General features: G+C 38.7%; 1 protein-coding gene across 4 annotated transcripts; it reads left to right on the forward strand.

Annotated features, from left to right (window-relative positions):
- The first annotated feature begins 537 nt into the window (after positions 1 to 537).
- On the forward strand, positions 538 to 57,427 carry UPRT (uracil phosphoribosyltransferase homolog). 4 transcript variants are annotated; one of them, XM_064278568.1, is made up of 8 exons: positions 540 to 1,109; positions 17,198 to 17,240; positions 20,051 to 20,120; positions 21,142 to 21,204; positions 39,554 to 39,715; positions 43,867 to 43,965; positions 49,178 to 49,309; positions 49,853 to 57,427. In XM_064278568.1, exons 1-7 carry the CDS (start codon positions 733 to 735, stop codon positions 49,282 to 49,284), a joined length of 921 nt encoding a protein of 306 aa, XP_064134638.1. In that variant the 5' UTR covers positions 540 to 732; the 3' UTR covers positions 49,285 to 49,309; positions 49,853 to 57,427. The 4 variants fall into 4 exon arrangements, 3 of the variants coding, with proteins under 3 accessions (XP_010591010.1, XP_064134638.1, XP_003412762.1); XR_010319812.1 differs by lacking the exons at positions 49,178 to 49,309; positions 49,853 to 57,427 and adding an exon at positions 40,590 to 40,812 and having other exon boundaries at positions 538 to 1,109; positions 43,867 to 43,968; XM_003412714.4 differs by having other exon boundaries at positions 541 to 1,109; positions 49,178 to 57,427.
- Positions 57,428 to 72,089: the final 14,662 nt, after the last annotated feature.

A 72,089-nucleotide genomic window follows, 5' to 3' on the forward strand; every position in this document is an offset into this window, starting at 1 on the left:
ACATGTACGCTGTAGGGCTCAACTAATAAAGATGAAGAAAAACTCTGGTGCTCAAGCATACTTGGAAAGCTGCAGCTCTTCAGCAGCCTGCTAGGTATTCTGGCACAGTGGTTAGGAGTTTAGCAGCTAATCAAAAGGCCGGCCGGCAGTTCCAATCCACCAGCCGCTCCCTGGAAACTCTACGGGGCAGTTCTACTCTGACCTACAAGGTCACTCTGAGTAGGAAACGACTCAGCAGCAATGGCTTTCGGTTACACAGACAAGCTAACTGAAGATGCTGTTTGCCAAGACACAAAGTCTAAAAACATGGGCTTTATGCGTGTAACCATTTTTCCCGGCTCTTTCAATCACCTAAAGTTCTGCACCCTAGGGGCCCACGGAAAACCCCGCAACCAGGTACCCTTGGCCTCGCCCGATCTGCCTGGGTAGATATAGGAACCCAGATAGCAAGAGTGACTCAAAGGGTTAACAAGCAGAGCTCCGCAGAGTGGCGGAGAGAGAAGCCAATAGGGTGCTCAAGCAGGCAATACGTGGGGGTGCGAGCGGCTTGGAACAATGCCGGCGGAAGAGAACAGACTTCAGCTTGGGGTGAGAGGGCTGCCACGGTTAGATTCTAAGTAGGCGGTAGCGACCAGAGGTGGAAGAGGGGACACGTGTAACATCGGCCCCTTCTCTCCGCTCTCCTTTATCCTCAGGGATAGAAAGTAGCAGGGGTAGCCCGGGGGCCGGTGTATGGCTACGGAGATACGTTTTCCGGACTCCATGCCCTGTCACAACCAGCAAGTGAATTCTGCCTCTACACCAAGCCCCGAGCCACCGCGACTTGACGACTCAATCCCGGACCATGCTGGGGGAAACAGCGCCTCCATGGCCAAGCTGGCTCTTTTCACAGGGCACACCCCTTCGACTGTTCCAGCTGAGCGGGACCACCAGGCCTGTGGCGGCGCCAGCCTCAACTCAGAGAGCAACGGTGGCAGTGGCAACTATGACGCAGTAGCCGGCAACACCCTCCTAGGGGACTGCGAAGTGTCTCGGCAGATGGGGGCGCAGCTTAAGTTACTGCCTATGAATGATCAGATCCGGGAGCTGCAGACTATCATCCGGGACAAGTGAGCAAGAGAGGGGAAGGGGAAAGGGAGGTGGAGAGACTCTCAGGGCGTGGGCGGGGATTGAAAGTAAAAGGGCTAAACCCGTTGCTGTCGAGTGGATTCGGACTCATAGCGACCCTGTAGGGCAGAGTAGAACTGCCACATACGGTTTCCAAGGAGCAGCTGGTGGATTTGAACTGCCGATCTTTTGTTAGCAGCCAGCTGTCAAGGGGTAGTAGTTTTTGGCCTTGGCTTAGGTCTTGACAAACAGTCTGGGGAGATTGGGGCAGGGTGTTGAGCATTTTCTTTGGGTGGGAGTGGGGGCCTCTAAGCCTCTTTCCCTAGTCTCTGTGTTTAAGGAAGCCTCTTAAGAAGCCGGGCTCCCTTTTTCACTTCTGAATGATGACGAATCCGCGGTCTTTGTTGTTAGTTGATCTTCAGTGGATTCTGACTCATGGGACCCCATGTGTGCAGAGTAGAACTGCGCCATATGGTTTTCAAGGCTGTGACCTTTCGAAGCAGATCGCCAGACCCGACTTCCTAGGCGCCGCTGGGTGGCTTCCAACCACCAACCTTTCAGCGATTAACCATTTACGCCACCCAGGAACTCCTGTCCAGCCATTATAGGCAGGTAAACAGCCTACACAATCTACCCAGTGCCTGAGCACAACCCAGAGATGGTTACTACCCAAGGTTGCGCTACGCCTCCAATCACCTCAGGCTCACAAGTGGGCTTAAAGCCACGTCAGACATACTATTGTAGTCAGCAGATACTCTGGCCCTTTAATGTCTGCTACTGCAAATATGTCATTTTGTCTAAAGTCTTTTAGTCTTGGAGTTTAGGTTTACTGGGTCACATGAACATAATCTTGTCAAGATTGTTTTACTGTAAACTTATATAGAACATCAAACGTTTACTGTATAATTAGAGGAGCAAAAGATGCCTAAAGGAGCCTTTGGTCCCTCCTAATCTCACAACCAGTGTGGCCAAAACAGCATGTTCTATTTTGAGGAGGTTTCTAAACCCACGTTGTAGGTAGGTTATCTCAAGGAAAATATTTTTTTTATGATTAACTGCCCCTGATTTCCTTATTGGCAACACGTTTTATTTTTACTGTACGTTAGAACAAACTAGCTTCTCGTTAAACAGTTAAAACACATATTGTTTTATGACATTGGTTAACAAACCCACGACATGTCAACACTCTCCCTTTTCAATGTTGGGTTTCCTATTACCAGCTTTCCTGTCCCCTCCTGCCTTCTAGTCCTTGCCCCTGGGCTGGTGTGCCACTTGAGCCTCATTTTGTTTTATGGGCCTGTCTAATCTTTGGCTGAAGGGTGAACCTCAGGGTGACTTCATTACTGAGCTAAAAGGGTGTCTGGGGGCCATACTCTTGGGGTTTCTCCAGTCTCTGTCAGGCCAGTAAGTCTGATCTTTTTTTGTGAGTTAGAATTTTGTTGTATATTTTTCTCCAGCTCTGTCTGGGGTCCTCTATTGTGATCCCTGTCAGAGCAGTCATTGGTAGTAGTAGCTGGGCACCGTTTAGTTGTGCTGGACTTAGCGTGATGAAGGCTGTGGTAGTTGTAGTTATTGGCAACACTTTAAATGAATAGCTATAGCATGTCATACGCTGTCTTGTAGGGTTGCTATGAGTTGAAATGAACTCGATGGCAATGGGTGACAGTATGTCAAAACAACTATTTTTCAGTGGAGAGCATGCCTTGATCTTTTAAAAGTGGCTACTGAATGTCAGGATACCACTTCATAAATCAGACTCTAGTTATTTTTACTTTGGAGTATTGTAATATGCTCCTAATTTGTTTCCCTGCCTCCAGTCTTTTTCTCTTCCACATACATTCACAAATTACTGCACAGTCTTCCTAATATATGGCTTTGGTTAGGTAACTGTCCTGCTCAGCAGCCTTCTTTGGCTCCTCAAAATCTATAAATAAGTCCAGGACCCTTACCTTGATATGACAGTCCCTACTCCTGGTTCCTAGAAACCATTCTGAAACGTCATGCTTCTGCTCTCATCTGGAATTTCCTTCTACTCCTTTGCTGCATGTTCAGATCCTACCTATTTTTCAGGGTCAAACTCAGTAATTAAAAGTTCATCTCTGCCAAGAAGTTTTCCTTTAATCATTCTTCCCTGCTGATCTTTCCTGGCCTTTCAAAGGCAAGATTCACCTTCTATTTTGTAAATTGCTATTTGTGTACCCATCTTATCTCCACTATTAGATTTTAAGCTCCTGAGGGCAGAAACTGCACTTTTTACATGTTTGAATTTTAACCATGCCTCATGAATAATTGATCCTCAATTACTAAGATTCATCTTAGCTCTTAAAAATGTATTTATGAAACTATACTGTTTAACATTTTCTGTAATTTATTTTATTTTTATTGTTGTTGAGAATATACACAGAACGTATACCAATTCAACAATTTCTACAATTACAATTCAGTGGCATTGATTACAATGTCATTCGCACCCTCTTTTTCTGAATTGTTCTTCCCCCAGTTAACTTACTGCCCACTGTATTTCCTACCTAATCTTTTGAGTTGCTGTTGTCAGTTTGATCCCATATAGTTATTAATGTTTTTAATGAATCAATATTGAAAACTACAGGGGTCCTGTGATCTAACAGAGAAGTAGTGACCTTTAAAAAATAGGAGAATGTTTACACGTTGTGAAAAATGTAACCAATGTCACTGAACAATTTGTATAGAAATTGTTGAATGGGAAACTAAACTGTGTAAACCTTTACTGAAAACATAGTATCACTTACTTAAAAAATAGGCATAGACTTGGTAATTGTGGTGGGAGCAGCTGAAATAAAACTTATCTGCAAAATAAAGAAAATAGGATGCTGATTTTTGTTTCTATAGAGCAGCGGTTCCTAACCTTGGGTTTTGAACCCTATGGTACCTGTAGATGGCCTTCAGGGCTTCAGTGAACCCTCAGAAATTATCTGGGAAATGTTATTTGTGTGTGTATTTAAAAAGATTTATTGCGGTAAAATATATATAACAAAATATGCCATTTTAACCATTTTTAAGTGTACAACTCAGTGACATTAATTACATTCACAATGTTGTACAACCATCACCTGTATGTGCATTTTTTAATGGTTGGTTTTTAATGGCATTTTTATTGAGATATAATTCACATACCATATAATTTCACTTATTTGAAGTCTACAATTCAGTGGTTTTAGGTATATTCACAGCTGTGTAACCATCGCTGGAATAAATCTTAGAATATTTTCATAACCTCAGCAGGAAACCCCATACCCATTAGCAGTCATTCCCCGTTTTCCCCCAGCCTCCCCAAAGCCCTAGGCAACCCTAATTTTTGTCTCTTTGATTTGCCTATTCTGGACATTTCATATAAATGGAATCATACGATATGTGGTCTTTTGTGGCTTCTTTCATTTAGTATAATGTTTTCAAGGTTTATCCATGTTGTAACATCTGTCAGTATTTTATTCCTTTTTATGGCTGAATGATATTCTATTTTATAGGTATACCAAATTTGTTTATCCATTCATCAGCTGATGGATATTTGGGTAGTTTCTATCCTTTGGCTATTATGAATAATTCTATGAAGATTTATCTATGTGCATTTTTATGGGGTGAGGATTCCTTAGCTTTCATTAGATTTCACAAGGGGGTCTCCATGACAGTGTAAAGGTTAAGAACCATTGCTGTAGAATGTCGAGAGGGCATGGCATTCAGCATTCATAAATGAACAATACCTGATTACACTGTATTACTCAGAAAAGCATAGGTTGCATAGTATGCCTGGGTTTAAGTAGAATCCTTTTTTTCCTAAGTTTGGAGAGAGACAGCAGTATCCAGAGGAGGGACTACGCACTGTGTGATCTTAGGCAAGATATTTAGCATCTCTGGGCTTCAAATTCATGTGTAAAATGAGAATATTGGTAATATCTCATGGAGCTCCTAGGAGGCTAAAATAGAATACTGTCTGTGAATGTTTGTTATGAATGGTGAAGAGCTGTGTACATTTAAGGCATTAATATTAGCAAGCCTTCATGTTTGAGTTTATATGTGGTTCTAATTGCATTATAAGTGCTGGCTTCTTGAGCTTTTGGAAGACAGTAAAAGGATTTAACTATAGGTAGACCTTAAGTTCTTATTTTTAAAGCAACACTGAGAGATCCCAGATAATTTTTATCTTATTGTGATATAATGTAGAAAGATTCACTACAATTTTTTGTAATGATTTGATGTTACTTATTTATACTGTAGACAATGTTTTTAGTTTTGGTTTTGTTAACCAAATCTGATAAGAGGCTTTTGTTCCTTTATCTTCAAACATTGGCACCCTCTGACACAAACAACACTAGTTTCAGGCCCATTAGGGGGCTGGTGTGCAGTGTTTGTGGTTAAGTGCTCAACTACTAACTGAAAGGTTGACAGTTTGAACCCACCCAGAGATGCTTTGGGAGAAAGGCCTGGTGATCTGCTTCCAAAAGGACACAACCTTGAAAACCCTGTGGAGCACAGTTCTACTCTGGTATGGGTTTTTTTTTGTTTTAGTTATGGAAGGTGCCATCAATTCTCGTACCCTCTCCTACTCGAGACTTAAGCTCTTTGCTATTTTGACATGACGTCATATATGTGCAATATATGAGCTGTCTGATAATAAAGGCCATTGGAACACATTGTTTTCCTTTTATTGTTCCTGGTCCTTAGTATCTTTCTAGTGAGGGGATTGCATTATGAATTGACTTTGGTATGGGGAAATGGGATTGAGCCAGGGAGACTGCCTGTTGGTGTTTAGTTATTAATTTTAAAAAAGGCAAGATTGAGAACATTATCTGGGCTAATTTAAAATATCTTTTTTATTTTTTGAAACATGCAGTATTGAAACATAGTATGTTGGTTGTATTATTGAATTTCAAGGAGAAGGTTTTCTCTCTCTGAGAATGCAGTAATTTTTAAAAAACTTTTATTGTGCTTTAAGTGAAAGTTTACAAATCAAGTCAGTGTCTCACACAAAAACTTATATATACCTTGCTACATACTCCCAATTGCTCTCCCCTTAATGAGGCAGCCCGCTCCCTTCCTCCACTCTCTCTTTTTGTGTCCATTTTGCCAGCTTCTAACCCCCTCCACCCTCTCATCTCCCCTCTAGGCAGGAGATGCCAACATAGTCTCAAGTGTCCACCTGATCCAAGAAGCTCACCCCTCACCCGCATTCCTCTCTGACCCATTGTCCATTCCAATCCCTGTCTGAAGAGTTGGCTTTGGGTATGGTTCCTATCCTGGGTCAGCAGAAGGTCTGGGGACCACGACCACCGGGGTCCTTCTAGTCTCAGTCAGATCATTAAGTCTGGTCTTTTTACGAGAATATGGCGTCTGCATCCCACTGCTCTCCTGCTGCCTCAGGGGTTCTCTGTTGTGTTTTTGAGAAAGCAGTAATTTTAAAAACTAAATGATCAGATAATTTATTCAGTCATATAGAGGTCACTGGTGCATTTGGGAAAAAAAGTGACTCCTTTATTTCCAGTTGTATTTGTTGCAATGGATTAAACCCCACATCCTTCCCTTTCTGCCTCCTTTATATACTAAACCTAGGAAAATCTGAATGTAATGCATTTTTTTCTTTAAACATAGTTCACCACTTCATATTCAAGAAAATGCAGATCATCACCCCCTCCCGGAAAAATCGCATTTGTTAAGTGAAGGGTTGCACAGCTGATTATTTTAATTGCTGTCAGTAAGTTGTACACCTATTACAAATTGAGTTGGCAAAAGTTGTGTGATATATTTACAACAAGGGCAAAGAAAATAGCTGCTAAGTCTGTTTATGTACAACCAAACACTTTATAGGATTTGATTCCTTGGTTTGGAGGTTTAGGGTCATGATTTCATGGGACATCCCAGATAAAATTGACCTAACATGTTTAGCGCTTCTGCTCTATCTCCTAGATTGTTTGGTAATGCCTGGGGTCTTAAAAGCCTGCATGCAGCCATCCCTGGCACAACAATTGATCTCTGTTCACCTGGAGCAACAGAGGAAGAAGAGAGTCAGGAATAGGAGGAAGATAGGGAGTGTGTGGTTAATTGCCTCCATGAACCACTCACTCCTTTGCTGTGAGACCAGAAGAACTGGATGGTGCCCAGCTACCATTACTGAACATTTTGATCAAAGATTCTAGAGAAGAATCTATAGTGTGGAAAATGCAGGACAGACAGGGTGGAAAATGCAGGACAGAATTTCAAATTCTCACAGATTCCAGACTTCCTGGAGCCATGGAGGGTGGATGAACCCCTGAAACTGTTGCCCTGAGATAATCTTTAAACCTTGAACCAAAAATATCCCCTGAAGTCTTCTTAAAACCAAACAATTGTTTAGCTTAACTAGTAGAAAAGGTCTGCCTTGAGCATTATGCTCTTTTAAGAACTCTCTTTATGGGAGATTAGATAGGAACCTTAGGGGGGCAGTGGGTTTATGTTAATGAGGGAGGAACAACTCAGAAAAGGACGGTGAGAATGGTTGCACAATGTAATCGATGTTACTAAATTGTACATTGTTGAGTAATAACTCAGTGGCACCTGAACCCGAGGTCAGCCGCATCTCCAAGAGACTGAAGAAATACTCCGGAACCAGTGATCATGACATATGGTTTATTTGGAAAGCTTACTTACAGGAAGGACCATGGTCCAGGGCTGTGGCTGGACCAGTTTAGCGCTCCGCAACCACCTAGCAAGGGACACAAGCTTATATACCATTCTGGCTGGGACCAAGGCTCATTGTTTTTCTCCCACATCCTTGGGCAGTCAGTGTTCCTGGGGACTTCATGTCCAGGTCCAGGTGTTTTCCTTCCTGTTGCCAAGGCATTCCTCGGCCTTGGACTCTGGCCTAGTCATGCCACTCTCAGCATTGTACCTTAGCCTGAGTCCATCCCGAATTCATCCCCAGCATGCTTTGGGGAAAAGCAAAGCTGATTCCATTAGGAGGGGATGCATATAGCTGAATAGCATTACCCTACACACATGTAGAAACTGTTGAATGGGTATATGTTTTGCTGTGTATTTTGTCAATGAAAATAACAAAATAGAATTTAGAGAAAAAAAATAACCATGATTCTAAAAAAAAAAGATCACCCCCCTATTCTGCCCCTAGTTTTCTATTGTCTCCTGAAACATTACAGTAAGGGTGATTTGTGAGCTGTTGAATGTTTCCTGTATACCTGTTTTAGGAGGGGCTTCAGAATGGCCTCAGCAGGCAGGTTGGATGAAAGTTGAGTAATCTTTAAGTACTTCAGTCTGTGAAATAGCACTTCGGCCTTGTTGAGTCACCTGGAGGGGAGAGAATTAATCTCAGGATGGGTGAACATGTTTCTGTTGAATGTAGCCTAATGTGATTTGAGTCATCTGACTGAGCAATGTAATGGTCTTAACCAAGGTTGTGCATTGAATCACCTGTGGACCTTTTTATTTTTAAAATACAGGTTTCAGACCCTCATTGTTAGAGGTTGTTTAAGTCAGGGCTTTCAAACTGGCTTGTTCCAGTTTGAACCCCTGCTGAGGATTTACGTTGCCACCCAAGATATACTGAATCAGAATCTACGGTTTAACAGGATCCCCAGGTGATTCTTATGTATAATAAATTTTGAGAACCACTGCTCTACTAGTGGTTCTCAGAATTGGTCCCTAACCACCAGTATTAGAATGACCTGGGAACTTGTTAGAAATTCAAGTTAATGGTTTGAGTAGTCTTGGGTGGAAACTGGCCATCTGTAGCTTTACAAACACCACAGGTGATTGTGCTGTGCTCAGGCTGAGCCCCTACCTTTGGCAGAATTTCCAGTCTCCCTTGCTTGATTTGTCCAGCTTTGGATTTGGGGTGTAAGAAGAGCCAGAGATCCCACATGCTAAACAGAACTAGCCTAGGGAGTCTGGCCTGCCATCACCCTAAGACTGGAGGAATCCCAGAACTTTCCCTCCTTTCAGCTTGTACAAAACCAAAATGCTGACAACAGAAAAAACTGATCTGCAAATTGTTTAAAACATTTAATGTTTTTGGTATGTGTTTCTTTTCCATGTGAATTTTCTAACTGACTTTTAGGCCAGGAGGGAGGAAGTTTCCTCTTTAAGGAAACCTCCCGTCATACTATTTATTGGACATATACTAATGCTGTCTCACCAAGTAGACTGGACTTGGGGGCGGGAGGAAGAGGGTCTGGCCTGGCGTAGTGCCTAGCACGTAGGGGTATTAATGTAACAAAATAATAAAATATTAATTAATTTCTGAGTGACCCTGGCCTGGGTTCTGGAGGAAGATGTTTTGATAGTTTCTCTTATTTTCTACTTGATTTTGAATGTTTACATTGAACTCTGCTTTGAGGTGCAAGTAAATGATTAATGACACTATTTTGCAAGCTTATTGTTGGTCGCCTTCAAGTTGACTCTGACTCATGGTAACCTCACGTGGGCAGAGTAGAACTGCTCCATAGGGTTTTTAAAACTGTGACCTTTCGGAAGCAGGTCACCAAGCCTGTCTTCCCAGGTACCTCTGAATGGGTTTGAACCACTAACCTTTCCACTAGTAGTCAAGTGCTTAACCGTTTACACTACCCAGGGACACCTATAAGCTTATTAAGAAGGTGGTAAAGATTTGTCGGAGTCCATGGGTAGTGCAAATGGTTAACACGCTTGCTGCTAACCAAAAGGTTGGAAGTTTGAGCCCACCCAGAGGTGTGTTGGAAGAAAGACCTGGAAATCTACTTCTGAAAAATCAGCCATTGAAAACTTTATGGAGTACAGTTCTACTCTGACACACATAAGGTCGCCATGACTTGGCCTCGACTTGACGGCAACTTTTTTTTTTTTTTTTTTTTAAGACTTGCGGCCTTTGTGGCTTATACCTGGCAGGTAGTTAAAGATATTGTTTTTTTTTTTTTTTTTTTTTTTAACTTTTTACATCTGATTAGCTTTGCTCAAAGTACTTCACTGGGGATTTCCTTATATGAGGATGAAGGGAGGAGGACAATCATTTATAAATCATTTAAATACCATGCCAAACCTATGAAAGTAAAGCTTAAGTTTTCAGAGCTTTCACTAAAAATCAATTATAAATGAAACATTCCTTAGATTTAAACCTGCCAGAAAAACTTTTATGTTCCACTTCCCTTTAACCTATCACTTAAAAAACGAAAACAAAGAAAAATGAAAAACATTAGAGCTGAGTTTGAGTCCATTTAATCCTCCCTTCTTAAGTTGCCAGGCAAAATACAGGGTACCCAAGGTTACGGATTTAATTGTGTCATCCCAAAATATGTGTTGAATTCCTGGCCCTTGTGCCTGTGGATGTGACCCTGTTTGGAAATATGGGTTTTCTTTTCTTATGTTAATGTGGTCATTACCAGTTTAGGGTGGATTCTAAACCTAATCACTTCTGAGTTATAAAAAGATGAAAATAGACACAGAGACACATGCAAGAGAAAGATACACAACATGTGAGGATTGTTTAAAAAAAGCCAAAGATTGCCCAACAGACACCAGAAACTTTGAGAGAGGTTCACAGAAGGAATTGACATGCGGAAACCCTTATTTGGATTTTCTTAGCCTCCAGAAATGTGACAAAATAAATTTCCGTTCTTTAAAGTCACCCACTTGTGGTGTTTCTGTTACAGCAGCACTAGGTAACTAAGACACCCAGTTAAATTTGAATTTGTATAAACAATGAATAATTTTTTAGTATGAGTATACCCTAAATATTACATGAGATGTAATCCTGAAATTCAAATTTAACTGGGTATCTTGTATTTTTAATTGCTAAACCTGGCAATCTGATGCACAGCTCCAACTTCCTTTGCCCACAATACTGAAAAACAATCCTTGTTTATAATCTAGAGAAGAATCATATATTTAAATTTTTGAAGTGACACCTAATACAGTGCTATTAGACTTTGATCAATTAATTGATTTAAATTATGGCTCAGAGGTTTTGGTTTAATAATATTTGAAAATTCTTGTATGTGGTAACCTTAGTATATACTCTTTCCAATCCATATTTTCATAAAAACTGATCTCTCTTCAGAAGGAACGTTTTTTCCTGATGTTTTATTTGCCTACTAGCTCTTTATTTCATTGTTTAATTCTTTGCATTTTATATACATGCCAGTCTGATTCACAGGGAAAGAAATGTCATTCAAACGCATATAAAAATTGATTATCTTTTAGTGAGCATTTCATTATTAGAACAAAATGTAAATAAAGGCTGTACTCCAACAGTTGGAATCAGAGATTCAGGCTGGGAAGAACCTTGAGATACTTAGCCTTTGTAAGCCTCATTATTCTCATCACTGAAGTGGTATTAATAGAATCTATCTCTTAAGGTTCTACTATTTGACTTATTCGTTGCAAATACCCCTTTTCAACAATATAAACAGCAATCGTACACGTGAGATGGAAAACACAGGAATCAAATCAACTATATCTGTGGAAAGAGACATTGGAAAAGCTCAATGTCATAAGTCAGAACAGGCTAGGGACCAACTGCGGAACAGACCATCAGTCACTCGTATGCAAGTTAAAGTTGAAACTAAAGAAAATTAGAACAAGTCTACAAGAGCCAAAGTACGACCTTGAGTATCTCCCACCTGAATTTAGAGACCATCTCAAGAATAGATCTGATGCATTGAACACTAATGACCGAAGACCAGAGAAGTTGTAGAATGACATCAAGGACATCATACATGAAGAAAGCAAAAGGCCATTAAAAAGACAAGAAAGAAAGAAAAGACCAAAACTGATGTCAGAAGAGACTCTGAAACTTGCTCTTGAACGTAGAGCAGCTAAAGCGAATGGAAGAAATGATGAAGTAAGAGATCTCAACAGAAGATTTCAAAGGTTGGCTCGAGAAGACAGAGTAAATTATTGTAATAAAATGTGTGAAGACTTGGAGGTAGAAAACCAAAAGGGAAGAAACGCTGAGCATTTCTTAAGCTGAAAGAACTAAAGAAAAACGTCAAGCCTCATGTTGCAATTTTGAAGGATTCTGTGAGAAAAAACATTGAATGATGCAGGAAACATCAAAAGAAGGTGAAAGGAATCCACAGAGTCACTGTACCAGAAAGAATTGGTTGACGTTTAACCATTTCAGGATGTAGCATATGATCAAGAACCAATGGTACTGAAAGAAGAAGTCCAAGCTGCACAGAAAAAAAAAAATTTTTTTTTTAAGAAGGCATTGGCAAAAAACAAGGCTCCAGGAACTGACGATATACCGATTAAGATGTTTCAACAAACAGATGCAGCACTGGAGGTGTCCACTCATCTATGTCTAGAAAGAAGAGATTCATATTTATGCACATTCCAAAAAAGGCGATACAATAGAATGTGGAAATTATCAAAGAATATCATTAATATCATATGCAAATAAAATTTTGCTGAATGTAATTCAAAAATGATGGCAGCAATACATCAACAGGGAACTGTGAGAAATTCAAGTCAGATTTAGAAGAGGACGTGGAACGAGGGATATCATTGCTGATGTCAGATGGATCTTAGCTGAAAGTAGAGAATACCAGAAAGATGTTTACCTGTGTTTTATTGACTATGCAAAGGCATTTAGCTGTGTGGATCATAACAAATTATGAATAATATTGCAAAGAATGGAATTTCTGTAACACTTAATTGTGCTCATGCGGAACATGTACATAGACCAGAAGCAGTCATTCAAACAGAAAAAGGGGATACCCTGTGATTTAAAATCAGGAAAGGTGTGTGTCAGGGTTGTATCCTTTCACCATACTTATTCAATCTGTATGCTGAGCAGATAATCCAGGATGCTGGACTATACGAAGAACGTGGTGTCAGGATTGGAGGATGACTCGTTAACAACCTGTGATATGCAGATGAGACAGCCTTGCTTGCTGCGAATCAAGAGGACTTGAGGCACTTACTGATGAAAATCAAAGTCTACAGCCTTCAGTGTGGATTACACCTCAACATAAAGAAAATAAAAATCTTCACACCTGGACAAATAAACAGCATCATGATAAATGGAGAAAAGATTGAGGTTGTCAAGGATTTCATTTTACTTTGATCCACAATCAACAGCCATGGAAGCAGCAGCCAAGAAATTAAATGATGTATTGCAAAAGACCTCTTAAAAGTGTTGAAAAGCAAAGATGTCACTTTAAGGACTAAGGTGTGCCTGACCCAAGCCATGGTATTTTCAATAGTCTCATACGCATCCGAAAGCTGGATAGTGAATAAAGGAGACCGAAGAAGAATTGATGCCTTTGAATTATGGTGTTGGTGAAGAATATTGATTATACCATGGGCTACCAGAAGAATGAACGAATCTGTCTTGGAAGAAGTACAGCCAGAATGCTCCTTAGGAGCAAGAATGGTGAGACTTCATCTCACGTACTTTGGACATGTTATCAGGAGGGACCGGTGCCTGGAGAAGGACATCGTGCTTGGTGTTATGAGTTGAATTGTATTCCCCGAAAATGTGTGTCAACTTGGCTAGGCCATGATTCCCAGTATTGTGTGGTTGTCCTTTGTTTTGTGATCTGATGTTATTTTTCAATGTGTGGAAATCCTAATCTCTGCCTGTGGTTAATGAGGCAAGATTAAATTATATTAAGGAGGATTAGGGTGGGATGCAACACCCTTACTTGGATCACAGCCCTGATCTGATGTAAGGGGAGCTTCCCTGAGATGTGTCCTGCATCACCTTTTATCTTATAAGAGATAAAAGGAGAAAGAAGGGAGCAGAGAGAGAGAGGAGCCTTATACCACCAAGAAAGAAGCACCGGGAGCAGAGCCCATCCTTTGGACCTGGGGTATCTGGGCTGAAAATCTCCTAGACCAGGGGAAGATTGATGACAAAGATCTTTCCCGCAGGACCAACACAGAGAGAAAGCATTCCCTGGGAGCTGGTGCCTCAATTTTGAACTTCTAGCCTCCTAGAATGTGAGAGAATAAATTTCTGTTTGTTAAAGCCATCCACTTGTGGTATTTCTGTTATGGCAACATTAGATAACTAAGACACTTGGCAAAGTAGAAGGTCATTGAAAAAGAGGAAGACTCTCAATGAGATGTATTGTCACAGTGGCTACAGCAATGGGCTCAAACACAACAATGATTGCGAAGATGACAGAAGACCAGACAGTGTTTCATTCTGTTGTATGTAGGGTCACTATGAGTCAGAACTGATTTGACAGCACCAAACAACAACAATTCTCATTCTTTTATTGTCTCAGTGTGAAGATAATTTTTTTTCAAAATGTTTGTCTTTGGCTTTCATCTTCTTGTTAAGTGTGCTTGTGACACATTTATGGGCAGGTGTCAAAAAAACGTTTCTCAGTTACGGTTAGGTGCGCCTTGTTAAACCTGTTTGGGGTTTGTACAATTTAAAGACACTTAGCTTAACATTTAATTTGATTTCCATGCTCTGAACTTTGAGTTCCTGGATATCACTGTCTTTTAAATATTTGATCATTGGGATATATTTTGGAATGTTCCAGGGGTGTTTGTGTGTTTTTTTCTTTGTGATAATTTGTTAGATTTTACTTGTGACTGTTATCAAATAGGGAGCCCCTGCGTGATGCAAACGGTTAATATGGTCAGCTCCTAACCTAAAGGTTGGCAGTTGAAGTCTACCCAGAGATGTCTTGGAAGAAATCTACTTAGAAATCAGCCATTGAAAACCCCGTGAAGCACAGTTATACTCTGACCCACATGGTGTCGCCAGGAATTGGCATTGATTTGATGGCAACTGGCAATCAGAAGATGATTAAAATGTCTTTCAAAGCTTTGTTTCTAGTAGAAAAGATTGTTTAGTGGTTTTGAGACAAAAGTGAATGGAGTTATGATTTGATGTAAAAGGTGTGGAGCAAATAAGACCTAGGGCCTGGTTTACATTAAAACGTCTTTATTAACAAATAATTTAGCCCAGTGTCAGGCTTAAAATGTGCAGCTTGATTGGTGAGACAAGTAAATGTCTGCTTTATGAAACTCTAGTATTAAGAATGCTAAGAATTTAAATGTGAATATTGAAGGCCACTGTGGATTTTTAAAAAATGCAATCAACTTATTGTACTCTAGCTGTGCTTTAATTGTTTAATTGATTTAAAGTAAACAGTATGGATCTGAAGTCTGTCTAAAACAGCAGGAGATAGATTAGTAATTACTGTTTGTACTGTGATGCCTTGAAACAGTGAATGTTTTTAATCGGAGGTCAAATAGCTGTCAAGAGATGACAGTTCATATAGGTTCTCGTAATGTGTGTGTCATTTGAATGCAGAGAAGGTGTTTATTAAGCAAAGGTTATCAGCTGAGGCTGACATTCTTTGGGAGGGTGTGAAAGATGTTAAAATGTCTGATTCAAAAGTAAAATGATAGACTTGGGTGGCTCCGATCACTTTACCTGAAACTAACTTTTCTGTGTAATAAATTGACGTGTAATTGTTCAGAAGTACAAAAAAAAAAATCAGATGTGTTCCCAAGATATATTATTGGATATTTCTTCAAGAATAATCCAGACTTTTCCACTCTATTGAAAAATGGTATTTTGGCTGCCTCTAGACAAGTTTATAGGTCTAGCAAACAGAACAATGGGCTTCAGTATTTTTTGGTAGTTCACTGCCTTTTACTTCCTTGACAAGCATGTCGTGAAGATTAATTATAGGAATGAAAGGTGCTGGTGTTATAGTATAGTCTCATTTGAAAGCCACAGATGAAATAGAGCCTATTTTAAATGGGCTCTCTCTCTTTCCGTGTGTGTATAGTTTACAGAATATTTATACATAAAGAATACAAACCCATATTCTTACTATCGCTCAATTATCATCTATATTTTAGAGAGTTAATATATGTAATATGATAAAACTGTGGTTACTCATAAGAAACCTAATGCCATTTGTGTCAGAGATATTTGATTGCTTTTCCCTGTGAGAGAAAGTGAATGCAGCTTGAAAAATAAGAGAGAGAATATGTGCTTGAATATGCCATTTCGATGCTGTATTGGGGAATATTTTAGGAATGCAGTGGATAGGCAGATGATGATTTTTAAGTACATCAACTGTATATCAGTCCTGTCAGATCAATTTAGCTTTTGCAGAGCAGAAAGAGGAACAATACTAGATTTTTACCTACAGAAAAAAAAAATCATCCTTTTAACATTCCCTTCTTGGCTGGTTAACAGCTTGTGAGTTGTGGAAAAAAGCCAAAACCCATTACCATCGAGTCCATTCCAACTTATAGTGACCCTGTAGGACAGAGGAGAATTGCCCCATAAGGTTTCCAAGGCTGTAAATCTTTACAGAAGCAGACTGCCACATCTTTCTCCTGAGGAGAGGCTGGTGGGTTCAAACTGCCAACGTTTCGGTTAGCAGCCAGCACTTAACCACTGTGCCACCAGGGCTCCTTGTGAGTAGGTACCCACAACCCCAAATTATTATTACTTGGGTACCCCAGGATCTGAAAGTAGAGACTAGAAGGAAATACATGAGAAAATGGCAGAAATATCTAAGGAACGAAATACTTGATTGAAAAACAGGCAAAAGGAAATAATTATCAGTAGTTTGAGAAAGACATCTTGGAAAGTAGGTTACTCATTCTTGAAATAATGGCAAAAGTAGAAGATCTATGTGTTTGTTGGTACCCATTCTTATTCTAAAAAGTATTAGAAATCAAGTTGATGGGTTACTTACCTTGGTCATATGGGTTTTAGATCAAGGTGAACTGAGGGAAAGGATGGGAGAACCTGGTTTTCTTACTGTGAAGTGCCCTCTTAACTTGAGCTATGGGCTTACCGCCATTTTCCAGGGGGAGCTTCTTTTCATCTCTTAGTTGAATAATATGTGGGGGACCGCTGATCTTTTCAATTCCTGTCCCTTAGTGTTGATATCAAATAAGCATTTTCCAATAATATTCATCTAATCAATCCATTTAGATTCTTATATCCTATTGAAAAATATCTTGCCTAAGTAAGTCTGTATACATAGGCTTTCAAGCTTTTAGTATGTAATAGGTCTTAATATAAGTATTACTATATGTCTTAAGTAATATTTTACCTTAAAGCTCTATTTAGACTAAAACTTGTGCTGCTTTTTTTTAGGACAGCCAGTAGAGGGGACTTCATGTTTTCTGCGGATCGTTTGGTAGGTGGAGGCTTTCCATTTTTATTTCATTGTACCTGGTACAAAAGGCCAGGGGGCTTTTTTGTTCTAGAGCATTCTGGGAGTGAGAGAAATTATACTAAATAACTATTATCTTGTTAGGCTTCTGAGATGGTGACTAAACCTCTTTGTCAATACCCTTTCATCCCAAACCATTGCCCACAAATTCATTCCCTGTAGTCCTCAGGTACCACTACTTCTCAAGTGGCTCTTTGTAATCTGGTCCTTGGCAACCTTTAAGTGCCTCATCTTAGGGTAATGAAGCGAAGTATGCATTAAAAGAAAAGCAAAGATGCAAAGAGACTAGCAGTTAACCTTTGTGGTATCCAGCTACTGCATAAAGACTAATATTTTCTTGAGGTTTGCATGAAAAAAAAACAAACAAAAAAACCCAAACACTTTGCTGGCAAGTCAATTCTGACTCATAGAAACCCTATAGGACAGAGTAGAACTTCCCCATAGGGTTTCCAAGTAGCGGCTGGTGGATTCAAACTGCCAACCTTTTGGGTAGCAGCTGAGTCCTTAACCACTGTACTACCAGTTTACATGAAGGGATTTTTAAATTGCCTAGTTTTTTCTGTACTATCCTCACATGTGAAATACTAAGTTGGACTGTCTGTACTTTCCTAATGGACTTCTTATTAGAATTGACCAAGCCCAATTCTGTCTAGTATAATCTGAGAAGATCTCAAGCCAAATTGGTTTTTCTTCAGGGTAAGCACTGTGTTTCCTTCTTTTGTTTATATCTAATCATCATGCTCAGTGCTTGGAATGAGGTTGGCACATTTTCTGCTGTGGTTATTGGTGTTCATTCATGAAATACATACCAAACTCACATGTGTCAGGCACTTTGCTAGGCTCTGTTCAGGGGAAGGGGATACAGCAGTAAAGAATACAGACATGGTTCTGACTTTTGTTGGGCATACAATCGAAATACTGTTGCCAGTATTTAGTTTGGGAAAGAAAGAAATGTAGCTTATTAACGTCTCAGGTATAATCAGAGAGTAGAAGATAGGTTATTAAAGGGAATGTGAGAAAAACTTTTAATTTAGCTTCTACTTGGGGAATTTATTCCAAATGAGTGTAGATAACTCCTACTTTTGGCATTAAATATTCTTGGTTCAAAGACCAATTTATTTAAAAAAATTATTTGAGCCTCCAGGGTCAGTAATAAACCTTGGATTATACCAAGATAAATGTAGTTGACTTTCTTGGACTAATAGTTAGGTCATTCTTTTATGCTTTCATGAAACCAAAGGATCAGATTCAGAGAGGAAGGAACTTGTGACTTAATACATTCTGGGGAGGAGGGATCTTGGTGGCCACTGGTAAAAAAATGTATCGTTTCTTTCTTTTGCTTTCCTTGTGGCCTTTTTTTACAGAAAGCATGAGTTAAGTACATGGTTCTTGTAAATGCTTCCCTGAAAGGGCAGATATTATATCTTTGTTAAATGAGATAATAAGGACCTAGGGCATAATTTAGCTGAAAGAACAGTAATTTGGACCTCTGTGTTCTCTGCAGTTAGCTCAGAGGTTCTGATATTTTGCGTGGGGGAAGGGAGTGGATGGCCCTTTGTCGTGGGAATAGGGACTGGAGCTGTTTAGGTTTCCAGTGTTGAGAATTTCTAGCATGCTATCTCATCTACAAGAATCTCATTATAACTGACATTAATTTTGTGCTGAATTTGCCAGGGTTGGCTTCCCTGGCCCTCAGATCCTTGGGTTCTCTACATTTTAGTCACTCTGTTTCTGGTTTACTCTTTCCCTATAAGGCTTGGATACATTGTTATTTCTGTCCCAGGGTTGCAGGGGGTAAGGTGGGAGGTAAAGACTCTTAGAGGAGTGTTTCTAGGGGGAGGAGAGCTAAGCTCTTTAAAGAATCCTCTTCTACCCTTGTAATTTGCTAATAAGAGACCTATATCTCCACAGAAGATGGTGGCTTGGGGTGGGTGTGCATGTGTGTGTGCACACACACAGTATTCATGAGGTTCTTGGGCCCTCTGTTGCTGCACGCTGACAAGAGTGCTGAACCATTTAGCGCTGACCCTTTTTAATTGCAGCAGAGCGTTGCAATAACAGACCATGGGGCCTGGCAATTCTCCCTTCTGTTCCTGATTCTCAAACAATAATGTAATATTGATTGGGGAAAATGTGCATTGTAGTAGGTTCTGGTTGCTCTTGGAAATACTGTGTGCGGTTTTTGGAGGCTATTCTTAGTAGTTCTGAGTGATTCTTTCCTCTGTACCACACCTCAAGATTGTTGGGAGCCTTTTCTTTAACTGAGAAGTTCTAGCGTATTTGACTGGATCCTACTTAAATTGGTTCAGCCCATCCACTAATTTAAATAGGAAGTTTTAGGCTTTATTTACATTGTGGTGGTCCTTTATTCAAAGGAATCCAGCTTAGCAGTTTCAAAGGTACTAAACAAGGCCAAGCAGTTCCCAATGAACACTATTTCCAGAGTAACCAGGAGTATATTACTTCCAAGGGTGCCTGTCATGACTTGCCACTTGTAATTTTGCATTTCTCATAATATAGCCTGGATGAAATGAGAATCAGAAGGCATACTTCAATATTTTGGTGGCTATTATGTTCTTAAAAGAGGGTGATACCTAGCAGCAAGCAGCCTGGCGTTTGGAGAATCCCTGCATCTAATAAGTGGATGGGGAGCCACTTCCTATCTCCAAAAGCTACAGTCTTGCCTAGCATGCTACTGACTCTGCCTAGTGTTCAACTCATGAGGCTAACAACTAACAAGAGGTTCTCAACTTATTCTTTCTTTGATTCTCTAGATCAGACTTGTTGTGGAAGAGGGATTGAATCAGCTGCCGTATAAAGAATGCATGGTAACCACTCCAACAGGTACCCAGGGCCCTTACTCTCATATTTTCCTCATAAGAATTCTGAGATGGACTTGGGGGAAAATGGAAGGAAAGCAGACTGATTAAAATCAACATGCAAAATGAGGAGTCTAGATGGAGCTGTTCTTTTTAATATCTTAATAAACATGGAAACATTTAGATAAGAAGCGGGTGACTTTTTGGTAATGGCTTGCTTGTCAGTTCAAGTTAAAGGTTAATTAATATTCTTCAGCATGCAGGTATTTCCTCTTATGATGGTCCACTGGGATCAGAGTTAAGAATTTCTGGCAGCTTATTTTCCTCTGTGGGGAAGCTGCTGGTGTTAACAGATGATTTGGCATTGAAATTCCAGTTAAAAGATGAGACCTCAAACAAATAAAACACAACAAAGAAAAGCAATAAGAATTGAAAAAGTACTTTGTTTTACTATTTAAAAGAAAGCAGCCAAAGATCCCTATATCAGTTTTGAAGTCCTGATTTGGTCCTTTAGTAAATAATGGAAAATTGTTCTATTCAATGGGTTGACTTTCTGAAAATTGAGGGCTGAGCTTGTTGCATTATAATTGACACAAATTCAAGATGAGACCAAGGTTTGAGCATGTCTTGGTAACTACAGCCTCTCCTCTGCTTTTGAGGAAGAATCAAAGCTCATAAAAAGGGATGAAGTGAGGAGGCTCTCTGCTGTGGCTCACAGTGGGGTTCCGTTTTGAATTCATGAGAATTATAGCATTCTCTGAGTGCGATGATTCTCCTCTGAATTCGACTGGAGGACTGTGTATGAATATCATGCTACGATAAGACCCATTCTCACTTGATGAAGCCCACCTTTCCCAATTGTCGCCACAGGTTTTTATGAAGAATTAAGAAGTTAACTATGAAAAAGCATGACTAATTTCATTACTTTCGCAGGGAACCTAAGGTGTTATACACTGTGTCTGATTTAAACTATAGGTAACTTATAAAGTAAGTAGGTTGTTCCAGTGATGAAAGGTAAATTCTTTGGTTTTATTCCCCCTCAACAGGGTACAAATATGAAGGAGTGAAATTTGAGAAGGGAAACTGCGGGGTCAGCATAATGAGAAGTGGTAGGTTTGCATGTTTCCATTTTGTCTCTTTTCATACATAGAAACAGTGGGCTTGTCTGTAATAATTGCAGGCAGTTTTAACTTAAATCTCACCGCCTGTGTTGTCTGTCCTCATGATGCCTTGCAGTCATGGCTGATGTGTTGTTGAGTTCAGCTAATTTTAACTGTATCTTCCCTAGTGGCATGCCCCCATGGACAAGCCAACTTTTTTTTTTTTTATTGTGCTTTAGGTGAAAGTTTACAGTTCAAGTTAGCTTCTCACAAAAATTTATACACACATTGATATGTGACCCTAGTTGCTATCCCTATATTGTGATAGCACACTCCTCCTTTCTACTCCATATTTCCCGTGTCCATTCAACCAGCTTCTGTCCCTTTCTGCCTTCTCATCTCCAGACAGGAATTGCCCATTTAGGCTCTTGTATCTACTTCAGCTTTTTCTGGGATCTACTTCAGCTAAGAAGCACACTCTTCGCTAGTATCATTTTATGCCTTATAGTCCAGTCTAATCTTTGTATGAAGAGTTGGCTTCTGAATGGTTTTAGTTTTGGGCTAACAGAGAGTCCAGGGGCCGTGTCTTTTGGGGTCCCTCCAGTCTCAGAACATTAAGTCTGGTCGTCTTACTAGAATTTGAGTTCTGCACCCCACTCTTCTCCTGCTCTGTCAGGGACTCTATTGTGTTCCCTGTCGGGGTGGTCTTGGTAGTAGCCAGGCACCGTCTAGTTCTTCTGGTCTCAGGCTGATGGAGTCTCTCGTTTATGTTGCCCTCTGGGTTCAGTCTCTTGAGCTCATATTTTCCTTATGTCTTTGGTGTTCTTCATTCTCCTTTGCTCCACGTGGGTTAGGACTAGTTGATGCCCCTTAGATGGCCACTCACTAGCTTTTAAGACCCCAGACTCCACTCACCGAAGTGGGATGCACAACATTTTCTAAATAAACTTTGTTATGCCAATTGACCCAGATGTCCCCTGAAACCATGGTCCCCAGACCCCTGCCCCTGCTACTCTGTCCCATGAAGTGCTTGGTTGTATTTAGGAAACATCATAGATTTTGGTTTAGTCCAGTTGTGCTGACTTCCCCTGTATTGTGTGTTGTCCTTCCCTTCACCAAAGATAATTCTTATCTATTGTCTAGTTAGTGAATACCTCTCTCCCTCGCTTCCTCCCCACCCTCGTAACTATCAAAGAATGTTTTCTTCTGTGTTTAAACCTTTTCTTGAGTTCTTATAATAGTGGTCTTATACAATATTTGTCCTTTTTTGACTGACTAATTTCACTTAGCATAATGCCTTCTGGATTCCTCCATGTTATGCAATGTTTCTTGGATTCATCGTTGTTCTGTATCCTTGAGTAGTATTCTATTATGTGAATATACCATAATTTGTTTACCCATTCATCCATCGATGGGCACCTGTGTTATTTCTTTTTGCTACTATGACAGCATAGGGTTTGGTTTGTTTTTTATTATGAACAGTGCTGCAATGAACATGGGTGTGCATGTATCTATTCATGTGGCAGATCTTACTTCTCTAGGATGTATTCCAAGGAGCGGGATTGCTGGATCCTATGCTACTTCTATTTCTAGCTTTTTACGGAAGTGCAAAATCGATTTCCAAAGTGGTTGTACCATTTTACATTCCCACCAGCAGTGTGTAAGTGTTCCAGTCTCTCCACAACCTCTCCAACATTTACTATTTTGTGTTTTTTGGATTAATGGTAGCCTTGTTGGGGTGAGACGGCATCTCATTTTAGTTTTGATTTGCATTTCTCTAATGGCTGATGATTGTGAGCATTTCCTCATGTATCTGTCAGCTACCTGAATGTCTTCTTTTTTTTTAATTTTTATTCTGCTTTAAGCGAAAGTTTACAAATCAAGTCAGTCTCTCATACAAAAATTTATATACACCTTGCTATATACTCCAAATTGCTCTCCCCTTAATGAGACAACCCGCTCCTTCCCTCCACTCTCGCTTTTCGTGTCCATTCCGCCAGCTTCTGACCCCCTCTGCCCTCTCATCTCCCCTCCAGATAGGAGATGCCAACATAGTCTCAAGTGTCTGCTTGATCCAAGAAGCTCATTCTTCACCAGCATCTTTTTCTATCCCATTGTCCATTCCAATCCCTATCTGAAGAGTTGACTTTGGGAATGGTTCCTGTCTTGGGCTATGAGAAGCTCTGGGGACCATGACCACCAGGGTCCTTATAGTCTCAGTCAGACCATTAAGTCTGGTCTTTTTATGAGAATTTGGGGTCTGCATCCCACTGCTCTCCTTCCCTCAGGGGTTCTCTGTTGTGTTCCCTGTCAGGGCAGTCATCGGTTATAGCTGGGCACCATCTAGTTTTTCTGGTCTCAGGCTGATGTAGTCTTTGGTTTATGTGGCCCTTTCTCTCTCTTGGGCTCGTAATTAACTTTTACCCTTGGTGTTCTTCATTCTCTTTTGCTCCAGGTGGGTTGAGACCAATTGATGCATCTTAGAAGGCCTCTTGCTAGCCTTTAAGACCCCAGACGCCACTCTGCAAAGTGGGATGCAGAATGTTTTCTTAATAGGTTTTATTTTGCCAATTGACTTAGATGTCCCCTGAAACTATGGTCCCCAAACCCCCGCCCCTGCTCCGCTGGCCTTCGAAGCATTCAGTGTATTCAGGAAACTTCTTTGCTTTTCGTTTAGTCCAGTTGTGCTGACCTCTTCTGTATTGTGTGCTATCTTTCCCTTCTCCTAAAGTAGTTCTTGTCTGCTATCTAATTAGTGAATACTCCCCTTTCTCCTTACCTCCCTCCCCCCTCTTGTAATGACCAAAGAATATTTTCTTCTCTGTTTAAACTATTTCTCACGTGCTTATAATAGTGGTCTTATACAATATTTGTCCTTTTGCAACGGACTAATTTCATTCAGCATAATGCCTTCCAGATTCCTCCATGTTATGAAATGTTTCACAGATTCCTCACTGTTCTTTATCAATGCATAGTATTCCATTGTGTGAATATACCATAATTTATTTATCTATCCATCCGTTGATGGGCACCTTGGTTGCTTCTATCTTTTTGCTATTGTAAACAGTGCTGCAGTAAACATGGGTGTGCATTTATCTGTTCATGTAAAGGCTCTTATTTCTCTAGGATATATATTCCAAGGAGTGGGATTGCTGGATCATATGGTAGTTCTATTTCTAGTTTTTTATGGAAGCGCCAAATTGATTTCCAAAGTGGTTGTACATTTTACATTCCCACCAGCAGTGTATAAGTCCTCCAGTCTCTCTACAACCTCTCCAAAATTTATTATTTTGTGTTTTTTGGATTAATGCCAGCCTTGGAGTGAGATGGAATCTCATTGTAGTTTTGATTTGCATTTCTCTAATGGCTAGTGATTGTGAGCATTTCCTTGTGTATCTGTTAGCTACCTGAATGTCATCTTTAGTGAAGTGCCTGTTCATATCTTTTGCCCATTTTTTAATTGGGTTGTCTTTTTGTAGTTGAGTTTTTGCAGTGTCATGTAGATTTTAGAGGTCAGACGCTGACTGGAAATGTCATAGCTAAAACCTTTTTCCCAGTCTGTAGGTAATCTTTTTACTCTTTTGGTGAAGTCTTTGGATGAGCATAGGTATTTGATTTTTAGGAGCTCCCAGTTATCTAGTTTTTCTTCTGCATTTTTAGTAATATTTTGTATACTCTTTATGCCATGTATTAGGGCTCCTAACATTGTCCCTATTTTTTCTTCCATGATCTTTGTCGTTTTAGATTTTACATTTAAGTCTTTGATCATTTTGAGTTCGTTTTTGTGCATGGTGTGAGGTATGGGTCTTGTTTCATTTTTTTTTTAGATGGATATCTAGTTATGCCAGCACTGTTTGTTAAACAGACTGTCTTTTCCCCATTTTACTGATTTGAGGTCTTTGTCAAATATCAACTGCTCATATGTGGATGGATTTATGTCTGGATTCGCAGTTCTGTTCCATTGGTCTATGTATCAGTTGTTGTACCAGTAGTTGGGTGTTTTGACTGCTGTGGCGGTATAATAGGTTCTGAAATCAGGTAGAGTGAGGCCTCCCACTTTGTTCTTTTTCAGTGATGCTTTACTTATGTGGGGCCTCTTTCCATTCCATATGAATTTGGTGATTTGTGTCTCCATCTCATTAAAGAATGTCATTGGAATTTGGATCAAAACTGCATTAAATGTATAGATGCTTTTTGGTAGAATAGACATTTTTTCAATGTTAAGTCTTCCTATCCGTGAGCAAAGTGTGTTTTTCCACTTATGCTTAGGTCTCTTTTGGTTTCTTGCAAAAGCGTTTTGTAGTTTTCTTTGTATAAGTGTTTTATATCTGTGGTAAGATTTATTCCTAAGTATTTTATCTTCTTGGAGGCTATTGTAAGTGCTATTTATTCACTGATTTCCTCTTTGATGTTCTTTTTTTGGTGTAGAGGAATCCAACTGGTTTTTGTATATTTATCTTGTATCCTGAGACTCTGCTGAACTCTTATTAGTCTCAATACTTTTCTTGATGATTTCTTAGGGTTTTCTGTGTATGAGATCATGTCATCTGCAAATAGAGATATTTTTACTTCTTCCTTGCCAATCTGAATGCCCTTTATTTCTTTATCTAACCTAATTGCTCTGGCTAGGACCTCCAGCACAATGTTGAATGAGAGTGGTGATAAAGGGCATCCTTGTATCTCAAGGGGAATGCTTTCAGACTCTCTCCATTTAGGATGATGTTGGCTGTTGCCTTTGTAGAAATGCCCTTTATTATGTGGAAGAATTTTCCTTCTATTCCTATTTTGCTGAGAGTTTTTATCATGAATGGGTGTTGAACTTTGTCAAATGCCTTTTCTGCCTCATTTGATAAAATCATATGATTTTTGTCCTTTATTTATTTATATGATGGATTACATTAATTGTTTTTCTAATGTTGAGCCATCCCTGCATACCTGGTATGAATCCCACTTGGTCATGGTGAATGTTTTTTTGGGTATGTTGTTGAATTCTAGTGGTTAGAACTTTGTTGAGGATTTTTGCATCTAAGTTCATGAGGGATATAGGTCTGTAGTTTTCTTTTTTGTGTGTGTGGTGTCTTTACCTGGTTTTGGTTTCAGGGATATGCTGGCTTCATAGGATGACTTTGGGAGTATTCCATCCTTTTCTATGCTCTGAAATACCTTTAGTAGTAGTGGTGTTAACTCTTCTCTGAAAGTTTGGTTGAAATCTGCAGCGAAGCCGTCCGGGCCAGGGCTTTTTTTTGGTGGGAATTTTTTGATTACCTTTTCAATCTCTTCTTTCGTTATGGGTTTATTTAGTTGTTCTACCTCTGTTTGTGTGAGTTTAGGTAGGTAGTGTGTTTCTAGGAATTCATCCATTTCGTCTAGGTTTTCAAATTTGTTAGAGTACAATTTTTCATAGTAATCCAATATGATTTTTTTAATTTCAGTTGGGTTTGTTGTAATATCACCCATCTCATTTCTTATTTGGGCTATTTGCTTCCTCTCCTGTTTTTCTTTTGTCATCTTGGCCAGTGGTTTATTAATTTTGTTAATTTTTTCAAAGAGCCAGCCTTTGGTCTTGTTTACTCTTTCAATTTTTTTTTTTGTTTTCTATTTCATTTAGTTCTGCTGTAATTTTTATTATTTCCTTTCTTCATGTGGCTGACGCTTTCTTTTTTCTCTCTCTTTCTATTTTTTCAAACTGTAGGGGTAATTCTTTGTATTTTGGCCCTTCTTTTTGTATATGTGCATTTATTGATATAAATCGACCTCTGAGCACTGCTTTCGCTGTGTCCCAAAGGTTTTGATAGGAAGTGTTTTCATTCTTATGGATTCTGTGAATTTCTTTATTCCATCGCCAACATCTTGTATAACCCAGTCTTTTTTGAGCAGGGTATTGTTCAGTTTCGAAGTGTTTGATTTCTTTTCCCTGCCTTTTCTGTTTTTGATTTCTGCTTTTATGGCCTTACGGTCAGAGAAGATGCTGTGTAATGTTTTGATGTTTTGAGTTCCACTAAGGCTTGTTCCATTTGCACTAGAAAAGAAAGTATACTTGGTTGCTGTTGGGTGGAGTGTTCCGTATATGTCTATAAGGTCAAGTTGGTTGACTGTGGCATTTAGATCTTCCTTGTCTTTATTGAGCTTCTTTCTGGATGTCCCATCCTTCACCGAAAGTGGTGTGTTGAGGTCTCCTGCTATAATTGTGGAGCTCTCTATCTTACTTTTCAATGCTGTTAGAGTTTCTTTTATATATCTTACAGCCCTGTCATTGGGTGCTTAAATATTTAGTATGGTTATATCCTCTTTGTATATTGTCTCTTTAATCTTTGTATAGTGTCCTTCCTTATCCTTTGTGGTGGATTTAACTTTAAAGTCTATTTTTCAGAAATTAATATTGCTGTTCCTGCTCGTTTTTGATTATAGTTTGCTTGATATATTTTTTTCCATCCTTTGAGTTTTAGTTTGTTTGTGTCTCTAAGTCTAAGGCATGCCTCTTGTAGGCAGCATACAGACAGATCGTGGGTTTTTTTATCCATTATGCCACTCTTTGTCTCTTTATCAGTACATTTAGCCCATTTACATTCAGAGTAATTATGCATCGGTATGAGTTTAGTGCTGTCATTTTGATGTATTTTTTTCTGTGTTGTTGACAGTTTCTTTTTCCCACTTTATTTTTTGTGCTGAGTAGTTTATCTTTATATATTGTCTTTTACTCTCGTTCATTGTTGTTTATATTGTTTCTGCCTAGTCTCTATATTTTTGTTGTATTTATGAGTGAGATAGTCTGTTTTGTGATTGTCTTAATATTTACCCGTTTTTCTAAGTTTAAACCTAACTTTTATTTCTTTGTATCGTCTTTTCTTCTCCATATGAAAGAACTGTGACTACATTTCTTTTACATAGTGACGTCACTGTTTCCCTATGTTGAGCATTTTTTTTTTATCTGGGTTTATTTTTGTGATTTCCCTGTCTGGGTTCACATCTGATTGCTCTGTCCAGTGTTCTAGTCTTGGGTTGATACCTGATGTTATTGATTTTCTAACAGAGGAACTCCCTTTAGTATTTCTTGTAGTTTTAGTTTGGTTTTTATGAATTCTCTAAACTTCTGTTTATCTGGAAATGTCCTAATTTCACCTTCATATTCGAGAGACAGTTTTGCTGGATATATGATTCTTGGCTGGTAGTTTTTTTTCTATCAATGCTTTATGTACGTCATCCCATAGCCTTCTTGCCTACATGATTTCTGCTGAGTAGTCCGAGCTTATTCTTATTGACTCTCCTTTGTAGGTGATTTTTCTTCATCCCTAGCTGCTCTTAAAATTCTCTCTTTATCTTTGATTTTGGCGAGTTTGATTATAATATACCTCGGTGACTTTCTTTTAAAAATCTATCTTATGTGGAGTCCAATGAGCATCTTGGATAGATATCTTCTCATCTTGCATGATATCAGGGAAGTTTTCTGCCATCAAATCTTCAACAATTCTCTCTGTATTTTCTGTTATCCCTCCCTGTCCTGGTACTCCAATCACTCGTAGGTTATTTCTCTTGATAGAGTCCCATGTGATTCTTAGGGTTTTTTTCATTTTTTTAAATTATTTTATCTCATTTTTCTTCAAATATAGTGGTGACAAGTGCTTTATCTTCAAGGTCAGTAATTCTGCTTTCCATTTACTCAATTCTGCTCCTCTGAGTTTATATCGAATTGTCTAATTCTTTAATTTTATTATTAATGTTCTGAGTTTCTGATTGCTGTCTCTCTATGGATTCTTGTAGCTTATGAAATTTTTCCTTATGTTCTTGAATAACCTTTTTAATTTCTTCAGCTGTTTTAGTTCTGTGTTCCTTGGCTTGTTCTGTATATTGCCTGATCTCCTTTCTGATGTCTTAAAGAGTTCTGTATATTAATCTTTTGTGTTATGCATCTGGTAATTGCAGGAAGGTACCTTTATCTAGAAGATCTTTTGATTCTCTGTTTTGAGAGCTTGTGAAAACAATCATGTTCTGTTTCTTTATGTGGTTTGATATCGACTGTTATCTTTGAGCCATCTATAAGTTATTGTATTAGTTTATTCTATGTTTGCTTAGAGTATCCTTCTTTCTTGGTTTGTTTTGTTTTGATTTGCCCAAATGGGTTGCTTGAGTGAGCTAGCTTGATTATTTTCACCATTGGAACTCTGACATCCTGTCACCAGACGGCTAGAGCTGTTTTCAGGTATATGAGCTTATGAGTCCATTCACTTCTTTTGTGTGGATTCAGCTCAGGTGTCCAGGTAGCTGGTCATCAAGCGTGTGAAACAGTCTCTGTCATACAGTCTTAGAGGTGCAGAGGTGTTTGGTGTATGTGCTGGTATCTGGTTTCAGCAGGGGGTCATGCTCTGAACAAGGCAGGTGGCTGACAACCACCCCCCAAGTGTCTCTGAGGAAAGCGCATGCCTGTTCTCTAGAGCGTACAGGTGGGTGGGTTCTACAGATGGACCATGGGCACCCAATGCTTTTGTTTGTAAGGGCCAAGAGGTACCAGTTATCCTTGGACCCCTGTCGCGGGTGGCTGGATGACCTGAATCGAGTCACCAGTCCTTAAGCCCCTGATGTGGGTAGGTGAAGACCCTCTTTAATAGGCAAAGCAGTATCAAATATGAAACACCCACCTCTCCACTACACAGCTTAAACCGTTGCATTCTGCCAGCAAGGGCCTATTCTCCTGAAATAGGCCCACACAGGTCCATGCAGGGGGGAAAGTTATTCAGAGTACACAGACTGTTTTTGCCTGGACAGGAGCCGGTTCTGTCCTGAGCTCCCCTGGTTAGTGGAGCTCATAAATTATCTTTTCCCCGACGTGAACTTATTTCTTCTCCAAGGCTGGGAGCATGGCTCAGGGTACTTGAATGGGCCTATCTCAGGCCCATGGAAATCAACAGCCACTGAAGCCGGCTTGGACACTGGTGGTGCAGTAAAATATACGCAAGTAGTTAGCTTTTGCCGATAGTGCCCTTCTTCTCTGGTTCTGGAGGTGTGAGTAGGCTGTTCAGCTGGCTGCTTCTCCCTGAGAAAACTGTGGCCAAATGCTACAACCAGCTGCTGCAGGTGCTCACGGGAATGTTGCCTGAGAGATCCCAGCGATTCAGGTCCGGCTGCTCCTCTCCCCTTTTGAACTGCCTCTCTCTCCCCCTGCCACTCAGTCCATTTTCTAACTTTGCCTTTGATGTTCAGGACTCCTAACATGTCATAAATATGATCATTTCACCGGATTTTTCAGGTCTTCATTTTAAGAGGGATCGCTGGAAGCATGTGGGTATTCCGCCATCTTGGCCCCACCTCCTGTATAGGTCTTTTATGTGTCTGGTTAGATTTATTCCTGAGTATTTTATCTTCTTGGGGCTATCGTAAATGGTATTGATTTGGTGATTTCGTCTTTGACATTGTCTTTGTTGGTGTAGAGGAATCCAACTGATTGTTGTATGCTTATCTTGTATCCTGATACTTTGCTGACATCTTCAATTAGTTCCCGTAGTTTACTTTGGATTCTGTAGGGTCTCCTGTGTAAAAGATCATATCATCTGCAAATAGAAATACTTTTACTGCTTCCTTACCAATTTGGATGTCCTTTATTTCTTTATCTAGCCTAATTCCTCTGGCTAGGACCTCCAGCACAATGTTAAATAATAGTGGTGATAAAGGGCATCCTTGTTTGGTTCTCGTTATCAAGGGGCATGCTTTCAGATTCTCTCCATTTAGAATGATGTTGGCTGTTGGCTTTATATAAATGCCATTAATTATGTTGAGGAATTTCCCTTCTATTTGTATTTTGCTGAGAGTTTTTATCATGAATGGGTGTTAGACTTTGTCAAATGCCTTTTCTGCATCAATTGATAAGATCTTGTGGTTCTTGTGTTTTGTTTTATTTATGTGATGGATTACATTGATTGTTTCTTTTATGTTGAACCATTTCTGCATACGTGGTATGAATCCCACTTGGTCATGGTGAATTATTTTTTGACATGTTGTTGAATTCTATTGGCTAGAATTTTGTTGAGCATTTTTGCATCTATGTTCATGAAGGATTGTTGTTTTTGTTAGGTGCTGTCGAGTCGGTTTTGACTCATAGCGACCCTGTGCACTACAGAATGAAACACTGCCCAGTCCTGTGGCCTGTTCACAATCGTTTTTATCCTTGAGCCCATTGTTGCAGCTACTGTGTCAATCTGTCTGATTGTGGGTCTTCCTCTTTTTCATTGACCGTGTACTTTACCAAGCATGATGTCCTTCTCCAGGGACTGACCCCTCCTGATAACATGTTCAAAGTATGGAAGATGTAGTCTTGCCATCCGTGCTTCTAAAAAGCATTCTGGTTGTACTTCTTCCAAGATGAATTTGTTTGTTCTTTTGGTAGTACATGGTATTTTCAATATTCTTTGCCAACACCACAATTCAGAGGTATGAATTCTTTGGTCTTCCTTATTCATTGTCCAGCTTTCACATGCATATGACGCAATTGAAAATGCCATGGCTTGGATCAGGTGGACCTTGGTCTTCAAGGTAAAAGCTTTGCTTTTCAACACTTTTAAAGAGGTCTTTCGCTGCAGGTTTGTCCAATGCAATGTGTCCCTTGATTTCTTGACTGCTGCTACCATGGGTGTTGATTGTGGATCCAAGTAAAATGAAATTCTTAACAACTTCAATCTTTTCCCCGTTTATCGTGATGTTGCTTATTGGTCCAGTTCTGAGGATTTTTTATTTTCTTTATGTTGAGGTGTAATCCATACTGAAGGCTGTGGCCTTTGATCTTCATCAGTAAGTGTGCTTCAAGTCCTCTTCACTTTCAGCAAGAAAGGTTAAGCCTTCCTCCAATCCTGATGTCCCATTCTTCTTCATATAGTCTAGCTTCTTGGATGATTTGCTTAGCCAGCATACAGATTGAATAGGTATGGTGAAAGGCTACAACCCTGATGCACACCTTTCTTGACTTTGAACCACTCAGTAACACCTTGTCCTGTTCGAATAACTGCCTTTTGATCTATATACAGGTTCCTCATGAGCACAATTAAGTGTTCTGGAATTCTCATTCTTTGCAATGTTATCCATAATTTGTTATGATCCAAACAGTCGAATACCTTTGCATACTCAATGAAACACAGGTAAACATCTTTCTTGTATTCTCTGCTTTTGGCCGGGATCCATCTGACATCAGCAATGATATCCCTGGTTCCATGTCCTCTTCTGAATCTGGCCTGAATTTATGGCAGTTCCCTGTCGATATACTTCTACAGCCACTTTTGAATGATCGTCAGGAAAATTTTGCTTATGTGTGATATTAATATATTGTTCAATAATTTCTACATTCGGTGGGATCACCTTTCTTGGGAATAGGCATAAATATGGATCTCTTCTAGTCAGAGGAAACCCTGGTGGCATAGTGGTCAAGTGCTACAGCTGCTAACCAAGAGGTCAGCAGTTCAAATCCTCCAGGTGCTCCTTGGAAACTCTATCGGGCAGTTCTACTCTGTCCTATAGGGTCGCTATGAGTCAGAATCGACTTGACGGCAGTTGGTTTGTGTTTTTTTTTTTTTGGTTTTCTAGTCAGATGTCCAGGTAAATGTCTTCCACATTTCTTGGCATAGCCTAGTGAGTGCTTCCAGTGCTACATCCGTATGTTGAAACATCTCAGTCAACATTCCATCAACTCCTGGAGCCTTGTTTTACACTAGTGCCCTCAGTGCCGCTTGGACTTCTTCCTTCAGTACCATGGGTTCCTCCTGATCATATGCTACCTCTTGAAATGGGTGAATGTCAACTAATTCTTTTTGGTATAATGACTCTGTATATTCCTTCCCTCTCCTTTTGATGCTTCCTGTGTCGTTTAATATTTTCCCCATGGAATCCTTCACTATTGCAACTCTAGGCTTGAATTTATTCTTCAGTACTCTCAGCTTGAGAAATGTTGGGTGTGTTCTTCATTTTTAGTTTTCTATCTCCAGCTCTTTGCACATGTCATTGTAATACTTTACTTTGTCTTCTCCAGGTACCCTTTGAGATCTCCGGTTCAGTTCTTTTACTTCATCATTTCCTTCTTTTGCTTTAGCTGCTTTACATTCAAGAGCAAGTTTCAGAGTCTCTTCTGACATCCATTTTGGTCTTTTCTTTCTTTCTTGTCTTTTTAATGACCTCTTGCTTTCTTCTTGGATGATGTCCTTGAGTCCTTGGTGTCATTCCACAACTCGTCTGGTCTTCAGTCATCAGTGTTCAAATCTTTTCTTGAGATGGTCTTTAAATTCAGGTGGGATTATATTCAAGGTCATACTTTGGTTCTCATTGACTTATTCTCATTTTCCTCGGTTTCAACTTGAACTTGCATATGAACAATTGATGGTCTGTTCCGCAGTCAGCCCCTGGCCTTGTTCTGACTGATGATATGGAGCTTATCCATCATCTCTTTCCACAGATGTAGTCGATGTGATTCCTGTGTAGTCCATCTGGTGAGGTCCACATGTTTCGTCGCCACTTATGTTGTCGAAAAAAGGTATTTGCAATGAATAAGTCGTTGTTCTAGCAAAATTCTACCATGATTTATGCCATCATTTCTATCACTGAGGCCATATTTTCCAACTACCGACCCTCCTTTTTGTTTCCAACTTTCACATTCCAATCACCCGTAATTATCAACACATCCTGCTTGCATGTTCTATTAATTTTGGACTGCAGAAGTTGGTAAAAATCTTCTATTTCTTCATCTGTGGCCTTAGTGGTTGATGCATAAATTTGAATAATAGTCATATTAACTGGTCTTCCTTTTAAGCGTAAGGATATTATCCTATCAGTGACTCTGTTGTACTGCAGGATAGATCTTGACATGTTGTTTTTCACAATGAGGGATATTGCTCTGTAATTTTCTTTTCTTTTTTTTGTGGTGTCTCTACCTGGTTTTGGTATCAGGGTTATGCTGGCTTCATAGAATAAGTTTAGGAAGACTCCATCCTTTTCTATGCTCTTAAATACCTTTAGTAGTAGTGGTGTTAACTCTTCTCTGAAAGTTTGGCAGAATTCTCCAGTGAAACCATCAAGGCCATGTTTTTTTTTTTTTTTTTGGTTGGGAGTTTTTTAATTACTTTTGCAATCTGTTTTTTGTTATAGGTTTATTTATTTGTTCTACCTCTGTTTGCATTAGTTTAGGTAGGTAGTGGTTTCTAGAAATTTGTCCATTTCTTTTAGGTGTTCAAATTTGTTGGAGTTCAGTTTTTCATAGTATTCTGTTATGTTTCTTTTAATTTTAGTTGGGTCTGTTGTGATATTGCTTATCTCATTTCTTATTCTGGTTATTTGCTTCCTACCCTGTTTTTCTTTTGTCCATTTGGCCAGTGGTTTATGAATTTTTGTTGGTCTTTTCAAAGAACCAGATTTTGGTCTCATTAATTCATTTGATTGTTTCTGTCTGTACTCTCTATCTCATTTAATTCTGCTCTAATTTTTATCATTGGCTTTCTTCTCGTTCCTGAGGTCTTCTTTTGCTGCTTTCTTTCTCTTTGTTTAGTTGTAGGATTAATGTTTTGATTTTGGCCCTTCTTTTTGGATGTGTGCATTCATTGCTATACATTGACCTCTGAGCACAGCTTTTGCTGTGTGCCAAAGGTTCTGGAAGGATGTGTTTTCATTCTCTTTTGATTCTGTGAATTTCTTTATTCCCTATAACCCAGCAGTTTTTGAGAAAGGTATTTTTCAGTTTCCATGTTCGATTTTTTTTCTTGCTTTTTCTGTTACTGATTTCTACTTTTATGTCTTTATGGTCAGAAAAGATGCTTTGTAATATTTTGATGCTTTGGATTCTGTTAAGGGACAAACCAATTCAGGGGAGGGTGTGCTGGGAAGAGATGAATTTTTTTTTTAACATATAACAATTCCTTTTTCTCTTCTGGCTATGAGGTTATGTTTGTGAATAGTTGAATACTTCAAATGAAATAGGAGGTTTAAGGTTTTTTTTTTTAATAGGCAGCATCTCTTAAGCAATGATAAGATTCTCAGGAGAGTGTTATTCAACCTTTTAAAATTGGTAAACAGAGATGGACTTTTCACTCAGTATAATGTTTTCAAGGTACAGCTCCTTTCCAAAGGCAGCTTTTCCCTACCTGTGGTTCTTGTATTGCTAGTGTATACCAAATGAATTGGAGTGATGCACAGGCAGCAATGTTTTTAACTTTAATATGTATTTGTTGATTTTCTTAAACATTAGAAGGAAAATGGTTTTATGTTTACAGTAATGATATAACATTTCTTCTTAAAATAAATTTAATTTAAAGAAAAATATTAAGTAATAATAATATATGTAGGATTCTGATACAGCCTAAAATCTTGAAGATGGTATGAGAATGGCTGACTTTTGGAAAACACTTCCTTAAAGGAATTCAAACTCAGAAATAGCTGTGTTCACGGAAACCAAGGGAAGTGATGGTAGTGCTTCTCCAACCTGTTGCTGTTGTTGTGAGGAGCTGTCGAGTCGGTTCTGACTCATAGTGACCCTATGTACAACAGAATGAAACACTGCCCAGTCCTCCACCATCTTCACAATCATTGTTATACTTAAGCCTATTTTCGCAGCCACTGTGTCAGTTCATCTCATTGAGGGTCTTCCTCTTTTTTTCTGACCCTCTGCTTTACCAAGCATGATGTCTTTCTCCAGGGATTGGGCCCTCCTGATAACATATCCCAAATACTTGAGACCAAGTCTTGCCATCCTTGCTTCTAAGGAGCATTCTGGCAGTACTTCTTCCAAGACAGATTTTGTTTGTTCTTCTGGCAGTCCATGGTGTATTCAATATTTTTCATCAATACCATAATTCAAAGGCACCAGTTATTTTTGTCTTCCTTTTGCATTGCCCAGCTTTCTCACGCATATGAGTTGATTATAAATACCATGGTTTGGGTCAGGCACACCTTAGTCCTCAAAGTGACAGCTTTGCTTTTAAACACTTTAAAGAGGTCCTTTGCAGCAGATTTGCCCAATGCATCACGGTGTTTGATTTTTTGACTGCTACTTCCATGGGTGTTGATTGTGGATCCAAGTAAAATGAAATCCTTGACCACTTCAACCTTTTTCCGTTTATCATGATGTTGCTTATTAGTCCAGTTGTGAGGATTTTTGTTTTCCTTATGTTGAGGGGTAATGCTTACTGAAGGCTGTGGTCTTTGATCGTCATTAGTAAGTGCTTCAAGTCCTCTTCACTTTCAGCAAGCAAGGTTGTGTCATCTGCATAACACAGGTTGTTAATGAGCCTTCCTCCAATCCTGGTGCCGCATTCTTCTTCATGTAGTCCACGCTCTCAGATTATTTGGTCAGCATACAGTTTGAATAAGTATGGTGAAAGGATCCAACCCTGATCCACAGCTTTCCTGACTATAAACCACGCGGTATCCCCTTGCTCTGTTCGAACCACTTCCTCTTGGCTTATGTACAGGTTTCACATGAGCACAATTAAGTGTTCTGGAATTCTCTTTATTCTCGAAGTTATCCATAATTTGTCATGATCCACACAGTTGAATGCCTTTGCATAGTCAATAAAACACAGGTTAACATCTTTCTGTTATTCTCTATTTCCAACCAAGATCCATTTGACATCAGTAATGATATCCCTCATTCCACGTGCTCTTCTGAATCCGGCTGAATTTCTGGCAGTTCCCTGTTGATGTGCTGCTGCCACCATTTTTTGAATGATCTTCAGCAAAATTTTACCTGTTTGTAATATTAATGATATTGTTCAATAATTTCCTCCTCCTGTTGGACTGGGCACAAATATGGATCTCTTCCATTCAGTTGGCCAGGCTGTTGTCCTCCAAATTTTTTGGCATAGACAAGTGATCACCTGCAGTGCTGCATCCATTTGTTGAAACATCTCAATTGGTATCCTGTCAGTTTCTGGAGCCTTGTTTTTTGCCAGCGCCTTCAGTGCAGCTTGGAATTCTTCATTCAGTACCATCGGTTCTTGATTACATGCTATATTCTGAAATGGTTGAACATCAACCAGTTCTTTTTGGTACAGTGACTCTGTATAATCCTTCCATCTTCTTTTGATGCTTCCTGCATCGTTCAGTATTTTCTTCATAGAATCCTTCAATATTGAACCCAAGGCTTGAATTTTTTTCTTGAGTTCTTTTAGCTTGAGAAATACCAAGTGTCTTCTTTCCTTTTGATTTCCTAACTCCAGTTATTTACACATTTCATTATACTAGTGTCTTCTTGAGCCGCCGTTTGAAATCTTCTGTTCAACTCTTTTGCTTCAACATTTCTTACTTTCACTTTAGCTACTCTGCATTTAAAAGCAGGTTCCAGAGTCTCTTCTCACATCCATTTTGGTCTTTTCTTACTTTTCCTGTCTTTTTAATGACCTCTTGCTTTCTTCATGTATGATGTCCTTGATGTCATTCCACAACTCGTCTGGTCTTCAGTCATTAGTGTTCAGTGAGTTAAATCTATTCTTGACATGGTCTCTAAATTCAGGTGGAATATACTCAAGGTCATATTTTGGCTCTTGTGGACTTGCTCTAATTTTCTTTAGCTTCAGCTTGAACTTGCATATGAGCAATTGATGATCTGTTTCTAGTTGGTCCCTGATCTTGTTCTGACTTGAGCTTCTCCATCATCTCTTTGCACAGATGTAGTCAGTTTGTTTCCTGTGTGTTCCACCTGGTCAGGTCCACGTGTATAGTCACCATTTATGTTGTTGAAAAAAGGTATTTACAATGAAGAAGTTGTTGGTCTTCAAAATTCTATCGTGTTGTTTTAGGCATCGTCTCTGTCACCAAGGCCATCTTTTCCAACCACTTATCCTTCTTCTTTTTTCCCAACTTTTGCATTCTAGTCACCAGTAATTATCAATGCATCTTGATTGCATATTTGATCAATTTCAGACTGGAGACATGAATTAAAATCTTCATTTTCTTCATCTTTGGACTTATTGGTTGGTGCATAAATTTGAATAATAGTCATATTAACTCATCTTTATTGTAGGCATATGGATATTATATTATCAGTGACATTGTTGTTCTTCAGGATAGATCTTGAAATGTTCTTTTTGAAGATGAATGCGATGCCATTCCTCTTCAATTTGTCATTCCTGGCATAGTAGACTATATGATTGTCCAATTCAAAATGGCCAATACCAGTCCATTTCAGCTCACTAAGACTAGGATAGTAACCTTTATGCATTCCATTTCATTTTGAAGACTTCTGATTTTCCTAGATTTTACTTTGTACATTCCAGATTTCGATTATTAATGAATGTGTGTGGCTGTTTCTTCTCATTTTGAATCATGCCACATCAGCAAGTAAAGGTCCCAGAAGCTTGACTCTATCCTTATCATTAAGGTTGACTCTATTTTAGGAGGCAGCTCTTCCCCAGTGGTATTTTGATAGCCTTCCAACCTGAGGCGCTCACCTTGTGGTGTTATAACAGACAATAAAACCAAACCAAACCCATTGCTGTAAAGTCGATTCTGACTCATAGTGACCCTATAGGACAGTAGAACTGCCCCATAGGGTTTCCAAGGGTAGCCTGGTGGATTCAAACTGCCAACCTCTTGGTTAGCAGCCAAACTCGTAACTACTACACCACCAGTGTTTCTATAACGGACAACGTTCTGCTGCTATTCATAACGTTTTTACTAGCTAATTTTTTCAGAAGTAGACCGCCAGGTCCTTCTTCCTAACCTGACTTAGTCTGGAAGCTCTGCTGAAAATTGTCCACCATGGTGACCCTGCTGGTATTTGAAATACCAGTGGCATAGCTTCCAGCGTCGCAGCAGCATGCAAACCACCACTGTACAACAAACTACACCCTGGGTGGGGAAAACAATGTACTGCTTTTTCACTGTTTGCCCACAAAGCCTCTGCCATTGAACTCAGTGTTTAGTTACGGTATGTCTCGATGCCACCTTGATCTAAAATATCTTTTGGTCTTTAACCCCCATTTTTTCATAAATCTTTTCTGTTTTTTTTTTTTTCAGATGAAATGGATGTGGTCACATAAGTTGAGTTCCAAGTTTAGGTAGTTTAAGACTTCTTCAAAATATAGACTAAAAATGTTCCTGATATTAAAAAGCTTAGCAGTAGCTTAACAAACCATTTTACTTTCTGTAATCATGGAAGCACAGCAATGAAACTAGCTTACCCTAGTTTCATGGATCAGTCTTCAACCTAATTGTATGACCATCCCTAAGTATAAAGTATGAACATATCAGAAGTAAAAGCTATTGACTTTAAGAAGAATTTCTTCCTTCTTAACAATGCCCTTTTTAATTAATAGTCATGAAGTCTGTTTTAGCCTGTTCATGGACTTCTGCTCTACCTCCCTTCAACCCATTTTTACTTTTTTTAATTTTCTTTTTTAAGGTGAGGCAATGGAACAAGGTTTACGGGACTGCTGTAGATCCATAAGAATTGGAAAGATCCTGATTCAGAGTGATGAGGAGACACAAAGAGCCAAAGTATATTATGCCAAGTTCCCCCCAGACATTTACCGGAGAAAAGTCCTTCTGATGTACCCAATTCTGAGTGAGTGACTTGAATTTAATTTGTAACCTTTTGGTTAGAGTTTAAATTCAACTCAGTGCCTACCTCCTAAGTACCCTTATATACAGGTAAAAACAGTTTCTAAATGTGTTTTTTTTCCTCAGTTGAATTTGGAGTTAATGGGGAATTTTTATTGTGTAATAAGGTATTATACATTAGTCAAACTTCACTAGCTTCAAAGAGCTTCTATCTTGAACACATAGAAGCAAAAGATCTGTTGTGGATTGAATTGTGGTCCCCCAGTATACGTACTGAAGTCCTGGCCCCTGTATCTGTGGATGTGATCCTGTTTGGAAATAGAGGAGTTTTTTATGTTAATGAAGTCGTACCAGAGTAGGGTGGGTCCTAAACCTAATCCCTTATGACTGGTTTCTTATAAAAATGGAAAGTAGACATGGAGGGTGACACATGGGGGAAGATGGACACCAAGTGATGACAGAGGCAGATGCATCTACAAGTCCAGGAATGCCAAGGATTGACAGCAGCTACTGGAAGCTGAAAGAGACAAAGAGGACATTTCTGTAGAGCTGACAGCCTGAATTCAGACTTCTAGCCTTCTGAACTGTGAGAAAATAAATTTCGGTTCTTTAAAGCCACCCACTTGTGGTATTCTGTTATGGCAGCACTGGGTAACTGTGATGGTTAAGACCATGTGTCATCTTGGCTGGGCCATGATTCTCAGTAATGTTGTGATTACTTCCCTGTTGTGATTTGATATGTGATCACCCCTGTGATAGTATCTGCTGTGAGTAGCCAATCAGTTGAAGGGAAGTTTCCTTGGGCATGTGGCCTGCATCGAGTGTGGGCAGACGTTCAGGCAGGGCTCGGGGGCTTTTGCTTGTTCTGGATCCTGCAGCTGGCTCCTGTTCGTCTGACCTCCAGTTCTTGGGACTTGAGCTAGCAGCTTACCTGTGATCTTGCCTGCCAGTCTTGGGATTCGTCAATCTTCACAGCCCGTGAGCAACAGCTCTGCTTGCCAGCCTGCCAATCTTGGGTTCACCAGCTCCTGAGGCTACGTGAATCAGGGGAAGCCTCTATCCTCACCCATGGACTTGGGACGTTACAGCCTCTACAACTGTGTGAGCCATATCCTTGATATAAATCTCTCTCTTTCTGTTTATATGCTTTACTGGTTTTGCTTCTCTAGAGAACCCAGCCTAAGACATTGGATACTGAGAGTGGCTCTAGAGAAGCAAAATTGTAAGGATGAATTTTCTAAATTGGTTCTCAGGTCTGGTTAGTCTTAAAGATGTTGATGACTTTGCTTCCAGTAGTAAAGAGGGCACTGCTAATGCATGACATGAGGTGGCAATTCAAATACGCAAAATATCACCACCAATAGATCAGGTATTAGAGAAAGACGAAGCTCTGGGTGATTGCATGGATGACACCTTTCTACAGTTTTGTCATAGTTAGAAGTATAAGAAAGCTGGTTGGTTGGTTCTATTTTCGCTGGATAAATTGGTGAAAGAAAGAGATGACTCAGGGCTTTAGAGCACAGCTCAAACGCCACATAAATGACCTCAAAGTTCCACTTGTGCCTTGTGTCATCTGCATAATGCAGGTTGTTAATGAGTCTTCCTCCAATCCTGATGACCTGTTCTTCTTCATATTTTCCACGTTCTCAGATTATTTGCTCAGCATACAGATTGAATAAATATGGTGAAAGGATACAACCCTGACACACACCTTTCCTGACTATAAATGACTCAGTATCCTCACTTTCTGAGTGAATAACTGCCACTTGATCTATGTGCAAGTTCCTCATGAGCACTATTAAGTGTTCTGGAATTCCCATTCTTCTCAATGTTATCCATAATTTGTTATGATCCACACAGTTGGATGCCTTTGCATAGTCAATAAAACACAGGTAAACATCCTTCTGGTATTCTCTGCTTTCAGCCAGGATCCATCTGACATCAGCAATGGTATCCCTGGTTCCATGTCCTCTTCTGAATCCGGCCTGAATTTCTGGCAGTTCCCTGTTGATATACTGCTACAGCAGCTTTTGAATGATCTTCAGCAAAATTTTGCTTGCATGTGATATTAATGATACTCTTTGATAATTTCCACATTCGGTTGGATCACCTTTTTTGGGAATAGGCATAAATATGGATCTTCCAGTCAGTTGGCCAGGTAGATGTCTTCCAAATTTCTTGGCATAGACGAGTGAGCACTTCCAGCGCTGCATCATTTTGTTGAAACATCTCAATTGATATTGCATCAACTCCTGGAGCCTTGTTTTTTGCCAATGCCTTCAGAGCAGCTTGGACTTCTTCCTTCAGTACCATGGGTTCCTGATCATATGCTACCTCTTGAAATGGTTGAACGTCCACCAATTCTTTTTAGTGTGATGATTCTGTGTATTCTTTTGATCCTTCCTGCATCGTTTAATGTTTTCCCCATAGATTCCTTCACTATTGCAACTCGAGACTTGAATTTTTACTTCGGTTCTTTCATCTTAAGAAATGCCAAGCGTGTTCTTCCCTTTTAGTTTTCTATCTTCAGCTCTTTGCACATGTCATTATAATACTTTACTTTGTCTTCTCCAGCCACCCTTTGAAATCTTCAATTCTTTTTACTTCACGATTTCTTCATTTTGCTTTAGCTGCCTGACATCCAAGAGCAAGTTCCAGAGTCTCTTCTGACATCCATTTTGGTCTTTTCTTTCTTTCCTGTCTTTTCAGTGACCTCTTGCTTTCTTCATGGATGATGTCCTTGATGTCATTCCACAACTTGTCTGGTCTTCGGTCAGTGTTCAACGCGTCAAATCTATTCTTGAGATGGTCTCTAAATTCAGGTGGGATATACTCAAGGTCGTACTTTGGCTCTCATGTACTTGTTCTAATTTGCTTTTGTTTCAACTTGAACTTGCGTATGAGCAATTGATGGTCTGTCCAGCAGTCGGCCCCTGGCCTTGTTCTGATTGATAATATTGAGCTTTTCCATCATCTCTTTCCACAGATGTAGTCGATTTGATTCCTGTGTATTCCATCTGGAGAGGTCCACATGTGTAGTCGCCATTTATGTTGTTGAAAAAAGGTATTTGCAATGAAGAAGTTGTTGGTTTTGCAAAATTCAATCATGTGATCTCTGGCATCGTTTCTATCACCAAGGCCATATTTTCAAACTACCGATCCTTCTTCTTGTTTCCAACTTTTGCATTCCAATCAGCAGTAATTATCAATTCATCCTGATTGCACGTTTGATCAATTTTAGAGTGCAGAAGCTGGTAAAAAATCTTCAATTTCTTCAACTTTTGCCTTAGTGTTTGGTGCGTAAAGTTGAATAATAGTCATATTAACTCGTCTTCCTTGTAGTTGTGTGTATATTATCCTATCACTGACAGTGTTGTACTTCAGGATAGATCTTGAAATGTTCTTTTTGACAATGAATGCAATGCATTCCTCTTCAAGTTGTCATTCCTGGAGTAGTAGACCATATGATTATCCAATTCAAAATGGCCAATGCAAGTCCATTTCAACTCACTAATGTGTAGGATATCGATGTTTATGCATTCCATTTCATTTTTAAGCATTTCCAATTTTCCTAGATTCATACTTCGTACATTCCACATTCCGATTATTAGTGGATGTTTGCAGCTGTTTCTTCTCATTTTGAGTCATGCCACATCAGCAGATGAAGGTCCCGATAGCTTGACTCCAACCACGTCATTAAGGGCGACTCTGCTTTGAGGAGGCAGCTCTTCCCCAGTTGTCTTTTGAGTGTCTTCCAACCTGAGGGGCTCATCTTCCGGCACTATATCAGACCGTGTTCTGCTGCTAATCATAAGGTTTTCACTGACTAATTCTTTTCAGAAGTAGACTGCCACGTCCTTCTTCCTAGTCTTTCTTAGTCTGGAAGCCCAGCTGAAACCCATCCGCCTTGGTTGACCCTGCTGGTGTTTGAATACCAGTGGCATAGCTTCCAGCATCACAGCAACACGTAAGCCCCCACAGTATGACAAACTGACAGACATAGGGATAGAGAATAAAAAATATATATATAGGTCCCTTCAAATGAAGCTTTGCCTTGTGATGTCTTATGTTAGATTGCTGAACTGCCCTTACTTTAAGGACATTTTGAGATAAATGTTAAAGTTGCTAATGCATTTGGTTGTCATTTGATTTCAGGTACTGGAAATACTGTAATCGAAGCTGTAAAGGTTCTTATAGAACATGGAGTTCAACCCAGTGTTATCATCCTACTCAGTCTGTTCTCCACTCCTCATGGTGAGTTCAGCATGGGGCAGTAACTGGGACTCCAGGTGGTCACAGAATGGTCAGTGTGCATCTGTCTAGTCTCTCATTTGGAAGGAAAGTTTATATAATCCCAAATTAAATATAAATATAATTTTGGTAGTTATAACTTATGTTTGTCATTTCTAAGCTTGGTGATAATATTTTACAGCATTCTGATGTTGTTCAAATTCAAATGGTTAAGAATGAATTAACCCGTTGAAAGGAATTACAACTGTTTTCTTGATGACCCAGTTTTGGTAGGGCGTGAAAATAGCAAAAATCCCCTTATGTCCCTTGATTCCCTTCTTGAGCCTGAGAACGCCTCTGAAACAGCAAGAAACTTGACGTTCTAGTTAGCACTCTGGTCTTAACTGAAGTAGGCTTTGCGGTGTGAAGTGAAGAGCAGATGTTTTTATAAGTTAGACTTAATTTTTATTATCTTTAGGTGAAAGTTTACAGAGCAAATTTGTTTCTCATTCAACAATTTATACACAGATTGTTTTGTGATATTGGTTGCAATCCCCCCAATATGTCAACACTCTCCCCTTCTCCACCCCAGATCCCGCATTTCCATTCATCTCATTTTCTTTTCCCTTCTTGCCTTTACTTTTGGGTGGGTGTTGCCCTTTTGGTCTCATTTATGCGATTGAGCTAAGAGGCACATTCCACATGTGTGTAGTTGTTTGTTTTATAGGCCTGTGTGATCTTTGGCTGAAGGGTGAACTTCAGGAGTGACTTCAGTTCTGAGTTAAAAAGGTGCCTAGGGGCCATAGTCTTGGGGTTCCTCCAGTCTCTGTCAGACCAGTAAGTCTGGTCTTTTTCTGAGAGTTTGAATTTTGTTCTCTGTTTTTCTCACACTCTGTCTGGGACCCTTTATTGTGATTCCTGTCAGAGCGGTCGGTGCGTGTAACCCATCACCATCTAGTTGTTCTGGGCTTAGGCAGGTGGAGGCTGTGGTACTTGTAGTCCTTAGTCCTAGGGACTAACATTTCCCATGTGTTTTTGGTTTTCTTCATTCTCCTTTGCTCTGGATGCGATGGAACCAGTAGATGTATCTTAGATGGCCACTTGCAAGCTTTTAAGACCCCAGATGCTACTCACCAAAGTTGGATGAAAAACATTTTCTTTATGAACTATTTTATGCCAATTGACATAGATGTCCCCCAAGACAATGGTCCCCAGCAATCAGCCCAGTAACTCTGCCCCCCAGGGTGTTTGGATGTGTCTAGGAAGCTTCTATGGCTTTGCCTTCATCATACTGTGCTGACTTCCTCTACATTGTGTGTTGTCTTTCCCTTCACCAAAGTTACCACTTATCTGCTATCTAGTTAGTAAGTTCCCCTCACCAGCCCTCCCCTCCCTGGTAATCATCAAAGATTGTTTTTTCCTGTGTATAAACCTTTTCTTGAGTTTTTATATAGTGGCCTCATACAATATTTGTCCCTTTGTGATTGACTTATTTCACTCAGCATAATGCCCTCCAGATTCATCCATGTAGTGAGATGTTTCAAAGATTCATCACTGTTCTTTATTGTTGTGTGGTATTCCATTGTGTGTCTGTACCATAGTTTGTTTATCCATTCATCCATTGATGGGCACTTAGGTTGTTTCCATCTCTTTGCTATTGTGAATAATGCAGCAGTGAACATGGGTGTGCATATGTCTATTCATGTGATGACTCTTATTTCTCTAGGATATATTCCTAGGAGTGGGGTTGCTGGATCAGATGATATTTCTATTCCTAGCTTTTTAAGGAGGCACCATATCATTTTCCATAGGGATTAGAGCATTTTACATTCCCACCAGCAGTGCATAAAAGTTCCAATCTTCCGACAACCTCACCAACATTTGTTATTTTCTCTTTTATTGGTTCATGACACTAATGTCAGGGTGAGATGGTATCTCATTGTAGTTTTGATTTGCATTTCTCTAATGACTAGTGATGGCAAGCATTTCTTTGGTGAAGTGTTTGTTCATATCCTTTGCCCATTGTTTAATTGGATTATTTGTCTTTCTATTGTTACAGTGTTGCAGTATCTTACAGATTTTAGAGATTAGACCCTTGTCCAATATGTCGTAGCCAATTTATTTTCCCAGTCTGTAGGTTCTCTTTTTACTCTTTTGGTGAAATTTTTTGATGAGCATCAGTGTTTAATTTTTAGAAGATCCTAGTTATCTAGTTTATCTTCTAGTGTTTGTGCATTGTTAGTTATGGTTTGTGTCATGGATTAAATTGTGTCCCCTCAAAATGTGTGTCAACTTGGCTAGGCCATAATTACCAGCATTGCATGATTGTCCACCAGTTTGTCATCTGTTGTGATTTCCCTGTGTGTTATAAATCCTACCTCTATGATGTTAATGAGGTAGGATTAGTGGCAGTGATGTAAATGAGGCAGGACTCAATCTACAAGATTAGATTGTGTTTTATGTCAATCTCTTTTGAGATATAAAAGAGAGAAGTGAGCAGAGATACAGAGGACCTCATACCACCAAGAAAGAAGCATCGGGAGCATAGTGCATTCTTTGGGCCCAGGGTCCTTGCGCTGAGAAGCTCCTCGACCAGGGGAAGATTCATGACAAGGACCTTCCCCAAGAACTGATAGAGAAAGCCTTCCCCTGGAGTTGATGCCCTGAATTCAGACTTCCAGCCTCATGGACTGTGAGAGAATAAATTTCTCTTTGTTAGAGCCATCCACCTGTGGTATTTCTGTTATAGCAGCACTAGATAACTAAGACAGTTTGTATCCTATTTATGCCAATATTAGAGCCCCTGGCATTGTCTGTATTTTTTCTTTCATCATCTTTATATTTTTAGGTTTTATATTTGGGCCTTTGATCAATTTTGAATTAGTATTTGTGTATGGTTTGAGGTATGGGTCCTGTTTCATTTTTTTTTACAGATGGTCATCTAGTTTTGCCAGCACCATTTGTTAAAGGCTCTGTCTTTTTCCCAATTTAACGATCTTTGGCCTTTCTGAAAGATAAGCTGACTGTAGGTGGATAGATTTACTTCCGAGTTCTCAATTCTGTTCCATTGGTCTATGTGTCTGTCGTACCAGCACCAGGCTGTTTTGACTACTGTGCCTATATAGTAGGTTCAGAGGTGAGGTAACATGAGGCCTCCTACTTTATTCTTCTTCAATAATGCTTTAGTTATCCAGGGACTCTTTCTTTTCCATATAAAGCTAATGATTAGTTTTCCATCTTGTTAAAGAATGCTGTTGGTATTTGGATCAGGATTGTGTTACATCTGTAGATCACTTTGGGTAGGATTGACATTTTTACAATGTTGAGTATTCCTCTCCATGAGCATGGTATGTTTTTCTATTTATGTAGGACTTTGTTGGTTTCTTCCAGTAGTGTTTTGTAGTTTTCTTTGTATATGTCTCTTATGTCCCTGGTTAGATGTGTTCCTAAGTATTTTATTTTATTAGGTGCTGTTACAAATGGTATTGTTTTCCTGATTTCCTTTTTGTAGTTCTCTTCGTTGGTGTTTAATAATCCAACTGATTTTTGTATGTTGATCTTGTATCGTGCTACTCTGCTGAATCTTTCTGTTAGTTCCAGTAGTTTTCTTGTGGAATCTTTAGAGTTCAAAACGGCCAATACCAATCCATTTCAGCTCAGTAATGCCTAGAATATTGATGTTTATGCGTTCTGTTTCATTTTTGATGATTTCTAATTTTCCTAATTTCATGCTTCGTACATTCCACATTCCTATTATTAATGGATGTTTGCTGCTGTTTCTTCTCATTTCAAGTTTTTCCACATCATCAAATGAAGGATCACCAAGCTTAGAGGTGACAAATACAAATTATGACTATTTATGATTTGACTTGAACTACCCTTACAAATTATAACAAATATAATAAATGACTACTCAAATCAGACTTGGATTAAACATGGTACCAAATAAACCTTTTCTCAGGATGAGAGGCTAGACAGATGCACAGTATTATTTCAATTTTGGTTTTAAATGTGCACACAATATTAATAGGGATTGTCTCAGGATGGTAGGATTCCAGGTGATTTTATTTTATTTTTCAAGCTTTTTTATATTTTCTAAATGTTCTACAATGAATTTCTATTTGTTTCATAGTTGAAAATAAAGAGAAATATATGGCTTTTAGCCAAGATGGTTCCTCATTTCCAAAGGTTCTGAGTCTCAGCCAACCCTGAGGAGGCTCCAGAGTATCTTGTTGAGCAGGCTGCCTTTGTGTAGGAATTTTGGCCTTTTTGATTACTTTGGTATGTCATAACCAAAACTTTCCTGTGGTTCAAATGTTGATGGTAACAAAGAGTGGTTTGCCTAGTCATCCATTTATACTAATGCAGATAGCATTGAAAACATTAAAATAAGCAAATAATTATAGGGATTTCTGCCTTTGGGAGTAGAAAAGTAAGCTCTTTAATGTTAGTATAAGAAATCTTCCTTTAGCCCTAATTGTATATGGTAGAATAGTATGCTATTCTTTGACATCATAGCTGAAAAAAATCTTATCCTGTGGCACTCTTCTGTGGCTTTTCAGTTTGACTAGGGTCCTCTCAGTTGCTGTCGAGTCGATTCCAACTCATGGCGACCCCATGTGTGTCAGAGTAGAACTGTACTCCACAGAGTTTTTAATGACTGATTTTTTGGAAATGGACTGTCAGGCCTTTCTTTTCAGTTAGCAGCTGAGCATGTTAATCATTTGCACCTAGCCAATCCTAATTCCCTTTTTCTGCTCATCCATTTCCTCAGAGCTAGAGTCATAAGTTCTAAAAAGCTAGCTTGCTCTGACACACCAAAGAAGTCGTGTACTTGTTACATAGTGTTCCAGTTGGGAAACCAACCATCTTATATAGGATCCAGTTTCCAGAAAGGATTATATTTCAGCTACCTTTAAAGCAAAACAGAACAAAACAAAAAGACTCTACAGAGAAAAAGTTGCCATAACTTAATAAGTACCTTTTTCAAATCTTGAAAATAAAACAATTTGATTCTAAGAATTTATTAGTAGGTGGGAGCATAGTCTGACTCCTATCAAAGTTTTTCAGATATCAAACATTATATACACTGAGTCTGATTAGGTATATCCAAGGTCATTGCTCTCTGACCTTTGCTAATATTAGACCTAGTGACTGACTATAAAATTCCTGAATTCTGACTAGTGTTACCAAAAAATCCTGGCATAACACCAGTTTTCCTTTTTATCTTTTGAAGGTGCCAAATCAATCATTCAGGAGTTTCCAGAGATCACAATTTTAACTACTGAAGTTCATCCTGTTGCACCTACACATTTTGGACAGAAATACTTTGGAACAGACTAAGTTATTGAAGAAAAATGAATCATGTGTAATATTATAGTTATATCTTGAGTGTCTGCTTGTTTTACTAATTTACTAAGGAATGGCAAAGAAAATTGTGTTAGAGATGCTTTTTAATTTTGGAAATGGGTATGGTAAAAAGGAACTATCTGAGGTTTCTTTATTTTATTTGATTGGCACAAAATTCAATAATGAGGCACATACAACTCTTAGAAAAGATGGAAATTTTAATAATATGCTAATGTAAATTGCTAGACCCTCAGTGCATTGAAATTGTTCCCTAATCTGTGAACTGCTCAGTTTGGAGGTTGCTTACAGCCACAAATAAAACCCAAATGAGAGTCAGTTCTTTGGCCCACTATAGGTTGTATTTTGCTTTTAGCTCTAGAGAGAGTACATGTATGTGGCTGTTGCTACCTTTCTGTACTCTTTGCTTCCCAGTACTGAGGAGGAAAATGCCTCCTTGAATTTTATATTTCCTTTACTATTCTAATGCAATTGGCAGACCCAGGATGTATGGTTAACTCTTCAGTCATGCCATTATGTTCTTCATGGCTCATTTCCCAAACAGTGCCTTGCCAAGTTATACTGCGATATAGAAGATGGTGGGGCATTTTCAGCAACTGAAACTGAAACACTGATTGAACCAGGGATGTCAGGATGCTGATAAGGGTGAGCTAAGCACTATTAATGTCATCAATCCTCTAGAAAGGAATTGGTGGTTGATTTTCTGAGGTGTGGGGGAAAGAGTAGTTTCTTTCTGGGTTTTATGGCCAATAAGTAAATTAAAATGCTGTTTTTTTTTTTTAATTTTGATATTTCTACTAAAGGCCTTTATTTGGAAATTAGCGTTTTACATATTTGTCAACTGTATATTATTAAAATGGGAAAAAATCATGCTTTAAAAAAAAAAGAATATCCCTAGTATTTGTGTCCATATTTAGACTTCAGAAAGGGAGCAAAACCACTTTAGAAATCAGTGTTTGTGTCCTGAAGCCTGCTTTTAAAACCCTAATCTTGTTTTAGTTTGATATTAAAACATTTTAACAGTGGTAGCTGGTTGATTATTTGGTTAATTATATTCTCATAGACCCATAATTAGCTGACGTGGGCCTCTGTTCTTTCAGAGCAGAAGGCAATGTCTCAGAAAGAACCAAAGCTTGATAAAAGTGAGCAAAGATTGGGGGAGAGGAGGAAAGCCTGTGTAGAATGGGCTACATTTTCTCTTTTGAACCTAGGAACACTAGGAGAATTTTGCTAAATTTTTCCCTTTATTTTTGAAGACTGTCATATAATCAAACTGAGGTTAATTGATTGGTTCTTCATATTCTATCATATTAAAATTCTTCCACTGCAAGTGTTGCTTTCAAGTTATCATTGAAATTGTCATCTATACTTTTCAGTTAACTGTTTTGATGCAATGTAGATTTTGTCTGCTTCTAATTTGCAGAAGCTGTAACTAAAGCCCATTGGAGCCAAACTATTTATCCTCTTGTCCCAGTAAACATGTGAGCCAGCAAAATTAAATAGAGACAAGATCTACTTTAGATTAATGCATTGAATTAGTTGGAAAAGTGATATCTGCTGTTCTGAGTTAGTTCTTATGTTAGGACTTTATTTGTTTGAATTGACTTTCCAGAACATCGGACACATTCGTATTCAAATGTAGGTATAACCACATTTCAAGCAATTTATTTTTATATCTTCAACCATGTTATATATAACATATCTCTTTTCCTTTTAATCAGGGAACATGATTGGTAGTTGATTAAACTTGATTCCACATGGAGGGCCTACCAGGTGCAGTAGGAATTATTCACTGGGGTCATATTCCCCACTGGTGTTTGTCCTCCACCCCCCTTCAGATTTCAAGAAAAATTGTAACTACATCTTTTGAAATTCGAATCTTTTTAGGAAATGAGGCATTGTTTGTAGGGCTAATCATCTGTAGAACTCTTTGGATCTGGGAAATTTTCTAAACTTGAGATAAGATTAACAGACCGTTCAAGACAAGATTGTTTTTAATGAATGATTATTGAAGAAGAAAACCCTAACAAGAAAAATGACACTCAAATAGCATATACCAGTGATTCTCAAATTCAGTATGCATCAGAATCACCTGGAGGGCCACAGATGGCTGGGCCATAACCTGAGTTTCTGAGTCAGCAGGTCTGGGGCAGGGCCTGAGAATTTGCATTTCTAGTAAGTTTCCAGGTGATGCCGCTGCTGCTGGTCTGGGGACCACACTTTGATTTCAAACATTTCTTCATTTCTGATAAAAGTATTTAGTGATATAAATTTCTCTACAAATACTGATTTAGTTGTATCCCACAAATTTTGATATGTTGTGGTTTTCTTTCAAGTCAAATGCTTTCTCATATATTTCCTTTTTGGTTTCTTATTTGATCCAGAGTTATTTACAAGTGTTAATTTTCAAATATTTAGGATTTTTCAGACTTCTTTCTGTTATTGATTCCTAATTGAATTCCATTGTGATCAGAGTATATACTTTTTATCACTTGAATCCTTTTGCATTTATTGAGACTTGCTTTATGTCCCACAATATGGTCTCTCTTGGCAAATATTCTGTGGGCACTTGAAAAGTATGTGTATGCTGCTGTTGTTGGGTGGAGTGTTCTATAAATGTCAGTTAGGTGAAGTTGGTTGATAGTATAGTTAAGATCTTCTATTTCCTTACTGATTTTCTGTCTACTTGTTCTATTAGTTATTGAAAGAGTGGTGTTGAAATCTCTGACTAAAATTGCAGATTTGTCTGTTTTTCCTTTCAGTTCCATCAGTTTTGTTTCATGAACTTTGGAGCTCTGTTGTTAGGTGCATGAACTTTTAGGATTATTGTATCTTCATGGTGGATTGACCTTTTATCATTATGCAATGCCACCTTTTATCCCTGATAATATTATTTGCTCCAACATCTAGTTTGTCTGATATTAATATAGACATTCTAGATTTCTTTTGAATAGTGTTAGCATGCCATATCTTTTTCCTTCCTTTTAATTTTAACCTGTTTGTATTTTATATTTAAACTGGATTTCTTTTTAGACAGCCTGAAGTTGGGTCTTGCTTTTTGTTTATCCATTTTGACAGCCTTTGACTTTTAATTGGGGTGTTTAGACCATTTCCATTTAATGTGATTATTGATATGATTGGAATTAAATCTATTATCTTGCTGTTTGCTTCCTATTTGTCCCATTTGTTCTTTATTCAATTTTTCTTCTCTTTCTACCTTCTTTTGGATTATTATCTATGATTCCATCTTATCTCTTGTTGGCTTATTAGATACAATGCTTTGTTTTTTTTGTTGTGTCTTTAGGGTCTATAGTATACATCTTTAACTTATCACAGTCCACATATAATATACTTTCATGTTCCCCTTCCCGGCCTTTGTGCTATTATTGTCATATATTTTACTTCTGTAGATGTTATAAGCTCCACAATACATTGTTATTATTTTTGCCTTCAAAAGTTGTTTCTTAAAGAGATGTAAAAAGAAATAAGGAAAAAATGTATTTTTTATTTACCCACTTACTTAACATTTTTGGCGCTTTCCATTTCTTTGTGTAGATCCATATTTTCATTTGGCATTATTTTCCTTCTGCCTGAAGTACTTTCTTTAATATTTCGTGTATTGTAGTTCTCCTAGTGATGAATTCTTCCAGCTTTTGTGTGTCTGGAAAAGTCTTTATTTCGCCTTCACTCTTGAAAGATATTTCACTGGTATAGAATTCTAGGTTGGCAGCTGTTTTTCTTTCAGCGCTTAAAAGATTGCTTCCCTGTCTTCTTTTTTTTAATTGCTTTGATGAGATGTCTGCTGTTATTCTTCCATTTACATTTAATGTAATTATTGCTAAGGTAGAATTTGCATCTGCCATTTTGCTATTTGTATTCTATATGTCTGTCATGGATTGAATTATGTCCCCCCCCAAAATGTATCATTATGGTTAGGCCATGATTCCCGGTACTGTGTGGTTGTCCTCCATTTTGTGATTGTAATTTTATGTTAAAAGATTAGGGTGGGATTGTAACACCATCCTCACTCAGGTCACCTCCCTAATCCAACATAAAGGAAGTTCCCTGGGGTGTGGCCTGTACCACCTTTTATCTCTTGAGAGTTAAAAGGAAAGAGAAGCAAGTAGAGAGTTGGGGACCTCATACCACCAAGAGAGCAGCACCAGGAGCAGAGCATGTCCTCTGGACATGGGGTCCCTGTACCTGAGAAGCTCCTCGGCCAGGGGAAGATTGAGGACAAAGACTTTCCTTCAGCGCTGATAGAGAAAGCCTTCCCCTGGAGCTGATGCCCTGAATTTCAACTTGTAACCTACTAGACTGTGAGCAAATAAAATTTTCTTTGTTAAAGCCATCCACTTGTGGTATTTGTGTTATGGCAGCACTGGATGACTAAGACAATGTCTTATGCCTTTTTTGTTCCTCTGTTCCTCCATGACTGTCTTCTTTTCCATTAATTAGCTATTTTCTAGTGTATCTGTGTCAGAGGTACCCAAAGCCACCTCAGGACTCACAGTCATTATATTCACTGTTATGTTTTATTACAGCAAAAGTATACAAAGCAAAACCAGCAAAAGGAAAAGACACATGGGGCAAAGTCTGGAGAAAACCAGTTACAAGCTTCCAAGAAGCCTCTCCCGGTGGAGTTGCATAAAAAAAAAAAAATGCATAGGATGCTCTTAATTCCTCTAGCTGCAAATTGTAGCACCACAAGTGAAGTGCTGTCTACCAGAGAAGTTCTCTTGAGCCTAAAAGTCCAGAGTTTTTATTAGGGCTTGGTCACATAGGAACACAGTAGCTGTATCATTTGTTACTGAAACTCCAGACCACCAGAAGGAAAGCAGGTATTCACCCTAAACATGTTGCTTATGCAGACTATGTAGACAAACTGGTACAGTATGGTTCAAAGCTTTGAGCATACAAAAATACTTTTATCAGTCAGAACATTCTAAGAACTCAATTCCCAGAAACAGACAAGGGCCATTCATAAAAACAGACCCTGCTGGGGATATGCAAGGTTTGAGCAACTCAGACTTGCTGAGTTAACTCTTTCCTGCACAGTCCACCCTCCTGGTTCTTGGTGCAGGCTCTGTTACAGGAAAATGATCATATTTTTCTGAGCATCTCTATTTAGTATAGCATTTATATAACAGATATAGTAACAATATCAGCATGAGTATGTCCAGCTTTTGGAGGAGCCATTGTGGGGCAGGGATAGCAAAGAAGCAACTAATCAATCTTATAAAGCCATTGCATATATCTTCATATCTTTGAATTATTTATTTCCAGTTTGTCTACAGCTATTTGTACTTTTTAATAAACTTATGCATAACTATTTTGCATAATAACCCATTGCTGCCAAGTCGATTCCAACTCATAGCGACTCTATAGGACAGAGTAGAACTGCCCCATAGGGTTTCTAAGGAGCACCTGGTGAATTCGGACTGCCGACCTTTTGGTTAGCAGCTGAACTCTTAACCACTACGCCACCAGGGTTTCTGCATATTAATTAGGCGATAGTTAACTAGATCTAGTTCTACCTCAGGCCTGTAATTTTCCATTGATATCACATCCTGAGGAGTTGTTAATTCAATTCCCAATACATTTGATTATCAATATCTTTATTATCATATGGCTTATTTACATAAGACAAAATCAGCAATGCCAGTGTTACATCATATCACATTATGGTTATGGTACAATTCAGCTTCATTGCACAAGTCAGTAAGAATTAGAGAACTATTTATTACGCCTTCTCAACAGAACTAGCTCTTGCCCATAAAATAGATGTAATTATGGATATGCATTGCCACAATTGGCCAGGATTTGGCTATTTCCAGGTTCCAAGTCAGGTAGAGACAAAGCCAATCATCTTGTCTCACTCTGTTCACATGATTGTACTGAAACTGTTTCCACTGTGTGCTGTTATATAACAGGGTCTGTTTCCCTCCTGTGGGGAGTGCAAGGGTTTAATTCAGACGGTTCCTATTCTTGCTAACTGCAGTACAGAGTATATCTTATTGTGATATTCGTTCTTGGAGTGAGGTCAGACAGAGTGCATTAATACTAATTACAGTTGTGTTCAAAAACTTCCATAAGTTTGGGGGGCCATAAGATTTTCAGGGTGTGCCCAAGGATGAAGGGTCATTGCCTCTTGGGCCTCCATCTGTTTTTAAACAGTCAAGAGACATTGTTGGGTCAGGATACAAGCCCTTTCCCAACACTGAGTCCTAGCATTGTCCGGAGTTATTCATTGATTCTACCTGACTCAATTCTGATTCCTATCCTTTTCCTTCCTCCTGGAAAAGTATTCCTTCTAATTGGTCTATTCTAGCTAACAAATCTTTTTCTTCTGAATACCACTCATTAAAAATGAATTCAGTTTGTTCTGCAATGCCTAAACTGGCACCTATATCTTTAAAAGCTCTATTCTGACTTGTGGGCCAATGTTGTCTAATCTGCCAGGCATTTTGCTGCCATTGTGTAATAAAGGCCCAAGTGCAGTTAGGTTACATGCTGTGTACCCAAAAATATTGGGTCTCCATACTGAGGTTAGATGGTGTCTTAGTCATCTAGTCCTGCTGTAACAGAAATACCAGAAGTGGGTAGCTTTAACAAGCAAATTTATTTCTTCACAGTAAAATAGGCTAAAAGTCCAAATTCAGGGTGTCAGCTTCAGGGGAAAGCTTTCTCTCTGTCGGTCTTCTCATCAGTCTTCCCCTGGACTAGGAGCTTCTCTGTGCAGGGACCCCCAAGTCCAAAGGACATGCTCTGCTCCCAGCATTGCTTTCTTGGTGGTACGAGGTCCCCCGTCTCTCTGCTCGCTTCTTACTTGTATATCTCAAGAGATTGGCTCAAGACACAATACTGTCTTGTAGATTGAGTCCTGCCTCACTAACACAACTGCCGCCCATCCTCCCTCATTAACGTCATAGAGGCAGGATTTACAACACAGAGGAAAATCACACACAATACTGGGAGTTGTGGCCCAGCCCAATTGATACACACATTTTTGGGGGGACCTAATTCAATCCATGACAGATGGGTAGTAGTCACACCTAGATGTAATTTACTCTGAATACGCCATGAAGGGCCCCTGTAGCCTTCCTTGTCTGAAGGTTGGATCATTTCCTGTGGAGATTTGAGCCAACCATGTGATGGCTACTGCCTTACTCTGATTAGAAACCCATTGTTTCTATTTTATTTAATAGCTTCCACCCGCAGAAACACAGCACACTATGGCATTACGGCATGCAGCTGCTATATTTTGTCCATAATAGACAGAAACCTTTCTAAGTATTTGGTTATCAAGGATTACAGTTACAAAGAGATCAGTCTGCCAAAAGTTGTATACTGCATGGTTTGATGATCTGGCAAAGAGTAATTCCTCTGAAAAGTTCTTTCCCAAATGATATCCTTTATAGCAGATGTAATTTGAAAAATCATAATGAGTCAGAACCGACTCAATGGCAACTAACAACAGCAATGTGAAAAATAATAATAAAAAAAAAAACTGGCACATTACTAGGATTCCATCAACAATTGGTCCTGTTTATCATCATAGTGTGTGAACAGAATGTTTTCCAGTGTGATGCCACTCACGTTTGCAGACTTCCATCCGACCTTGACAAGTACTAAAAGTAGAGGTAGTCTCAGCAAACATAGAACTTCAGCCTTTCAAGCATCTGTTATAACTGTGCTAAGAGACAATATTATTCTCTTGCTATGAGCCTCTCTTGAGGAACCAGTGTAATGTTGGCTTTCCTTTGTTGCGTAAGCCATTTAATTTCTTTACCTTCAGCTACTATTTTTCTTTCTCTCTACTTGTCATTGATTTTAACTCAAACCTTTCTGTCTTTGGAAGGAACATTAATTTCAGTGGCAGTGCTAGCCCAGATTGCTTGCAGCAGCAATGAGTCTAGCAAGTGCTTCCCCTTTGGTCCATTCCTATTGGTATAGAGTAAGATTACACAAAACACTACTGGGCTATCTTGGCCACTAAGCAATATAGCTGCAGTCATTGTCAATCCCAGTTTTGCAATATGGGGTGAAGATATAATCCATTCCAATGGGTACTTATATATTCTGGTATAAAGGTTGAAAAGTTTAATTTCAATTTCTTGCTTAGGGATCATTCCTGCTTCCAGCAAGTGGAGTTATAGCCCTGGACCTGAAACTACTGCATCGGGTAGGAAAAAAGAAATTTGAGGTGATGTGGGGAAAAATTGTTCAACTGTACCAGTATTCTCCCCATTTCCCCAGATCCCCCACGAAAGCAGAGGGATCCATCCTAGTGGAAACCCTCCCTTGGTCCTCTCATGTTGAGTGTGAGCACATACTCATAAAGGCATGTAAGCCATCCCTTAATTCCTTTGTCTCCCCCAATTTTTTATTGAGATATAATTCATGTACCTTAACACTTTTAAAGTGTTCAATTAATGACTTCTAGTATATTCACAAAGCTGTGTAACCATCACCACAATCTAATGCTAGAACTTTTTCATCAGCCCATTAAGAAACCCCATCCCCACAAGAAGAACTGGTTGGTGCCCAGCTACCATTACTGAACATTTTGATCAAAGATTCTATAGAAGAATCCTGATCAAAAAGGGGAAAATGCAGAACAGAATTTCAAACTCTCATTAAATCCAGACTTTCTGGAGCCGTAGAAGCTGTATTCACCCTGAAACTATTACCTTAGGTAATCTTTAAAACTTAAATAAAAATCATCCCCTGAAGTCTTAACACCAAACAATAGTTTAGCTTTACTAGTAAAGAATGCCAGCCTTGAGCATCGTGCTCTTTTAATATCTGTCTACAAGGAATTTAATAGATAATAGCAACTGGAAAGATTAGATAGGAAACTTAAGGGACAGTGAGATTATGTTAATGGGAGGAACAACTTGGAAAAGGAGGGTGAGAATGGTTGAACAATTCAAATATAATCAGTGTTGCTGAATTGTATGTGTAAAAAATTGTTGAATTGTATGTTCTGCTGTGTATATTCTCAACAACAAAATAAAATAAATTATATTAAAAAAATCAATTGACTACAAATGTAAGGGTTTATTTCTGGACTGTCAATTCTATTTCATTGGTCCATATGTCTATCCTTATACCAGTACCACTCTTTCTTTTTGTGTGCATATGTGTGATTTTTTAAATGTTATTTTATTGTGCTTTAGGTGAAGGTTTACAGAGCAAATTAGTTTCTCATTAAACAATACACATATTGTTTTGTGACATTGGTTGCCAACCCCACAATGAGTCAACACTCTCCGCTTCTCGACCTTGGGTTTCCCATTATCAGCTTTCCTCTCCCCTCCTGCCTTCTCATCCTTGTTTTATGGGCCTGTCTGATCTTTGGCTGAAGGGTGAACTTCAGGACTGACCGGTACTGAGTTAAAAGGGTGTCCGGGGGCCATACTCTAGGGGTTTCTCCAGTCTCTGTCAGATCAGTAAGTCTGGTCTTTTTTTGTGAGTTAGAATTTTGTTCTACATTTATCTTCAGCTCTGCCTGGGACCCTCTGTTGTGATCCCTTGCAGAGTTGGTGGTGGTAGCTGGGTAACATCTAGTTATACTGGACTGTCTGGTGAAGGGTGTGGTAGTTGTGATCCATTAGTCCTTTGGACTAATCTTTTCCTTGTGTCTTTGGTTTTCTTCATTCTTCCTTGCTCCAGACGGGGTGGGACCAGTGGAGTATTTTAGGTGGCCGCTCTCAAGATTTTAAGACCCCAGACACTATTCACCAAAGTAGGATGTAGAACATTTTCTTTATGAACTATGTTATGCCAACTGAGCTAGATGTCCCCTGAGATCATGGTCCCCATAGCCCTCAGCCCAGCAATTTGGTCCCTCAGGGAGTTTGGATGTGTCTATGAAGCTTCTGTGACCTTGCCTTGGTCAAGTTGTGCTGGCTTCCCCAGTATTGTGTACTATCTTACTCTTCACCAAAGTTACCACTTATCTATTGTCTAGTCAGTGTTTTTCCATCCTCACCGCCCCCCTCCCTTGTAACCATCACAGATTGTTTCTTTCTGTGTAAACCTTGAGTTTTTATAATAGTGGTCTCATACAACATTTGTCATTTTGTGATTGACTTATTTCACTTGGCATAATGTCCTCCAGATTCATTCATGTTATGAGATGTTTTGCAGATTTATCAATGTTCTTTATTGTTGTATAGTGTCCCATATAGCGCTTCCTTAAAAAGCTAGAAATAGAAATACCATATGATGCAGCAATCTCACTCCTAGGAATATATCCTAGAGAAATAAGAGCCATCACATGAATAGACATATGCACACCCATGTTCATTGCAGCATTGTTCACAATAGCAAAAAAAAATGGAAACGACCTAAACTATGGTACATCCACCCTTTCTTGATTAGTGCAGCTTTGTAATAAATTTTGAAATGGTGAATCATGAGCCCTCATACTTTGTTCTTTTTCAAGATTATGTCGGTTATGCTCGTCCCTTGTATTTCCATGTGAATTTTTGGATCACTTTGTCAGTTGCTGCAAAATAGCTCAGATTTTGATAGAGATTGCATTGACTGTAGGCCAATTTAGGAAGTATTTCCATGTTAATAATACTAAGCCATCCAATCCATGAACCTAGGATGTTTTTCATTTATTTTGGTTTTCTGTAATTTCTTTCAACAACGCTTTGTAGTTTTCAGAGTATAAGTTTTGTACTTCTTTTGTTAAACTTATTCCCAATTATTTTATATTTTTAATGGCATGATCAATGAAATTGTTTTATTATTTTAACTTTTGTTCACTGCTACTGTATGCAGTTGATTTTTTTTTTTTGGTATGTTGATTTAGTATCCTGAAACCTTGCTAAGCTAGTCTATTAGTTCTAATAATTTTTTTGTGTATCTGTGTAGATTCCTTAGGATTTTCTGTATGTAAGATCATATCATCTACATGTAATTTTATGTTTTCCATTCCAGTCTGAATGGCCTTTATTTCATTCATTTCCTTGACTAATTGCCCTGGCTAGAATTTCTAGTACAGTGTTGAATAGAAGTGGCATGACCACACTTCTGGTCTTTTTCTTGGTCGTAAGGAAATATTTCAGCCTTTCACCATTAATTATGATGTTGGTTGTGGGTTTTCATTAGATGCCTTTTATTAAGTTGAGGAAATTCTCTTCTACTTCTAGTTTGTTGGGTATTTCTATAATGGAAAGGTGTTGGATTTTTCTGCATCTATGTAGATGATCATGTGATTTTTGCCCTTTATTCTGTTGATATAATGTATTACTTTAATTGATTTTTAGATGTTAAACCCACCTTGCGCATTCATGCAATAAATCCTACTTGGTCATGGCTTATAATCTTTTTTATATGTTGCTGGATTCAGTTTGCTAGTATTTTGTTGAGGATTTCTGCATCCAAATGCATAAGAGATGTTGGTCTGTAGTTTTCTTTTCTTGTGCTGTCTTTGTCTGGTTTTGGTACCAGGATAATACAGGCCTTATAGAATGAGTTGGGAAGTGTTTCCTCCACTTCTATTTTGTATAAGAATTTGGAAAGTTTGAAATTATTTCTTTAAATGTTTGGTAGAATTTACCAGTGAAGCCATCGCAGTCTGGGTGTTTCTCTGTGGGAAGTGTTTACATTACTAATTCAATCTCTTTACTTGTTAGTAGAAATATTTTCTATTTCTCCTTGAGTCAGTTTTGGTAGTGTGTCTTTTTGGAAATTTGTCAGTTCATCTAAATTATCTAATTAATATGTTGGCACCCAGTTATTGGTAGTATTCCCTTATTTCCTTCTTATTTTTGCAAAGTCTGTAGTGATGTCCAATCTTTCGTGCCTGATTTTAGTGATTTGAGACTTCTCTATTTTTTCTTGGCCAGTCTAGATAAAGATTTGTCAACCTTCTTTGTCTTTTCAAAGTACCAACTTTTGGTTTTGTTGATTTTCTCTCTTGTTTTTGATTCTGTATATTATTTATCTCTACAATTACTTTTATTATTTTCTTCTGTTTGATTTGGGTTTAGTTTTCTTTTACTAGTTTCTTAAGGTGTAAGTTTAAGTTATTGATTTGAGATCTTTCTTCTTTTTTTAATATGGTTGTTCACAGCTATAAACATCCTTCTAAGCACTACTTTAGCTGCATCTCATAAGTTTTCATATGTTTTTTCTTCATTTTTATTCATCTCAATATTTTCGAATTATCCTTGTGATTTATTCTTTACCTACTAGTGTTTAGGGGTGTGCCATTTAATTTTCACGTATTTGTGAATCTCTCCAATTTGTTATTTTGTTGTTTATTTTTACTTTCATTCCATTGTGGTCAGAGAACCTTCTTTGTATGACTTCATTCCTTTTAAATTTATTGAAGTTTGCTTTACAGACTAGCATATTGTCTGTCCTGGAGAAAGTTCCATGTGCACTTGAAAAGAATATATTCCCTTCTTTGGTGGAGTGTTCTATAGATACTTGTTAGGTCTAGACTGGTATGTATGTATAGGTGTTCTATACGTTATTGAAAATGGGTTATTGAAATCAACTATTGCTGAATTATCTGTTTTTCCCTTTAATTGTGTCAGTTTTTGCTTCCTGCATTTTAGGGCTCTGTCGTTAGGTGCATATTTGCATATAAATTTTTTTTTTATATTTGTGTATAATTGGTATATATTCCTGATGGAGTGACCCTTTATGTACCTCTTCATCTGAATTAACATGTTTTGTTTTAAAATCTGTTTTGTGTGATAATGGTATAATCACTTCAGTTTTCTTATAGTTGATCTTTGCATGATTTTCTTCTCTCCTTTTATTTTTAACCTATTTGTCTCTTTGAATCTAAATTGTATCTCCTGTAGACAGCATATAGGTGCTTTTATATCCATTCCGACAATCTCTGCCTTTTAATTAGATTGTTTAATCCACTCACATTTAATGTTATTATTGCTATAATTGGATTTACATCTGTCATTTTATTTTTGTTTTCTGTATGTCTCATGTATTTTTTGTTTCTCTTTCCTCTTTTCTTGTTTTCTTTTGCATTCAGTGAATATTTTTTAGCATGGCACTTTAATTCCTTTAATTATTTCTTCACTCTTTTTTGAATTATTTTCTTATTGTTTACTCTAGGGCTTACCATATACATTTTAACTTATCAGACTCTACATTAGATTTGATAATAACTTAATCTCAATGACATGTAGAAATGTTACTCCTATATAGCTCTACCCTGGTGACACAGTGGTTAAGAGCTATGACTGCTAACCAAAAGGTTGGCAGTTTGAATCCACCAACTGCTCCTTGGAAACCCTATGGTGCAGTTCTACTCTGTCCTATAGGGTCACTATGAGTCAGAATCAACTCAATGGCCGCAGGTTTTTTTTTTTAAATATATATATAACTCTATTCCCTCTTCTTCCTCTTTGTGCTATTATTTTATATATATCACATTTATATATGTTACAAACCTAACAATAAAAAAATTTTTTAAAACAATACATTGTTATAATTATAACTTTATGTAATTTTATGAGTTTATAGAACCTGAGAGAAGAAAAGAAAGCAAATATATATTCAGAGAGTTTGTTATATCAACCCTCTTATTTACCATCTCTGGTTCACTTCATTGTTTCATGTAGATTTGATTTAACTTTTGGTGTCATTTCCTTACTCTGATATGACTTTGCTCCTACCCACCTCCTTTGTTCTGTTATTGGCAAATATATTTATATATGTTATAGGCCCAACAATATATTGTATACACGTTGTTTTATATCATTTCATTTACAATCAGTTGAGAGAAGGAAGACAAATATGCATTTGTACTGTCTTTTATAATTACATAATTACCTTTACTAGCATTCTGTTTGTGTGTGTGTTCAAATTACTGTCTGGTGTCAGTTGTTTTCAGACTGAATAATTTCCTTTTGTATTTATTATTAGGCAGGTATATTAGCAACACATTCTCTCAGCTTCTTTTTTTCCTCCCTTTGGTCTAGGAATGTCTCTCTTTCATTTTTGAAAGATAGTTTTGCTAGATTTAAGATTCTTGGGTGAGTAGTTTGAATATATCATCCTACTGTCCTCTAGCCTCCATTGTTTCTGGCGAGAAAGCAGCTGTTACTTTTACTAAGATTCCCTTCTACATGACAAGTGATTTTTCTCTTGCTGCTTTCAAGGTTTTCTCTTTGTCTTTTGATTTCAATATATTTACTCCAATGTTTCTGGGTGTGGATTTCTTGCTTTTTTCTTACCTGGAGTTTGTTGAACTCTTGGATGTGTAGATTAATGTTTTTCATTAAATTTGGGAAGTTTTCAATGATTATTTATTTGGATTTTTTCTGCTCCTTTACTTCTGTGATATTTCTATTACATGTATGCTGGTTGTCTTAGGCTGGGTTCTCTAAAGAAACAAAACCAGTAAAGCATATAAATATATATAGAGAGAGATTATATCAAGGAAATGGCTCACACAATTTTAGAGGCTGAAATACCCCAAGTCCGTGTATCACGATAGAGGCTTCCCTCAATTCATGTAGCTGCAGGGGCTGGCGAACCCAAGATTGGCAGGTCAGAGAGTGGATCTCCCGCTCTCAGGCTGTGAAGATCAATGAATTCCAAGATCTGCAGATAAACTGATAGCTCAAGTCCCAAGAGCTGGAGGTCAGATGAACAGGAGGCAGCTGCTGCAGAATCCAAATCCCAAGATCTGCAGATAAGCTGATAGCTCTTCCCTAGTCGCCTTTTGAGTGCCTTCCAACCTGGGGGGCTTAACTTCTGGCACTATATCAGACAATGTTCTGTTGCTATTCATAAGGTTTTCACTGGGTAAGTTCTTTTCAGAAGTAGACTGCTGGGTCCTTTTTCCTAGATTGTCTTAGTCTGGAAGCTCAGCTGAAACCTGTCCACCTTGGGTGACCCTGTTGGTATCTGAATACCAGTGGCATAACTTCCAGTATCACAGCAACACGCAAGCTCCCATGGTACGACAAACTGACAGACATGTTCAAAAAATGTAGATGCTTATGTTTTCTTTCTTTCTTTTTTTTTTTGAAAAAGGTAGAAGAAAACAGATGCATGTTAAGGGGAAATGTGGAGGATATAAAAATTGAAATTCTAGAGTTAAAGAATGACAAGGATGAAAAATACACTGAATGGGATTAACAGCATATTGGACATTGCAGAAAAAAGATTGGTGAACTTGGTGTCATAGCAATGAAAACTAGGTAAAATTTTACAGAAGGAGAAAAAAAGACTCAAATAAAAAGAACAATCAGTAAGCTGTGGAACAACTTCAAGCTGCTTAACAAAAGTACTCAAGTGGAGGGAGCAGGAAAATATTTTGAGGAAATAATAGCCAAAAGAGATGAATATCAGAATGGTAGAGTGAGGGGCTCTGCAGACACTTTCCCCAGAAAAAGAACCATATAACTGGTAAAAATTATTTCTAAAGCAATTACTAAGGGCATATGGTTGGTAACTCAAAGGTTGGTAGTTTGAACCCACCCAGCAGTACTGAAGAAGGAAAGGCCTGGCAATCTGCTTCCATAAATATTACGGCCAAGAAAACCCTATGCAGCAGTTCTAATCTGTAACACATGGGGTTGCCATGAGTCAGAAATGACTCAAAGACACAAGACAACATCAACAACAAGTGCATGCAGCAAATAAAGAAAAAGAGTTTCTGGCATTTGAGACACAACCTGCTTTCTCCATTTACCCCTCACCAAGCTCAGCATAATGGAAGCTTTACTCCAACTGGGTGCAGTCAAGAAGACAGGGTTCTCTCTCACTCCAGTTACCAGTGAAGCCTATGGTGTCTCCCCTGGAGGGATAGACCACTAGCATTTCTCATCACCCACAACCCCAAACTCTGTGTGGCAGAAGCTCTGCAATAGGCAAGAGGTGGCTAAGAGGTTTGGAATTGTCTTTTTTACCAAACCACCATTTGTGGGGCAAAAGTTATACCCCTGGTAAGGCAGACTGAGAATACCAGGAATCCAATTGTCCTCACCCAAGCTCACCTGTACGACAGAGGTTCAATGCCAAGAGATGCAAGCTGAAAAGACTACAGGCTACTGTCCCTACCCAATGGCTTGCTTGTAAAGTGTGAGGGTCACTTCAAGAGAAGCAGGCCACTTTCCCTGCCAACAGATCTGGAGCAGTGGAAGAGAGATTTTGCTCAGAAGGAGAGGCAGGCAATACCAACAAGAGAGCTCCAAAGCTCTCCACAAAGGAATTTAATTTATTTGGAATACAATATGGGGAAACTCAAGTCTAAAGGTGTTCCCAAAGATAATAAAGATTTTGATGATAAGCGATTAAAAGGAGGTTGTTGCCATATTAGAGCAGCAAGCTAACGTGTAGAGTAGCTAGAAGTTTAACAGAGAGAATCAGGGAAAGACACCTAAGAAGAGCCTTCCTGTGGTTGGAACAAACCTCAAAGACTAGCCTCAAAGACTGTCACTGCAAAAAAGTCCCCAAATTTAATTGGATCAGACTGTGGAGAAATTTATGACCCAGGCCACTGTTGAAAAAATAGAGCAATCATCCAGCAATTAGTAGAGGCTAACAACTAGGAATGATACTAACAGAGGCAGACAGCTTAAAAGAGAGATTAGGGAAAAAGACAGTAAAAGTGAAACTGCTAAAATCACTGTCCTCTCACAGGGATTGTGTGCATGCTCAAGGATTCATTCTTTGAAGAGTGACATCAGAGGCTTCACATTGTAGGAGAAATATACTTCAATAAAATAGACCAGCCAAGTCTCTAAACTAATCAGCAAATAAGAAGTTACAAATGTGGGGAGATCAGTACCCAGAGTTGGTACAATATATTACCTGAAATGCCCAGTTTTCAACAAAAATTGTGAAACATGCAGAAAAGCAATAAAGTGTGACCCATACATTGGAAAAAAGAAGGCAACAAAAAATGCCTTTGAGACGGTCCATATGTTGGACATATATGCATAGATTTCACAGCAGTTATTACAAATATGTTAAAAAAAAAAGCAAACTATGTTTAAAGCAATATAATAAGGATTGCTGACAATGTCTTATCGAGTAGAGACAAAAAATAAAGTTAGGAATATTTTTTAAAAAAGGAAATTCTGGAGTTGAAAAGTACAATACTTGAAAAATACACTGGAAATGCTCAACAGTAGATTTTATCTGGCAGAAGAATCAGCAAATATGAAGACAGATGATGGAGATTATGGAATCTGAAGAACAAAGAGAAAAATAAAAGAAAATGAACAGCACTCAAAAAATGTGGGACATTATATTAAGCTGTGTTCTCTAGAGAGGCAAAACTAGTTCAAATCCACCAGGCATTCAAATCCACCAGGCGCTCCTTGGAAACGCTATGGGGCAGTTCTACTCGGACCTATAGGGTTGCTATGAATTGGAATTGACTCGATGGCAATGGGTTTTATATATATATATAAAATCTCCCCATGCGTCTGTGTCTGTCAATTTGTTGTACTGTGGTAACTTGTGTGTTGCCGTGATGCTGGAAGTTATGCCACCGGTATTCAAATACCAGCAGGGTCGCTCATGGTGGACAGGTTTCAGCTGAGCTTCCAGACTAAGACGGACTAGGAAGAAGGGCTTTCCTGCCTACTTCTCAAAAAAAAAGAAAAAATAGCCAGTGAAAATCCTATGAATAGCAGTGGAACATTGTCTGATATAGTACCAGAAGATGAGCCCCTCAGGTTGGAAGACACTCAAAAGATGACTAGGGAAGAACCGCCTCCTCACAGTAGAGTGACCTTAACGACATGGATTGAGTCAAGCTTTTGGGACCTTCATCGGCTGATGTGGCATGACTCAAAATGAGAAGAAACAGCTGCAAACATCCATTAATAATCAGAACCTGGAATATATGAAGTATAAATCTAAGAAAATTGGAAATGGTCAAAAATGAAATGGAACATATAAACATCAATATGCTAGGAATTAATGAGCTGAAATGGACTGGTATTGGCCATTTTGAATCAGATGATCATATGATCTACTATGTTAGGAACAACAACTTGAAGAGGAATGGCTTCGCATTCATTGTCATAAAGAACAGTTCAAGATCTATCCTGAAGTACAATGCTGTCCATGATAGGATAATATCCATGCACCTGCAAGAAAAACCAGTTAATAGACTATTATGCAAATTTATGCACCAACCACTAAGGCCACAGATGAAGAAATCGAAGATTTTTACCAGCTTCTGCAGTCTGAAGTTGATCATATATGCAATCAGGATGCATTGATAATTACTGTTGATTGGAATGCAAAATTGGAAACAAAGAAGAAAGATTGGTAGTTGGAAAATATGTCCTTGGTGATAGAAACGACGCCAGAGGTCGCATGATAGAGTTTTGCAAGACCAACGACTTCTTTATTGCAAATACCTTTTTTCACTAACACGAATGGTGACTATACACATGGACCTCGCCAGGTGGAATACACAGGAATCAAATTGACTACACCTGTGGAAAGAGATGATGGAAAAACTCAATATCATCAGTCAGAACAAGGCCAGGGGCCAACTGCAGAACAGACCACCAACTGCTCATATGCAAGTTCAAGTTGAAACTGAAGAAAATTAGAGCAAGTCGATGAGAGCCAATGTACGACCTTGAGTGTATACCACCTGAATTTAGAACCATCTGAAGAATAGATTTGACATGTTGAACACTGATGACCGAAGACCAGACATGTTGTAGAATGACATCAAGGACATCATCCATGAAGAAAGCAAGAGATCATTAAAAACACAAGAAAGAAAGAGCAAAATGGCTGTCAGAGAGACTCTGAAACTTGCTCTAGAACATCGAGTAGCTCAAGCAAAAGGAAGAAATAATGAAGTAAAAGAACTGAACAGAAGATTTGAAAGGTTGGCTCGAGAAGACAAAGTAAAGTATTATAATGACACGTGCAAAGAGCTGGAGATAGAAAACCAAAAGGGAAGGACATGCTCAGCATTTCTCAAACTGAGAGAAGTAAAAAAATAGTTGAAGCCTCGAGTTGCAATAGTGAAAAATTCCATGGGGAAAATATTAAATGATGCAGGAAGCATCAAAAGAAGATGGAAAGAATACACAGAGTCATTATACCAAAAAGAATTGGTAGCCGTTCAACCATTTCAAGAGGTAGCATATGATCAGGAACCGATGGTAATGAAGGAAGATGTCCAGGCTGCACTAAGGCCATTGCTGAAAAACAAGGCTCCAGGAATTGACAGAATATGAATCGAGATGTTTCATAAAACAGATGCAGCACTGGAAGTGCTCACTCGTCTATGCCAGGAGATTTGGAAGACAGCTACCTGGCCAACCGACTGGAAGAGATCCATATTTATGCCTATTCCCAAGAAAGGTGATCGCACAGAATGTGGAAATTATTGAACAATATGTTAATATCACAGGCAAATAAAATTCTGCTGAAGATCATTCAAAAGTGGCTGCAGCACTATATCAACAGGGAACAGCCAGAAATTCAGGCCAGATTCAGAAGAGGGTGTGGATCCAGGGACATCATTGCTGATATCAGATGGATCCTGGCTGAAAGCAGAGAGTACCAGAAAGATGTTTACCTGTGTTTTACTGATTATGCAAAGATATTAGACTGTGTGGATCATAACAAATTATGGATAACACTGTGAAGAATGGCAATTCCAGAATACTTGATTGTGCTCATGAGGAACCTGTACATAGATCAAGAGGCAGTTGGTTAAATAGATCAAGGGGATACTGCATGGTTTAATGTCAGGAAATGTGTGAGTCATGGTCGTATCCTTTCACCATACCTATTCAATCTGTATACTGAGCAAATAATCTGAGAAGCTGGACTGTATGAAGAAGAACGTGGCATCAGGATTGGAGGAAGACTCATTAACAACCTGCGTTATGCAGATGACACAACCTTGCTTGCTGAAAGTGAAGAGGACTTGAAGCACTTCCTGATGAAGATCAAAGACCACAGACTTCAGTAAGCATTACCCCTCAACATAAAAATCCTCACAACTGGACGAATAAACATCATAATAAAGGGAGAAAAGACGGAAGTTGTCAAGGATTTCGTTTTACTTAGATCCACAATCAACACCCATGGAAGCAGCAGTCAGAAAATCAAGAGACACATTGCGTTGGGCAAATCTGCTGCGAAAGACCTCTTTAAAAGTGTTGAAAAGCAAAGATGTCATCTTGAAGACTACGGTGTGCCTGACCCAAGCCGTGGTATTTTCAATCGCATTATATGCATGTGAAAGCTGCACAATGAATAAGGAAGACCGAATAATTCACGCATGTGAAGTTACATATTGGCGAAGAATATTGAATATACCACGGAGTGCCAGAAGAATTGTCTCGGAAGAAGTACGATTAGAATGCTCCTTAGAAGCAAGGATGGCGAGACTGTGTCTTCCATACTTTGGACATGTTATCAGGAGGGATCAGTCCCTGGAGAAGGACATCATGCTTAGTAAAGTATATAAAAAAAAAAAAAAGTATAGGCTCAGCAAAAAAGAGGAATATCCTCAATGAGATGGATTTTCATTGTGGCTGCAATACTGGGTTCAAGCATAACAAGGATTGTGAGCATGGCGCAGGACCTGGCAGTTTTTTGTTTCGTAGTACATATGGTCGCTATGAGCTGGAACCAACTCGCTGGCACCTAAAGCAGCACCTTTCTCAACATATGAAATATAGTTATAACCATTTTAGTATTGTTTTCTCCAAATTCTATCCTCTTAGCCATTTCTGGGTCTGTTTTTCTTTTCTTTATTGTTTGTTATTTATTTTTTAAACAAATTTTATTGTGCTTTAGATGAAGCTTTACAGAGCAAATGACTTTCTCATTAAACAATTAATACACATATTGTTTTGTGTCATTGGTTGCCAACCCCACAACATGTCCACACTCTCCCCTTCTTGACCTTGGTTTCCCCATTACCAGCTTTCGTGTCCCCTCTTGCCTTCCCCTCCTTGCCCCTGGGCTGGTGTGCCTGTTTAGTCTTATTTAATTTTATAGGCCTATCTAACCTTTGGCTGAAGGGTGAACCTCAGGAGAGACTGCATTACTGAGCAATAAGGGTGTCCAGGAGCCATACTCTCCGGGTTTCTCCAGCCTCTGTCAGACCAGTAAGTCTCGTCTTTTTTTGTGTGTGTGTTTGTGAGTTAGAATTTCCCCAGCTCTGTCTGGGACCCTCTATTGTCAGAGCAGTTGGTGGTGGTAGCCAGGGACCATCTAGTTTTGGCTGGTATTTTTGAAATTTATTTTGTTGTTGTTGAGAATATATACAGTAAAACATACACCAATTCAACTCTTTTTACATGTACAATTCTGACATTGATTACATTCTTTGAATTGTGCAACCATTCTCACTCTCCTTTTCTGAGTTGTTCCTCCCCTATTAAAATAATCTGCCTGTCCCCTAAGCTTCTTATGTAATCTTTCAAGTTGCTGTTGTCACTTTGATCCCATAATGATAGTTCTTAAAAGAGCATAATGTTCAAGACAGACATTTTTTAGTAGTTATTTATAATAAACTATTGCTTGGTTTTAAGAAGACTTCAGAGGATATTTTTGGTTTAAGTTTTAAAGATTATCTCAGGGCAATAGTTTCAAGGGTTCATTCAGACCCCATGGCTACAGAAAGTCTGGAGTCCATGAGATTTTGAAATTCTGTTCTGCATTTCCCCTCTTTGATCAGAATTCTTCTATGGAATCTTTGAACAAAGTGTTCAGTAATGGTAGCCAGGCACCATCCAGTTCTTCTGGTCTCATTACAAAGGAGGCAGTGAGTGGTTCATGGAGGCAATTAACCACACATTCCACATCGTCCTCCTATTCCTGACTTTCCTTCCTTTGTTGCTCCAGGTGAATAGAGACCTATCGTCATGTGTCGGACGCTTGCGAGCTTTTAAGACCCTGAGCACTATGCAATGAACTAAGAAGTAGAACAGAAGCATTAAATACAACATTAAGCCAATTAACTGAGATGACACATGAAACCATGACCCTAAACCTCCAAACCAAGGAAGAAAATCCTGTGACGTTTTTTGGTTGTACACAAGCAGCCTCAGCAGCTACTCTTTTTTTTTGTCATTGTAAATATACCTATCACGCAACTTTTGCGAATTCAGCTTTTTACAGGTGTACAATTTATTGCCATCAATTTCAACAATTGGCTTGCAACCCTACCCTTAATCGATTCTATTGGTTATGTTTTACTGTCCCTTTGAATGTCTGGTAATTTTTCATTGGATGCCAGGTATTGTGAATTTCACCTTTTTGGTTATTAGATATTTGTGTTACCATTAATATTCTTGAGCTTCATTCTCGTGAGCAGTTAAGTTACTTGCAATAAATTTGATCCTTATAAGGCTTGATTTTTAAGCATTGTTGGGAGGTCCAGAGCAGCTTTTAGTCTAGGGCAATTTTCCCCATTACTGACATAAAACGCTTGTAAGTAGTCTGCTGGATGGTCCATGAATTGCAATGTTTTTACCATCTGCCTGGTGGCAAAATGAACTGTTGCTGGCCCTGTGCGAGATCAAGAGATTATTTCCCATGTTCCCTTTGGGTGGTTCTTTAGGGACCCCACTTTGTGAGCTATTGCCATATGATATTAATTCATACACAATTAAAAGAACTATTAAAACTTCAGGCATGCAACTTCCAAAATTCAATAAAGGATAAGGGGTTTTAGAATGAAAATTATTTTAGTGCTTATAATAGAAAATTAAAACTCCATTCTGAAGTTTAAAAACCAATGTCAGTATCACTAAAAATATCATTGACATGAC

The sequence above is a fragment of the Loxodonta africana genome, chromosome X, assembly GCF_030014295.1.
Source record: "Loxodonta africana isolate mLoxAfr1 chromosome X, mLoxAfr1.hap2, whole genome shotgun sequence".
Classification (NCBI taxonomy): domain Eukaryota; kingdom Metazoa; phylum Chordata; class Mammalia; order Proboscidea; family Elephantidae; genus Loxodonta; species Loxodonta africana.

Bases quoted from the DNA above. Each gene is read 5' to 3' on its own strand.
- UPRT (XM_064278568.1), top strand. From the start codon at position 733: ATGGCTACGGAGATACGTTTTCCGGACTCCATGCCCTGTCACAACCAG. The intron at 1,110-17,197 runs GTGAGCAAGAGA...GCTTTTTTTTAG, and splicing joins CAGACTATCATCCGGGACAA to GACAGCCAGTAGAGGGGACT. The intron at 43,966-49,177 runs GTGAGTTCAGCA...TATCTTTTGAAG, and splicing joins TCTGTTCTCCACTCCTCATG to GTGCCAAATCAATCATTCAG.